Source organism: Pimephales promelas, chromosome 8 (genome assembly GCF_988280905.1).
Source record: "Pimephales promelas chromosome 8, fPimPro1.hap1.1, whole genome shotgun sequence".
Lineage (NCBI taxonomy): Eukaryota > Metazoa > Chordata > Actinopteri > Cypriniformes > Leuciscidae > Pimephales > Pimephales promelas.
In genome coordinates this window covers 32,657,124-32,718,071 of record NC_142776.1, presented here as the reverse complement: position 1 = coordinate 32,718,071, position 60,948 = coordinate 32,657,124, and the positions used below count along the sequence as shown (strand labels likewise).

At 38.1% G+C, this 60,948-nt stretch overlaps 2 protein-coding genes across 2 annotated transcripts; both read left to right on the top strand.

Annotated features, from left to right (window-relative positions):
• The first annotated feature begins 1,555 nt into the window (after nucleotides 1-1,555).
• igfn1.1 (immunoglobulin like and fibronectin type III domain containing 1, tandem duplicate 1) lies at nucleotides 1,556-22,086 on the top strand. Its single transcript, XM_089134404.1, has 23 exons — nucleotides 1,556-3,032; nucleotides 4,856-4,995; nucleotides 5,367-5,466; nucleotides 5,671-5,715; nucleotides 5,866-5,911; nucleotides 6,062-6,245; nucleotides 6,355-6,468; nucleotides 6,996-7,164; nucleotides 7,460-7,732; nucleotides 9,183-10,052; nucleotides 11,961-12,308; nucleotides 13,980-14,101; nucleotides 14,664-14,808; nucleotides 14,900-15,193; nucleotides 15,300-15,596; nucleotides 15,704-15,883; nucleotides 15,965-16,093; nucleotides 16,345-16,653; nucleotides 16,762-16,847; nucleotides 17,920-18,112; nucleotides 18,574-18,870; nucleotides 19,354-19,680; nucleotides 20,838-22,086. Exons 1-23 carry the CDS (start codon nucleotides 2,897-2,899, stop codon nucleotides 20,840-20,842), a joined length of 4,809 nt encoding a protein of 1,602 aa, XP_088990530.1. The 5' UTR covers nucleotides 1,556-2,896; the 3' UTR covers nucleotides 20,843-22,086.
• A 7,540-nt stretch (nucleotides 22,087-29,626) lies between these two features.
• Nucleotides 29,627-41,450, top strand: LOC120493997 (immunoglobulin-like and fibronectin type III domain-containing protein 1). The gene is made up of 23 exons (XM_039693053.2): nucleotides 29,627-29,675; nucleotides 29,784-29,906; nucleotides 30,003-30,142; nucleotides 30,392-30,491; nucleotides 30,604-30,645; nucleotides 30,757-30,805; nucleotides 30,964-31,144; nucleotides 31,410-31,523; nucleotides 31,794-31,956; nucleotides 32,476-32,748; nucleotides 33,702-34,112; nucleotides 34,904-35,028; nucleotides 35,157-35,298; nucleotides 35,393-35,686; nucleotides 36,275-36,571; nucleotides 37,209-37,388; nucleotides 37,504-37,632; nucleotides 37,791-38,099; nucleotides 39,020-39,105; nucleotides 39,197-39,389; nucleotides 39,718-40,014; nucleotides 40,109-40,435; nucleotides 41,446-41,450. Exons 1-23 carry the CDS (start codon nucleotides 29,627-29,629, stop codon nucleotides 41,448-41,450), a joined length of 4,029 nt encoding a protein of 1,342 aa, XP_039548987.2.
• The last annotated feature ends 19,498 nt before the right edge of the window (nucleotides 41,451-60,948 follow it).

The following is a 60,948-nucleotide window of genomic DNA, read 5'->3' as shown; positions in this document are numbered from 1 at the left end:
GTGTAATGGTGTGGGCAATATTTTCTTAGCACACTTTAGGCCCCTTAGTGCCAATTGGGCATCGTTTATATGCCACGGCCTACCTGTGAGCATTGCTTCTGACCATGTCCATCCCTTTTAGGCCACCATGTACCCCTCCTCTGATGGCTACTTCCATGGCACCATGTCACAAAGCTCGAATCATTTCAAATTGGTTTCTTGAACATGTACTAAAATGGCCCCCACAGTCACCAGATTGCAACCCAATCTTTGGGATGTGGTGGTAAAGGAGCTTCGTGCCCTTGGATGTGCATCCCACAAATCTCCATCAACTGCAAGATCCTATCCTACCAATATGGGAATGCTTTCAGCACTTTGTTGAATCAATGCCACGTAGAATTAAGGCAGTTCTGAAGGCGAAAGTAGGCGATATTAGTATGGTGTTCCTGATAATCCTTCAGGTGGGTGTATATCAATTGCAGGACATTAAAAACAGGCCTGTTTCACACCGCAAATGCAAGCAAAGAAGTGCATGTATATTATATTAATACTTCCGGAAAAAAGGTAAATGTAAAAAATGTACAAAACAATCAGTGATAGCAACCAGATGAACACTGCAATATTAATATGTAAAGACCTTTGCGTCCATGTTCACTGATTTGTGACCCGAGACATACAAGTCGAACCAGTTTCAGATCACCTCTGAAACCCGTGATTGACCAATCAAAATAAAGTATTCCACAGCGCCCTCAAATCATGCCAGATTTACTAAATGTAACTGGTAAGTGATTAGGCTATTATGTTCACTCATGTAATTTGCTATACATATTGCAGTACGTCAAAAATATCCATATTTGAAAAGAACAGATTATTTGGTTTATAGTATCCTATATTTTAGCTGAAATATGCTTTGAATAGAAACTCACAGCTATAGGCTACAGGGTGAGTACTGTAGCCAGAATAAAAACTGCTGCTAATGTATGCTGTGTGAAGCAGGTCTTACATTTTTATTCCCTTCCCACTTTGTCTGTTCTTTCTTTAGTCTTGTCTATTGTAATCTCACATTCAACCCCTTAGTGGGTTGAACAATCATTTTTATTTTATTTTTTGTTTTATTGCTTTAATCTCCCCGTCTTCTCCCTTGTCCTGTGTTTTTTGGTTGTATTTTTGAGTACATTTATGTTTGTCCGTAATCCTGTCATAGAAAAAAAAGAAGCCAGGATTCACAATTCTGTGTTCTCCTTCTTTGTTTCCCCTTCCTTTGTTGCTGTTGTACTGTAATGTTGTGGCTATACTGTGCCAGGACCGGAAATTCTACCTCCTAGGAGACAAGGTAAGGTAATTGAATGACAGCAACCTGAATCTGCATGCATATGATATTCAGAATATCATGTCATATATCATATCATATCCAGTCAACTGTTCAGGTCATATGAATGTTCAGATTGCTGTCATTCTGAATCTGTTTGGCTGACTTCTGGAGGTGGGAGTCTATAGTGTGTGGCGATCTTTAACGGTCTGCCAGGGAAAAAAAAAAAAAAACATGTTTAAAAGTTCAGATTCTGCAGCAATTGACATCTCAGAGGAGAAACTAAATTCTATTTTAAAAAGCCTGTGAAGGTCATAGCTATCGTTAGGCAAAGGCAGCCGAAGCTGGGGCAGTGAAGGGCACCACCAAAATATCCCTCCAAAACAAAAACAAATAAATGAAATCAATAATAAATTGTAAATTGTACAGCATTCTGTAACAAAAATTTATGGGGTGGCAAATATGGGACAGCAGTGGCTCAGTGCTTCATTTAGGTTGTCTACAAACCAGAAGGTTGGTGGTTCAAATCCCCGGTTCCACCTGACCAAGTGTCGAGGTGTCCATGAGCAAGACACCTTACCCCAGCTGCTCCCGACGAGCTGGATGGCATGCCTTGCATGGCTGACACCGCCGTCGGTGTTTAAGTGACTGGGGGAATGTGAGGCAAAATGTTAAGCGCTTTGGTGGCCATTGGGTCTGTGAAAGCGCTATATAAATGCAGTCTATTCACCAAATATTTTTTTGTGTGTTGATTTTCTAGACTATTTTAAGTCGTACAGTTACATTTTAACGTATGGCTTTGGCAGGCATATCCTATGATACTAAGGGGGCGCTGGGTGCCGAGTCCTCCCCCTCCCCAGCTCTATAGCGCCCCACAATTTTCCAATGTAAACCTGTGGTGAAAAATGGAACTGCAGCAGGCTCTGTTAAGACTCATTCAGAGCAGCGCTATTAAAGGGAGGCTGTGAGGGATAGACTCACTATGTTTTCAATGACACGCTGCATAAAGCTTCTAGAACACTTATAATTTTGCACATCTTAAATATTGTAGGTTTTTCTTAATCTATTTTCCTCTCTGAAATTCCTCCGTAAGTTGTAATGTTCTAAAACAAAATCCAGGGGCAAAACTACATTAAGGCAATTCCAAGCTAGCATTCTACATGTATTCATGTGCCTTGTGTATTTAAAGCCTGTCAATCAACATTAGAGTGCCACCTTCAGGTTGAATAAAGCAAAGTCTGCCAAGTTTGTCTGCAAGTGTTCAACTATTAGAATCTGCATACCTAAATTTACGGACAGGAGACTGGCTGCGTGAGACTAGTGTCAACATATCTCAGCACAGAAAAGGTCACAGAGTTCAATGCATGTTCAGTAAACTATATCTTTTGGGTAATAATGGTATAAATTGGTATATAATGGCATATATCATTGATTTTATCTCCTGGAAACATTTCAATGCCAACTTGAAGTGTATTGTATTTTGTACACAGTTTTGTAAATAGTTTTTTATCTAGGCTAGACATTCATGCATAGAATTGTTCAGCATTGTACGTCACTGTCACCTGCTGTTTTGTTGTTTTCCCCCCAAGTTCTGACATTGTACCCTGAATGTGGATTCTCTCAGGCATCAAAAGGAGATCTAAGGTTCCTGGTGTCATGATTACACAGTATATGGAGGAACTTCCTGAGGGGATGACAACTCCCGACTTCACACGTAAACCCATCGCTTTAACTATTCAGGAAGGTAAGCACATTAAAAGAAGAGGAGAGAAACTGCAAAAGTGAATGCAAATATGATTAGCGGTGACAGTTGAGAGCTAAACGAACCTGGATTTGAAATTAACAAGCTATGAGCATGTACAGAGGATTACCACACAGATTTACTGCCATAAATGTCTAAGCTGTGCAGCTACACAGACTTAACTTACAGTGTTAGTGATTTATCAGGTTTGCTGCTTGTCCTACCGCTTTAACATGAGACTACAGCTATATAGTATGCACAAATAGCATATAACCCATTTCATGCTAGTTTAAAATGCACAGAGCAAGACTACAAATGTGCAGTAATAGGGAACCAGGGTTACATACCTGAGACGTTTTCACAGACAGGGTTTAGATTAAGCCAGGTTTAGGCCTTAGTTCAATCAGGACATTTAAGTAGCTTTTATAAACATGCCTTAGAAAGAAAAAAACAAAACCTTTACTGTTGAGACAAAACAATGGCACTGGCATATTTTGAGATATGCATTTTAGTCTAGGACTAGGCTTAAGCCTTGTCTGTGAAACCAGGGGTAAAACTATGAAATATATTGCTAGTTCTTTGGATATCTACCCAACCAACTGGGACGTACAGTATTTTAAATAGTCTTCAGTATGCCGGGTACTTATTTGACTTGTAATTAAAATGTTTGTTTTATACAGAAATTCCAACGCGTTCTCTTCCTAGGGCGTCATATAGTGACACTAAATCCAACGCACATGGCACCCTTTAGCGTCAATATAACGCACACAGAGCTTTGTTCGGTTATGGGTAGGTTTAGTTCAGGGGTAGGTTTAAGGTTAGACCACTAGGAGGCGCCTTCTGGCCCATATATATATCTGCGTATATATCTAAAGAGTGCCATGCATTGGATGTAGACGAAATGTCAAAATGATCAGTATATGACGCCTTGGGATGAGAACGGGCTGGAAATTCACACATAGGCTCAATTTATGTTTGCCTAATTTCAAGCATTCAAGCCATCCACCATTTTTCATAATGGAGATGCATACATTTAGTTAAGTGTGTACCTGAACAAATAAATGCACACATAATTGTATAAGAACGAAAGTAAGATGTACTTAAATCTACTTGGTTACTCATGTAACCTTAGTTCCCTAAGTTAGGGGACGAATTATTGCATAGCTAAACGCAGTGGGAAAACTCCTTTTCCTGATTTCCTGAAAGCTTTATGTAAAATGCATTTATAGCTGCACAGCTAGCCCACGAAGCACCTGTCTCGCTCATAGCACATCCAATGGCCCGGGCGCTAATATAGGCCCCTTGACGGGCTCTGACGTGAAATGACGTAGAGTGATCTCATTGGTCACTCTTCAGAGGCCATCAAGGGGCGTAGCCTCGGCCTATATTAGTCCCTGATTTTGCTATTAGTTTAATGCAGTTTAAAACGTCATTACACCTCAGAGCCCATCAAGGGGCGTGGCACTAGCCTATATTAGCGCCAATGCTATTGGATGTGCAGTTGCTGCAGCACAGCCTATACGCGAGCCAGGCGCTCTGTGAGCTAGCTGTGCAGCTGCAAATGCGTGTTACATAAAGGTTTCAGTAAATCATGGAAAAAAGAGTTTCCCCACTGCGTATAGCTACTCAATATGAAGTGACTCTTCGAAAGGGAACTGCAATCAACACACATTTGACATAACAAGGACAGTGATGTCAAGGCACAAGAGCTATGTTGACTTCTGAAAAAAGAATAGTACACACACCCCAATAATTTTCACAGTGTGTTTTTTGAAAGCCTTTTAATATTTACCTGATAAATTCAAATTTAAATCTTTGTAAAACAGGAAAGCTGGCCATTTTTAAAGCCAAAGTGAATGGGAATCCAACACCCACTGTAACCTGGCGTAGAGCTAAAGGAGAAATGAATGATCCCCAAAAGTTTCAGAGCAAATTTGACCCCACAACTAATGAACACACTTTGGAGGTATGCACAGCCTTACTTTTAAACTACTGCTCAATATTTAAGGTGAAGTGTGTAATGTTTTAATTATTAAACATTTGTCTTATATCCCAGATTAGGTTAATTCCCTCTGATAGTGTAAATTCAGTTTCTCTGTGCCATCAAGGCATTGTTTTCTGTTGTTTGAGCAGCCTAGCACAGCAACTTTGTCATAACCAGTGGCACATCTTCAGCGGGACCAGGGGTAGAGACCTGGAAACAGTCATTACAATTTTTACAATTCTCAGACATTACACTCTTTACCTTTAAATGTTCATTTCATTATCATTGTTATTCAATTATTATGCAAGATTAATCAAAGCTACAAACCCATTTCTCTGATTATTTACTTTCAGATACCTAAAGTCACTATTGATGAAGCCGACACTTACAAATGCTACGCCACAAATGAATATGGGAAGGCTGTTTGCACTGTTGTCCTAAATATCATTGAAGGTAGGACGCATTTTTTAAAGGGGATTTCATTTCACAAATTTTACATGAAGACCCTAAAGAATCATACCAACTTGTGTGAAAGGAGCATCCGGTGTCCCCTTTAAAGACCCAAACTTAATTGTTACTTTTATTATTAACTCATTTCTTATTCTATTCACAAAAAGTAAAGCTAACAGAGAACTTTTTTAAACTTTTTCTTTTTAGTTGGATTCAAAAAAGACAAAGAAATAAAAAAGTCAGCTGAAACAGGTAAGACAATTGTGGCAACATATTGCTAGAAGACTTTCTTCGGATTAGTATGACAGTTTTTTATACCAAAAGCGATTTAATAGGATTTGTGTGACATCTATGGCATACATACGCATTAATTTCCTTCTGTTTGTTGATTGTGTTTTGAAGCTGTAGTAGGTGACCCAACAGAGTTTAGAAAGAACCTCAGGAAAGGGTGAGATGTGCAGTTTCACATTTAGGGTCTATTCATAAGCATGATTCTTGCCATAGTTAATTAGCCCATCTCATATTATAACATCAGTCACGTTAATCCAGTTAAATGCTAACGTTTGGCCTCATATTTGTCATCACAATCTTTTTAAAGTGCTGGCAAAAAATGTGAGGAGAAAAAGGAAGGTGACATTGACGACTCAGTTTGGGATTTGCTGCTGAGTGCTGAGAAGAAAGACTATGAAAGCATTTGCGTCAAGTATAATATCACTGATTTCCGTGGCATGCTAAAGAAACTGGTCGAGATGAAGAAAGAAAGAGAAGAAGAGCAGGCACAGGTAAAGAGATGACAGGTTTCACAAATAATTGCTTTCACATTTTCATGACTGGATGCACAACTGCACGTGAAGACAAATTGTTCTGTTTCCGTTTGTTTCACTGATTTAGTTCATCCAACATCTCAGTAATCTCAAACCCATTGAGGTGAAGCCTGAGGGTGGTGCAACCTTTGAACTGGAAATGGAGCTCAAAGACCCCAACAGTCGCATTTTTCTGTATAAGGTGAGAACTGTGTTAAGGTGTGATGTACAGTAGTAGATCAATGCTAGTTACAAACAAACAGTGCATGATATTGAGAATGTGAAGAGAAACATTGAAATTGTCTGTGACAATTGACAGACAGCCACTTACTATTGCTTCATATACAAGTATATATAAAATTAAAACAAAAAAGTAATTTAAGGAATTTTAACAGTAGAGTTATTAGCGCTTCATACTTTGTGACTGTGGTGTACTCCCATTGTACTGATTTCACCCAACCCGAAATTAATTGAATTATTTTGACAACAATTTTGTTAGCTGCTTAATTACATTTATTTGATATTTTTGGCATGGCTATGCAGGTTTCAGATATTGCACATATTTATATGGAAAAAAAACATGCTATACTAGTGGCATCCATTCAGCCAGCATTATTATGAGTACCAGCCTTTCATTTTTTCTAGATGCAATGCATTCATGAACATGCATCATGTAAAACTATTTTTTTTTTCTTCTAAAAAATACAATTTTTCCCCCCTTTTGTTCAGGATGGCGTCATGATTCCGTTCAGCAAAGAAGCTGAAGCAGATATGAAACACTGTCTAAAACAAGTTGGCAAGAAGTATGTCTTCTCTGTTAAAAATCTCAATCCAGAAGATGCAGGAATCTATCAAGTGGATGTTGAGGGTGTCAATATCTTTTCAACGGATTTCAAGGGTACGTTTTCACAGCACATTTGTTTATTTGTCATATGCTTGTTTTTTTATTATTATTATTATTTATTTTTTTTGCTTCTACTCTAACATTATACTAATATGTATATAGTATAAGCACATTTTTACTAGTGTATTTCCATTGAAAATTAAGCCTAGTGGAGACACCAGTACCCCAGCATTGAAAACACTACATACTGTGGTGAAAAGCCTTGCCGGTCTTTTCACCAGCGCTCTCACAGAATGCATAATGCCTTCATAGATTGACTGATGCGTGTTTATCCATATTTAACACGCAGTTCCCCCTGTGGACTTTGCCCTGAAGATTAAGGAGGTGACGGCCCAGGAGAGAGAGGATGCCATCTTCGAGTGTGTCTTAAGTCAGCCCATTAATGAGATAGTTTGGACCCTAAAAAATACACCTCTCTCTAACAGTGAAAAATATGAGATTACTTGTTCAGAGGATAAACTGATCCACCGTCTGAGAATCATTGATTGTATGCCTTTGGATGCTGGAATCTATGCTGCTCTTGCCGGCATTAAGTCTTGCAGTGCTTGGCTGATTGTAGAAGGTAAGTACAACCTTTTTTCATATCTTAGAAAAAAGTTCTGTTAATTAAAAAAAAATTTAATCAAAATAAACACATCATCATTTGTATTATTCAAAGTGCCCTTATTATGGTTTTTCAAATATTCCCTTGTATTCCCTTGTATAGCTGTTTGTGAATATAAACGTTCTGTAAAGTCAAAAGATCACGATAAATAAAGTTATTGTCTACCAAAATAAATAATCGATTCTGAACTGTCTAAACGAGTCCTCTGTAATTCGAATCCCATAGCCTTTAAAATTATACGACACTAGATAAGACATTTGCACATTGTCCACCCACAAACGCATCATTTTACTGACTGAGTCTTCAACGCAGGATTCGTAAAATGCTTGCTCTTGTAAGATGGGTCAGTACCCAATTTATTTTGACCAGCTTGCTCCTCAGAATCACAACCTAAGTATGAATAATTATTGAAGTATATATTGTCTCCCGAGTACTCAAAACACGTAGTTTCGTGTTTTATATTATGTAAGCTTCCGGCTAACTTACTGTCATACTGAAATAGTTCTGCAAAACAGCTGTGGGCCCACTATTAACTAAAACTGTCTTTCAATGCAGATTTTTATTCTTAATATTTTGAGTAAAAAACGTCCTGCTCAAGGTTGAAGTTGAATACACATTCGGGTTGAGTACATAGTGTGTACAATCGCCTCCGAAGCTGAAGTTCAGTAATGGTAATGGGAGTTTAGCTTTCATCAAGTGCTGTAAGCGAATGACCAGTCATAACAGACTGGGGTGTCTGGCCAATCAGAGCAGAGTAGCCTCGTGGAAATGAGAGATTTAGAGAGATTTCCTTCGAGAAATCTCTTCAGGTTTCATCCCTAGAGTCGTTTAAGAGTCATTTAAAAAAGTGGTGAGGTGAAATGTTTATTAGGAGAAAATTAAACAGTTTTATAAAAATTTGATGCATGTAAACCTGTTGTAGGAGAGCTCCAAAACAAAATTGGAATCCTTTAAAATAGCATAATAGGGGCACTTTAAATTAATAGCAATTTATCGCATAGATTATTATTTGCAAGTGAGTCCCCAAATTATACTAAATTTACAGTCAAAGTTAAATTGACTGCCGTTCTATTAGACAAATGGGCTGTCAATAAATGGAAAAATAATTGCATGATATGCAGATTAAAAATCAATCACAAATGATCACAGCCCTTTTATTAGAACATATGTCTGTCAATTATTTAAAAAAATCTAATCAAATTTTGACTTGTTGATTAGGTATTCAAATAAATCACAAATAATAGCATATGTCAATATTTTCAAAATTTGTCTAAAAAATAAAAACCATCAATTGTTTGTTTTATTTTATTTTTGTAATATTCAATTGTGTCAAATGAACAGGATGTAAATCCTTAATAAATGTAATATTCACTATCTAAATCTGTTGGTAATATTGTTTCCACACCAGCTGACAAAGATCCTGCAACAAAGGGCAAGAAGAAAGCCCGTAAAACCACTCAGGCAGGCGGAGCTGGAGGCGACTTGGAGAAAATCGCTGCTGAGCAGGCTGAGAAGCACAAGAAAGAGATGGCAGAATCTTTGGAGGCAGCTAAAAAAATCCAAGCTGAACGAGAGGCAGCTCAAGCTGAAGCCAAAGCCAAAGCTGCAGCTGAAGCCGAAGCAGCGAAAGCGGCCGCTCAGGCGGCTGCATCTACCGCGGCCGCAGCTGCTGCTAAAGCGGCGGAGGATGCTCTTGCTGCAGCTAAAGCCAAAGGTCTCTCTGAGGCCGATGCTAAAGCCGCGGCGGATGCAGCGGCACGGGATGCGGCAGCTCAAGCCAAAGCCAAAGCTCAGGAAGAGGCCAGGAAGCAGGCTGAACTCAAGGCCTTAAGTGAAGGCCTGAGTGCTGAGCAATCTGCTGCGGCGGGGGCTGCGGCAATGGCTGCAATGGCTGCACAGGCAGCAAAGCTTGAGAGGGCTGGAGGGAGAGCTGGAGCTGCAGGGGCGGTGGGGGCTACAGGAGCTACTGGAGAAGGTGGAGGAGCCGGTGGAGCTGGAGGTGCTGGAGGAGCCGGTGAAGCAGGAGGAGCCGGTGGAGCTGGAGGGGCGGGTGGAGCTGGAGGAGCCGGTGGAGCCGGTGGAGCTGATGGAGCTGGTGGAGCTGATGGAGCTGGTGGAGCTGATGGAGCTGGTGGAGCTGGAGGGGCGGGTGGAGCTGGAGCTGCTGGTGGGGCTGGAGGAGCTGATGGCTCTGGTGGAAGCGGTGGTGATGGAGGTGGTAACGAAGAAGAAAAAAAGCGTCAGAGAGTAGGACCTCTTGTACCCGAGACTGTAATAGGTGAGCAATTATACAAGGAGACCAAAAAATGTATATATTCTAGACTTCTTCTCGCTTTCATCTATAATTTTAAAAATATGTTTTATGACATGGCAAAGGGGTTGGTTCTTACAGAAAACAGAGCATGTCTGCAATCATCTTGACATTTTTTATTTAATTTTGACCAAAAATACAGTTCAAACCGCAATATTGTAAAAGATTGTTACAATTTAAAATGTTTTCAATTTGAATATATTTTAAAATGTGATTTATTTGTGTGATGGCAAAGCTGAATTTTCAGCATCATTACTCCAGTCTTGTCACATGATCCTTCAAAAAATATTATTTTTGATGAATTAGTATCATTAATAGAAAGTAAAAAACAGCATTTATTTGAAGTAGAATTTGTTTTGATAATGTAAGTCTATAAAGTCATATATATTATTTAATGGTATGTAATTTGAAACAAAGCTGTAAACATACACACTCTATTCAACCCTAAAATCAACAGCAATTTTGATGGATACTATTTTGCCTTCATTTAACAGGCTTTTGCAATATAACTAAGTTTTGTGCAACATCTTCGCACAACTTTCTGTTTGCTTATAAGCGGATGTTACTCTTCACAAACATAAGCAGTTATCATCATAACACACCTACATCCTGCAGGTGTTTTTAGATCAAGTTGGACACACACACACACACACACACACACACAATCAAATCGTTACACATCCTATGTTGATTAATTTACAGTTTACATCAAAAATCATGATAGGAAACTCAAACACAACCAGCCCCGTTGCAGATGTGAAGCATTGTAAGCAGGAAGGGGAAGCTGTGGGCCGTACCCGTGTAAGACAAGGCCCACTGATACCAGACACGGTGATTGGTAAGAGTGTGGGGTGAACACACTAAATCCAGCTCATATTAAAATGATTGCCGAAACTAAATAGTGTTTTTTTTTAACTAAAAAGTGTATTTTCCATTAAGTATCAACAGTAACACAAACATTTTTTTTTCTTGAATGACTGATAAAATCTTAACAGAACATTTGCGTGAATTAACTTTTTAAAATAATAATTATTTAAGCATGATTATTAATATTAAGTAATTAATTAATGTGTATATTTAAGTAATACTACTTTTAACAGAGGAGAGACTAATGCAAGTTCCAATAATATGAACCAATTAAAATGACAACATAAAATTAAAAACTCTACATCAAAAAATAAATAGTTTAAATTTTCTCTATCATCGAATGTTCAATAAAATTAACATTTTTCAAAATGTATATTCTACCACACAAATTCACAAACCAGCTTAATGTGTTGCTCGGTTTGTCTGTCTTAATTGTTTGTTTGTTTATTTGTTTGTTTCATTTATTTGTTGTTCGTGTGTATTGTGTGTTTCTGTGTAGTGTGTCAGTGTTTTGGTTGTTTGGTTCCTATATTTGTGGTGCCACACTGGGTAGCCCCGCCCACTATGAAATCTCATTGGCCACATATCAAGCTCTGCGTAACATTTTATGTTCTGGAAACCTTTTCTATAATTTTCTGGAAACTTTTTTGTAAAAAAATAGTCATGGCATATGAATCTTGAGAAATTGATTTATAATATGTAATATGCTTAACACACATATATGTGTAGAAGGATTTTGGACCAATAAGATTTCCTTGTGGGTGGAATAACCCTTCATGACACAGCAGAAACAAAATAAATACACTCACTCTAAAGCATGTTTAGAGGCTGGTCCTCTGAAAATGTTCATTGTTTGCATTTTTGTGGTTGTTTTTGCCACTGTTCTCTTAAATGTTTTTGTTTGTTGTGTGTTCTTCTTTTTATCCTAAATGTTCTTTTCAACCCTCTTTATTACATTGATGTCAATCTTCAAAATGCTTCACAACTGATCAAATGGCATGATTGAAGGAGGAGGTAACCCATCAGATAAAGAAACCCCATCAGGGTCTGACAACCCATCAGGTTCCGGTAACCCGTCAGGTTCTGGTAACCCATCAGGTTCAGGAAACCCATCAGGTTCTGACAACCCTTCAGGTTCCGAGAACCCAACCGGGTCCGGTAGCGCATCCGGTTCTGGCAGCCCTGGGGACCCACCAGGACCTGGGAAACCACCAGGACCCGGAAGCCCAACAGGGGGCAGCACTGAAGCTACAGGGGAAGAAAAAAGTGCTGAAGATGAAAAGGATGAATCAGAAAAAGCTGGCAAGCGTTCAGGCCGTAAAAAACATGGCCTACAGGTTCCGGATACAGTTGTTGGTAAGAGATGTTTTGGGTTTTCAGTGACAGTTGCATGGAAGCAATGTCATTATTTACAGTGATTCAGAACAATCAGGAATAACTCTGGAGTTCTGGGTCTATGATTCAATCACATAATCTGAAACGATGTTATCCAAACACTTCCTATTCCAAGCTTTTTACATAATTATGGAGACATTTTTGCACATTGTTTATTTGAAAACTTCTTTAACCCTCAGGTGCTCTTCGGTTATTTTTGACCGGAAAATTTTCTGTTTTGAATTTTTAAAATTTACAGCTTCATCGGAATGTTACAAAACTTGGTGACGTTTATGGCATTATGTATATGAACACACACAAAAATTGAGGTCATGATCTGAGCATGCTAATTGGTCTTAAAGTCACACTTGTGGTCTTTGGTCAAAAATGACCCCCATAGGAAATGAAAGGGAAATTGACAAAAATTATAAAAAAATTTTTTATAAGAAATAGTTTTTAAGATTGTTTCAACTATATTTTCAAATCCACCAAAAAAAAAAAAATGTGTTCATAAACAGTACATGCCATCTAGTGGTTACACCATGATTCTATGCCTTTTCTCTATACTGTATTATAGAACAAAAATAAATTGCATTGGTTTTACCGGGATGGAGAAAGTTTAATTTTTAGGTGTCCGGTCACTTTTGACTGGGAAGATAATAAGTGTGACTCTGAAACGAAGAGCACCTGAGGGTTAATTGAGTGTGCTATTGTCTCAATAGGATTTATGCTATTGTATCAATAGGACCTCAATAGGTCCCAAAGGATTTATGTCTCTTTTTTAAATAGTTTAGCTTTAATTTAACTATTAGACATGCTTTGTGTTTTGGGTCTTATTTCTGCAGGACCAAACATCTTACCACAGACTTTACGGCTTCCTGGAAAACCTTCCATTGAGATACTTTGTCAGATCCACAAATGCTCTTCATTTAAAGATTATACATTGTGTTTTTTTATGTTTTTCACAAGCTGTTTGTGTGTCTGCTGTTTGTGTTTATCAGTATGTGCTTGTATTGTCCTCACCACGCTTGCTTGTCATAAAGGCAAATCACCTCGCTCACTAATCAGAGGAACCGGGACATGATTATAATAAATGCAACCTAATATGACCCAACAAAATTTAATTAAGAGAAAACAATGATCTGATGTGCCTTAGAAGAAGATTCAAAGAGAAGTCATACCAGCAAGATTATTAATTGCCAAAACACTTGGCGTTCTTCACACGAATGTGACTCAATCATGCAAATTCACCACAATTTGGATGGCATCCAGAGAATAAACAACATGCAATGGAAAAACAACTGGAAAGTATTCTAATTGTCATTAGAAAAGCAACAATATTTGATAATACAGCCAAAAACAAATGTTTCAATTATTTGTGTACACACCAGTGTTGAAGTTGTTGAATAATTAGTGACGGCTAATTCAGAGAATTATCGCAACTAAACAACTTAACCCCAAATTTATAATTATGGACTATTGGAATGAAAAGAATGACTGTACAATGCATTTCAAACTAAGTCAGTTGAAATGTGTAGATAAGATAATACCGAGACAATGACCATCTGACAAATCAAAATCAAATAATCAACAATAATAAAAACTAATTCCCAGGAATCTTTTTTTTTTTTTTTTTACACAAATCCCCTGTAGATCCTGGTGTTTACTTTTCTGCTGGGCTGGAAGACTGCAAAGCGATTATGGGAGAGGCGGCTGAACTGGTCTGCAAACTCAGTGCTGACTGTGAGGGTGTCTGGTCCAAAGATGGCGACGAGGTATAAAGATGCCATATTATAAGTTTATACAGTATAACATGACATAAGCGGCCATATTTACTAAACAGGGCAAATTACCGTGAGAGCACAATTAAAAAAAAAAAATTAAAAAACGCTGATGGGAGTGGAAAGTTCTGTGCATGATCTACTGACGATGAGCAAATTAAATAACACAGATGCAACCACATCATTTCCATAATGACCCAAATTTACGAAGAGCAGTGCAAATTAGCGTCTGTTTTTTTTTTTTGGCCCAATAAATAATGCTGCAAATACCTGTAAGTTGACTAGCGCAAACATTGCATGATTCATTTAAATACTCTCCTTCCATAAATTTTTCGTCGGAAAGGGAAAGTCCTACAAATGCATTTTCAATAAGGTCAGCAGCAAATAACCCTGTGCACAGCTTTACAGTGTTCATTTTTCACTGTGTGTGTCTTTAGTAAATTATGACAGTAGTATTTTAATGCCAAAAGAGGATTTGCGCTGGCGCAAGCTGGTAGTAAATCTGGCCCTTGGTGTGTGTAAACACATAAACACTGTTTTTAACTTTTCTCTGTAGATTGCTGACGGCACTGAGGGTATAACCATCAGTAAAGACGGAGTCCTTCACAAACTGAAAATTGACAAAGTAACGGAGGAATTTGCTGGAAAATATCGATTTGAGGCTGATGGGCGTAAAACCGAGTGTGAGGTTGCAGTTGAAGGTTTGTATTCTAACATCTGCTAAATTGTGCTATTGCATCAGCAAATGTTATGAATTTCACATAACTTATAATTCTGTTTTTTTGTGTTAAGATCCACCAAGATTGGATGCAAAGGAAATTGAAGTATTTGCAAAACCGATTGTGATCAAAAACAATCAGAAAGCCACCTTTAAAGTTCCTTATATTGGCCGTGAGCCATGCAAAATTCAGTGGTACAAAGATGGTGAAGAGCTCATGCCAGACGCTCACTGCAAGATTGAGATTTCAGAGGGTGAAAGCCGTCTGCTTCTCACCAAATTGCAGCGTAAAGACACTGGGGAAATCAAAATCAAAATCAAAAATGAGTTTGGCACAGTGGAAGCCTTTTCTAACCTAGTTATACTTGGTAAGTAAAAAAAGCTAAATAATTAGACAGGCTGCATAAAAATGTAGCACAGATTGGTAACAAATGTGTAACATATACCAAAGTTCAAAGTTTTTACCTCATTTAGATAAACCTACCATCCCACTTGGACCTCTGGAGATCATTGAAGCATCTTCCAACTGCATCGAGGTCAAGTGGAGACCCCCAAAAGATGATGGTGGTTGCCCTGTTAAACATTACATACTTGAACGCAACCAAATTGGACGCAACACATGGAAAAAAATAGGCCAGATTTCAGGTGAAGCCCACTATAAAGACACCGATGTTGACCATGGAAGGAGATACTGCTACCGAATCAGAGCCCAGAATGATGAAGGCACCAGTGAACTGATGGAAACAGAGGATGTGCAGGCTGGAACTAAAGGTGACTTACATGTACTAAAAAAAAATCTCTGAGGTACTTCTGTGCTTATCAGTAACCATCCAGACTACTTCAGAAGGTCAAAACCTGCCAAATGTCTTTCTTTCTAGCATATCCTGGTCAGCCATCTACTCCTAAAGTAGCCAGTGCCTTCAAAGACTGCATCAACCTGACATGGACTGCCCCAACCAACACCGGAGGAACCAGTATTTTAGGTTATAACTTAGAGAAACGCAAGAAGGGCAGCAACTTGTGGGGCCAAGTCAATCCAATAGACCAGCCAATCCAAGGTTGGTTTCTCACATTTCTACACAAGTTACTGTAAACTACTGTCTGATAGTAATGTTCAACCTTTCAACTACCCTCCATAGCAAAGAAATATGCTGTAAAAGATGTAGTTGAAGGAATGGAGTATGAATTCCGCGTGTCCGCCATCAACATATCTGGAGCTGGTGAACCAAGTCACCCTTCAGAATTTGTGTTCGCAAGAGATCCAAAAAGTAAGTCATTTCTCAGCTAGCTCATTATCTTCAAAAAGAGAAGATTCAGCAAAAGTATTCTCAAAGCTGTGCATTTTGAAAAATTAACCATGGCCTCCCCTCAAAGATATGCAAAAACAGTGGATTTACGTCAGGCTTTTTGGAATAACAAGCTAATTTGAACTTGAACTTAACTTAAACTTCTCCCTATTTTCTTTTATAATCTTTCAAAATGTGCTCATGCAAATGCTTTTTTCTCAATATCCTATCAGAACCCCCTGGTAAAGTCATTGACCTTAAAGTCACAGACTCCACCTACACTACTTTGTCATTGTCTTGGACAAAACCAAAAATAGACCCTGGGGTTCAGGATGAGGCCAAGGGGTACTTTGTCGAAATCAGACCTACTGAGAACCCAGAGTGGGATCGATGCAACTCAAATGCCATCATCATGAGCACCTACACTGTAAAGGGAATGAAATCAATGGCCATGTATTGGATTAGAGTGGTCGCCGCCAATGAAGGTGGAGAGGGAGAGCCACAAGAGCTGGACAACTACATCTTGGCTATGCCTCCTCCAGGTGAGTAGCATTAACTGCTCTATATGGTCAGCAATGCAAATTGATCTACCCCTCATTTGACATCACTGTACGGATATGTCACACCATTAATGCAATATTTTTTCTCAGTGAGACCAAGATTCACAGATTCGAAGATCAAGAGTTTCATGGTGGTCAGGGCAGGAAATTCTGCACGAGTCACTATCAACTTTGAGGTAATGAGCAATACTAAAATCATGCTTTTAGAGACCAAACCCAGGGGTTTAGCAACCTTTATCAATATGTCATATAAGTCTTATAAGTCACTTTTTGGGAGGCAATCATTTTGTCTGTGGTACGAAGCGAGAGACTGCTGTTGTGTAGAATTCTGTTCCACATCCTCGATCCCCTGATCAAAAATGTACTCTCAACTTGCATCAGCAAATCATTTGGGACTACTTGCTGACTACTTTACTTATTTAGCCTAATTAATATTCATGAGCCATAATGTGCTCCCTCCCCATTCACTTTTCAGATCCTTCCAACTCCTCTCTTGAAAACGTTTCGGTTACCTAACATAACCTCAGTTCTCTCTAGAAGAGGGAATGAGTATTGCGTAAGTTAGCTTATGCTACGGGAAAGATTCATCTTTTCGAGATATTGAAGCCAAAATATTATTCTTTAATTTTGTATTAATTCAGCTGAAGCGAAAGTCATTCGTAGCGCGAGCGCGCCAGGTTACGCAATGCTCGTTCCCTCTTCTAGAGAGAACCGAGGTTACGTTAGGTAACCGATACATTCTCTCACGAGAGGTTCTCTCGTATTGCGTAAGTTCGCTTATGCTCCGGGAACCCTTCGTCTACACCGTGCACCTAGGCAAAGAGCGAGTTGTTTTTAGAAAAACGTCTCGTGCTCTTTCAGAAAGGGTGTTGTCGCAGCGGCGAACATGCACAGAATTGAGCTCAGTAAAAAGGATACGTCGCCGGATAGTGTAGCTCACACGGATGGCTGAAAGCGCCGCAGATGGCCGGCTTTAGCCGAGGCTGTATGTTCGCTCCTCAGACGGCAGCGGCTTCTCTCAGAATCAATCGATGCGAAGAATCGACGCTAGACTGCCTGCTCTAGGTCTGCTAGCTGCTGTACTGCATTGACAATGACTACAAAATTAGGGGTAATTTTTTGGTTTTAATGTCTCGAAAAGATTAATCTTTCCCATAGAGTAAGCTAACTTGCACAATACGAGAGAACTCCATGTTTTGCTTAGTCCACATGTCCAATGCATGTCCTATATTCCTTTTTTTTTTACAGGCTTCCCCTTGTCCTGACGTCATCTGGCTTAAAGATGGTGTCCCTGTGTCCAAACGTGTCACTATTAGCAATGCTGAGGGGGGCTCTCAGATCCTGATCCCATCTGCAGAGCGTAACGATACAGGAATCTATACCATCACAGTAAAGAACATTGTGGGACAAGAGACCTTCAGTATTGAGATTAGAGTTACAGGTAAAATGAGGGAACCTGTTTGTATTTTATCATCTTTAAGAAAAATTGTGTTCCTAAATGGTCCCAGTCTGTTAGTGGTTTCAGCCAGGCCCCCAATTCACACCATTGGTCAGACCATGTTGCTATGTTGGGCTGGACATAATTAAACAATCACATCAATGTTTTGTAAGTACAGTAGTCACTGAATGCTTATAGAATACTTCTAAGGGAAATCATCATATGAATGACTTAAGACACTGGCAGAATTTCGTCTGAGGTCAAATTTGATAGTAATGGTTATTAATCGGCTGTCGGTGAAACAACTAACAATAAAAGACTTCACGTTTAAGCCTAGGATCAGAGGATTTTCTTTAAATGGCAGTATAGATTTGTAGACAGTTAAATAAAACAATATGCTCCACCACACTTGCTCTATAGGAATGAACATCTAATAGCCTTGATCCATTTTGATTTTGATGTAGACGAACCAAAGCCCCCAGGTCCCATAGAATTGGACGAGAACGTTCCAGGCACGGTGACAGTTTCCTGGGAACCATCTCCAGACGAGAAACGAGATGATCGCCTGCATTACACGGTGACCAAGAGAGACTCCACCAAGAGGACCTGGCACACTGTAGCTGACCGTATCTTCAACAACCGTTTCACAGCCTGTAACATCATGCCAGGGAGAGAATACCAGTTCCGAGTCTACTCCAAAAATGACATTGGTCTGTCTGCCCCATCTGAGTCACCAAAATGGCTAATCACAAGAAAGAAAGGTTTGTAATATAGGAAGTGATTATTAAAACTACAACCATTATTTATGTTTAGTCATTTTATAAATGTAACCTTTTATATTTATACTGAGTGCAAATCATTGTAGATACTGTTTGCCCTATAAACACATTTATTTACCCATAAAGTGTAAATAAAAGTAATAAGGTTATATATGGAGCCATATATGTCTTCGGTCTTTTGTACAATCTGCCATACACTGTAGAAAAATGTTTCATTTAAAAAAATAAGTGTTTGTGCTGCCTTTAGTCACCTCAAAAATCCAAGTTGTCACAAGTACAACTTCACATTTCAAGTTGACTAAACGTACAAATTTAAAGGCAGCACGGACACTTACTTGAAACAGCAATTTGTTGTACAGTGTCTGTTTACTGTGGACACTGCCTGCACACACACTACAATGTGATCCATCACCCACCCACTGACATGTGAAGATCAAATTAATCAAACTCCTTCATCTCTTTCAGAAAAATTCACACTGACCATCCCAGAGTCCAAGACCTGCAACTTAGAGAAGCCTCCAAGGTTTATGGTCCCCCTGAAAATCCACACAGCCCCACAAGGCTATGAGTGCTACATGAGCTGTGCGGTGAGAAGCAACCCTGCACCCCGCATCACCTGGTACCGCAACAACGTCAACCTCAACACTGACACCAACTACTTAATAACTAACACATGTGGAGTGTGCTCCCTGCTCATTCTCAGGGTTGGACCTAAAGACACGGGAGAGTATAAAATAATCGCTGAGAATCAGCTGGGAAGAGCTGAGTGCTCCACCAATCTCACAGTGAGAGGTAAGGCTCTACAAAAAGAACTCGCCTCACTGGATTAAAATTACACAATTAAGCACCAGAGGACAGCTGGGTTTCCCAAAGCTTCCAATACAATTTTAAAAGTCATACTTTATCTCTAGGCAAGTTTCCCTTAAGCATAATTTCCAACTTATTTATTATGTTGTCAGGGTTCTCATCTGTCTGCCTTGTCTTGGTTCAATTTTTCCTTGTTTATTTTGGGCTTGAGCTCATGGTTCTGTCTCTATTTGTGTTGGCCATGTGCTTTTCCCATCCAGCCTCCTTGTTTCCTGTAACCACGCCCCCTTGTTTCTTGTGACCACGCCCCTTGTTCCATGAGAACACGTTCTGAGTGTGCTAAGCTGGGGTCTCATTTATAAAACTGTGTGTAGGATCCTTACTAAGGCTATGTTTACACGGAAACGATTCTGAAGAGAAAACGCAAAAGTGGCGTTGCGTCATCTTTTTTTATTCTGCGTTTAGATGAGCGTTTTGTGTGGGAAATCCGCGTGCAAATGGAGACGCAAAAAAATGTGAAATTCACTGTAGTATGCACTTCAGGCGGCTAGGAGTGCATCCTACAACAACACCAAGTCCACGCGCCTGCGTACAACCTTGACTGTCAAGCAGACTTTTGCGTTTTTACCGTTTACATGGGAACGCGGCGGTGGAGCATTTTTAAGATTTCCACTCTGGAGGGTGGTTTCACTTTTTTGCGTTTTTGAGCCTCAAAAACGCCGTCACCGTGTAAACCAAAGGCACAGTTGGGGAGACAAACTCCTGGAGAGACAGTACACTCTGGTAACAATGGACTTACATTGTACAAAATAACAAGAAATCTACGTACATGTTCAAACAGGCGTTGATCAGTCATAGTATGGAATGATCTTACATGATCTGCAAAATTTTTAGGAAACCCAGCAAAACCCACTCAGAAAACTGAAACTCTCTATATGCAATATAATGTTTTTAAATATATTTCTAAATATATCTTCTTCAGAAATCCTAATAACTTGGTTAACACTTCTATTTCAAATATTTAAGCATTAACTCATAACCGTTACAAAGTAAATTCAGTAAGTTTTAGATCATTTCATACAGAACACCTTAGATAAATTGAATCTAACAACTTAACCATATTTTCTTTATTTGTTTTTCAGAATAAAACCATGGTGTGTGGAGGATGCCAAAACAAACATCTGTCCAATCATCATGTTGTTTTTTGGATTTTAGGCCCTACATATTTTTGAAGAAAGATTTTGGCTTGTGCGAACACTACACTGTGTGGCCTTATTAGATAAAAATGGTAGAATCAAATGCATGTGGTAACACTTTATATAGTCTTACTGTTTTTAATAGTACAAAAACCTGAAAACATAAAGAAAAAACTCTGGCTGATTCTTAAAGGGATAGTTCACCCAAAAATGAAAATTATGTCATTAATTACTCACCCATGTCCAAGCCCGTAAGACTGTTCATCTTCAGAACACAGTTTAAGATATTTTACATTTAGTCCGAGAGTTTTCTGTCCCTCCATTGAAAAAGTACGGTATACTGTCCTTGTCTAGAAAGCAAATAAAGACATCATCAAAGTAGTCCATGAGACAGCAGTGGTTTAGTTAGAATGTTTTGAAGCCTCGAAAATACATTTTGGTCCAAAAATAACAAAAACTACGACTTTATTCAGCATTGTATTGTCTTCCGGTTCTGTTGTCGAGCCACGTTCAGTGATGGCGTAAGACGCTTAGTGAGTCATTAATGACGTCATTTTCATTTTTGGGTGAACTAACCCTTTAATACGCCATGCTTACAGTACCTAATCCTGTTTGACAATTATTTTACTTCAGCGGTAATACTTTACAATAAGGTTTATTAGTTAACATTAGTTAGTGCATTAACTAACATAAACTCACTGAACAATACGTTTGTTACCATATTTATTAATCTATGTAAATCTTAATAAATTCACAGTGCATTAACTAATGTTAACAAATTCAACCAAATAACAATTTTAATAATGTATTAGTAAATGTTGAAATTAATATTATCTAAGATTAATGCTGTAGAAGTATTACTTAGTTCATGTTCACTAAGGTAATTGACTAATAAACTTTATTGTAAAGTGTTAGCTTAGTTTTTTTTATTGTTCTTGTATGCGATTTAATTTATTAAATAATTTATTCTTTTCTTTTGTGTATGTAACCTGCTCTTTCATGCGTTCACACTTTCACTAAATCAATTACTACAGAAAAAAAATAGGTGCAAAGTTTCGATTGCTCACATTAATTTATTTTTATTTTTTTTGCTTGTATGGAAATGCTAAAGTGTAAAAGAAGTTTTTGATTCTTCAGATATGCTAAAAAATGGTTTGGTGTACATAAATAAAATAGTCGAGTTCTTTGAACAGTGCTCTTGTGTACGGACTGTTATTGTACCTGCAAAGTGACTTATTATAAATCCACTCCTCTAGTCTTGAGTATGAATTCACAAAGCATATTAAAAATCAGATCCCTAATATACTATGGTCTTAAAATTCTCAAGAGCTCAACACATCTATTCAGAAAGAGACAAAAAGAGAGAAATATTATACAGAAGTTCCATATGAATGCATGCCGATGTCACCATAAAGTCTCACTTAAAGTACTTAAAAGCCTGAACATTCTGTCCATGTTATATTTGGAGCATTTTACTGCCACTACATTTTTTAAATGGTCTGACAGTGTTCGGCAAATGTAACATCAGTACTGCGCTCCTGCGGCGTAGTTATGTATGTGCCCATGTGCATATGTCAAACTTAAGAGTCACCATTTCAATGAGTTATGACCTCTCTATCTCTTCTGATCCATATATGGGCCATAACACCCTGGCCTGACCATACCATTGTAACTTTAAACTCGTATCCAACAAGCACAGGATTGTTAATGCCAAGTTAAGTAAAGTTAATGCAACTCATAAATCATCAAGAATCATTTATCTCCAAAACAATGGCTTTTCATTTAAAACTTCAAGTATTAAATATTTTGTCAATATAAACTAGATTTTCTAGTCTCCTGTGAACCATGCAGCATTTTTTAATGGTACACAATTATAACGCCAAATGATACTTCGTTTTTAATATCAGTAGGCTCCAGCACATCATTCTGAGAAGCACAAGCTTACCTTTTTCACATCGAGAGGACGCAGCTTCCTCCGCTGTCACTGCTGCACTGCGCTGGAGTTTCTTTTTTAGTGGATAGTTATTAAGACCCTCTAAGCTTCATCTTCCAACCTGGTCCCATATCTAAGGGAGGAGTCACAGATTCTCATCACACTCAAGGGTAAGCCTATCCCTCAGCCAACACCCTGAAGGAGCAACAGGACACCTTGAGGACCATCTCAAATTGGGTAGCAAAGGAGAAGTCAACACTCAAAGCTGAACAAAGAGCACGGGGCACAAGTTACAAAGTAAGTAGCCAATGCATTTTTTTTTATTTATAAAAATTATGCTACATTATGCCAGGATTATGCACCTGTCCAATAAGCACAGGTTGGGGTTGCCTGAAGTGTTAATGATGGCCCTGGACTACTCCATATCAATGGATAAAAGTCTGCTCAGACCATAACTATGTATTGATTTTTGTGTGTGTGTGTGTGTGTGTGTGTGGTTTTCTATAAAGCATCTTCATTGAATTTAGATATGTATAAGAGCATTTTTTTCAAGAAAATGTGTATTGATTCTTATAGTCAATGGCTAAAATATTGTTTTATTTAAAGACTTTATATACAGTCTAATGCATTATAAATTATTTTAATGTAATTATCCCTTGTAATACAATGCATTGTATGGTCTTATGAATAATTGTATATAATACTTGTATTCCCCGAAAGCATAATGCATTTAAACACATGACAAAGAATCAATTTCAGATGTAATGCATTTGAACTTTTTGCAGTTATTTATGAAAAGATATAATGTATTATAACATACATTATTAATACCTTTATAAACCATTAAACATAAAGGCTTTAAATAAAGTTGTATCAATGCTTTTTTATATCATTTCACAATATGAATGTTATTTCTAACAGTAGAGATGCAAAATTTTACAGTAGATTCCCACTTATAGTGAAAAGTTCTCATTAGGATGAATATAGTTATTATCTGTTGGGCCAAAAACTCACATTATGGTCCTTATTCCCTTAAAAGTGGTTCCCTATTATCATGATGACAGGATGCTACACCATCTGTTTTCTTAGCATGGAGCAACATGTATGACATGCAACTCTTACATTAATCTGTAAATGTAAACAATCTTTATTTTACACCATTAATTTATTTTTATTGGTCTCAAATCACGCTGTAACCACCGACTCTGCTCAATTACACTGGAAGGCAATTAATTATAATGGGTTAGGGAAAATATAATGCTGAAAATAAGTCAGAATTTATGAATTAAATAGACAAACAACAACCCACAATATCTTCACAATATAGACTATTTTGTATAAGTATGTAATTAAATGTTAATTAAATTAGACGTTAACAAATACAATTATGTAAATGAATAATGATGATGAGACCAATAAATGATAACCTGTCTCAATATGTTGTTTATGCACATGTAAAATACCACAGGCAATCCTAAGAGCAGGGTAAACAGAGAAGGGGAAAAGATAATTCAATAAGTCATCAAACATGACAGAAATTGTCAGAGCAGTAAGAGGAGCCTTACATCCATTAGTTGGGGGTTGATGTCTTAGGACTCGAGACCCTTTCTAGGCCTCCCTTGGGCATATTTATAAATCAATCATATGTCTCAGTTGCTAGGCATGGCTATTTTTCATCTGCTACAAATATGGTTATGCCTGATAAGAAGCTGTCTGCAGATAAACTTATCATGATGTACTGCTAACTACGGAAGCCCTGAACTGCAACGTAAAGAAAAACAAAAATGCTAAAAAAAAAAAATCTACAGATTTTTTTTCTTTTTCACGTTGTGGTTCAGGGCTTCCGTAGCTTACACTATAAATCAACACCAAATTTAAAGTAGTTCAGGCAAAAAAAAACAAAGAAAACATTATGCTCATACGTAATAAATCATTATTCATGTTGATATGCTCATCTAATGTTTAAATTAAGGTGTTTTTCATTCATAAAAAAATCATGTCATGAATGAAAAATATTTTACTCGTGTTAGTTCCTGATGATTCATGAGATATTAAAGCATGAATGAATGCATAAATCATGCATGCATTTATACATGTATTCATGTACTCTTACTGTGAAGTGTTACCCAAATTTCTGTACCTGAAAACTACTATTAGACCTACCTGAAAAAGTAAAGCTATTGGGTTTTTTTTTCCGATTAGTTGTTCTTATTGTTACTTACAGTAGTGCTTGCTGTCTTTAAAAAATGTTTTACATTTCCATTCATTAGGCTAGTAGTTTTTGCTGTAGTATCAGAAATGGAATAGATAAAACTCATCTGGGAATAGTATTACTATCACGGGAGATTGAGGAGAAATAGAGCTCTTGAAAAATGTTAGCACTCTGCATTTGAGATGAGATGAGAGTGTGCGTCAGAGGTATTTTGACTGATAGTTTTATGAGATATGTGACCTATGACAGACAAAAACATGCAGGGTTACTTGGCTCACACCGGTGGGCACATAAAGTGTTAATTGAGAAGTGAAGTCCACAATTTACCGTCACTTTAAATGACTACTCTACAGAAAGCAGCAATTTTTATGCATCTTTATCATGCCGTTCTCAATCACACTGTTCAATGTGAATCAATTCCAAGCAGCAACAGCACTGCATTTGATGAATTTAAACACATTCACTTTTCAAAAATCTCTGAATTCAGTTTCAAGTATGTCAATTTAGTATTTCATTCAATAAACATGGCCACAAGTTCTATACCAGAAACCAAACTAACAAGGCTTCATGGCAAAAAAGAAGCTCTAGAAACCCAGCGTTGATAAAAATACAAGTTGTAATCCAAGGAAAATATAATTGCCGCATATCTCTTACTAATTTACAGCCACCACCTCCAGGCACAAATTACTGTCTCTATTTTCATTCCAAGAAACCCACCTAATAGAGACTTCAGGAGATGAGGGTTACTCAAAATGTGTCAGCATTACACTCCTGTTGTAGACATATCGTCCCCTTGGAATTATAAGGTTCTAACTGACATTTTTGTCAAAATTGAGTTTGGAATGCACAGAAGAGGACCAATCAGAATCAACTTTATATGTCGGGTCCAACATATAAAGAAACTCAATTAAGGCATAATGCTATACATTTACAGTAAATTAAATATTCACTAAATTGTGTAGTCTTATGAAGTGGCTTAACTTTATATTTTGTCATTTTCTTTATAGTGTATTGGTTATTATTATTAATTATTAATGAGATTATTGTTAATAACTATTATTATTACAGTTATTATTATCTGAATTATACAAATATGCAGTAGGGTAAATTGAATATTGTAGAAAACCATTCAACATGCAAGTGTGTGTGTGTGTGTGTGTGTGTGTCCATGTGTGTGCGAGTGTGTACGTGTGCGTATGTGTGAGAAAGTGTGTTGGTGTGTGTGTGTGAGAGAGAGAGAGAGCGTGTTTGTGAAAGTGTGTGTGTGTGTGTGTGTGAGAGAGAGAGAGTGAGTGAGAGAGTGTATGTGATTAAAAAGGGAGTCTGACATTTTTTGTGATTATTGTCACGGTGTAGTGTGGAATGAAGACAGGCTGAGGCTGACGCAAAGCATTACATAATTACATATAGGAAAATGTATATGGGAAACAAGTTTCATTCAAACATGAAAATAACAGGGACCCTAAATGTATTCTAAACATACAATATCAAAATCCTCTCAAATTTGTAAATGGGGATTTTCGGAATGGGTCAAATGCAGATAGAACCTTCTAATTCTAAAAAAAAACACTTTTCGCTTAGAATTATAAGGTTCTATCTGCCAAAACATTATTTCAACATTAAATAAAAAAAATAATGTTGTAACAATGTCTCAACATGTGTTAGAAAGTAAAATTTTATCCTTTCTATGACATTTATTTAATATTTTTTAGCACTTCCATGTATTTAGGACATTTCAAATTAAGCAAGGTAGGTCTAAATATTTTCCCCAGTGCATAATCTTCATTTTTGATACCAATTTGGTGGGTAATTAAACACATTATTGCAGAAATTAAACTTTAATCTTTCTTTTGCATAGACAGAAAGCAGCCACTGTAATACATCCGAGCAGGACTTTATTCCAGCTAAAGTGGGCCAGGTAAAATGGCTTTCTCTCTAGACCTCAATATGGCTGAAATAACATGCAAACGTTTATTGTTGTAATTAAGACCCAGTTAATTAAATTGTTAAATATTTGACATATAAGCCTTAATATGGTAAAAATTAAGACATTTTAAGACTTTAAAAACTGCAAGAAAATCGACATGCTTCAGCAAATTAATTCATAAAGTTTAATAATCATTGAAAAATGATTCACTGACTATATAACTGTCACAGTCTTTGTCTGCACCATTCTGTCTTCGTCATCTTCACTACACTTCCCAGCATCCTCTTGTCTCCACACCTGAACTCACTCCCTCAATCATCCACCTGTTCATCGTCCTGATCATCTGTGTCACCTGTCGTCACCTTGTTAGTGTTCATTTTGTATCTGTATTTAGTTCTATATGTTTCAGTCTGTTCTTGATTATGTTTCATGGATAGTGTGTGTAATCTTCTGCCAGTCTTCCTTGTACCTGTTTGGAGTTTTTTGAGTAAATGTTTTGTATTGGAGCTTTGCGTCAGCAAAATTTTGTCACCGTATTGTCACCGTGACAATAATTACAAAAAAAGTCCCACAATGAACACAACTTCAACGTAACTGAGCAAAACTTATCACATAGCGTAAATAAGTTGTCACAGAATAAGAATATGTGAATAACTCAATTTTGACAAAAATGTCAGAACTTTATAATTCCAAGGGGACGACTATCCACGAAACATAATCAAGAGCCACCATGCACAGACTGAAACAGAGAGAACTAAATACAGATACAAAATGAACACTAACAAGGTGACACAGATGATCAGGACGATGAACAGGTGGATGATTAAGGGAGTGAGTTCAGGTGTGGAGACAAGAGGATGCTGGGAAGTGTAGTGAAGATGACGAAGACAGAATGGTTCAGACAAAGACTGTGACAATTATAGTCAGTGAATCATTTTTCAATGATTATTAAATTTTATGAATTAATTTGCTGAAGCATGTTGATTTCCTTGCAGTTTTTAAAGTCTTAAAATGTCTAAATTTTTACCATATTAAGGCTTATAGGTCAAATATTTAACAATTTAATTAATGGGGTTTAATTACAACAATAAACGTTTGCTATGAAATGTTATTTCAGCCATATTGATGTCTAAAGAGAAAGCCATTTTACCTGGCCCACTTTAGCTGGAATAAAGTCCTGCTCGGATGTATTACAGTGGCTGCTTTCTGTCTATGCAAAAGAAAGATTAAAGTATAATTTCTGCAATAATGTGTTTAATTACCCACCAAATTGGTATCAAAAATGAAAATTATGCACTGGGGAAAATATTTAGACCTACCTTTGCTTAATTTGAAATGTCCTACATACATGGAAGTGCTAAAAGATATTAAACAAATGTCATAGAAACTAACTCATGTTGAGACATTGTTACAACATTATTTTTTTATTTAATGTTGAAATAATGTTTTGGCAGATTTTTATTTTTTTTTTAATTAGAAGGTTCTATCTGCATTTGACCCATTCTAAAAATCCCCATTTACAAATTTGAGAGGATTTTGATATTGTATGTTTAGAATACATTTAGGGTCCCTGTTATTTTCATGTTTGAATGAAACTTGTTCCCCATATAAATTGTCCTATATGTAATGCAAAAACTTTGAAGCTCAATATCTCAAAACTGCTCAGAACGCAGATAGAACCTTATAATTCCAAAGGGACGATATTGCTTAAATCCCGAGGTTGCGGATCGGTGTAAGTGACACTGTTGCCAGTTTTTTTCCTCCGGTGACTGGACCATGAATTACATTCTAGACAGCTGGAGTGTTCGTGTTGCTGTAGAGAAAAGCTGACAGAAGCTCTTAGCTTAACCCCGCTGCTAAGCTCCGCGCTCCCTGCCTCAGGGGAACACACATGATCAGAGTCAAATATTCATTACGATGGCTCATCAGAACAACATCTAGCATTTCAAATCTAACAAATTCTTGAACCTTGCCCCAATTTCATAAAACTTGAAAGAATAACTGCATCAACCTTATCAAACACACCTAAAGCACAGTAGTTTACCTTACTGGGTTTAGGTAAAATTCACATTTTAAATGGCAAAATTAAAATAAAATAAAAAACAAAATACATTATTCTGTAGAACACAGAAATTCACATTTAACAAAAAAACATCCCTACAATTCATAGTCACCATCTGAAGAGACCAAACTGAATTTATTTCTCACTCATATTTTTCAACTCCAATTGCCTGAACTTGAGAAGCATTGATTCAGTGAGGTTCAATGGTTCTATTACTCCACAAATCAGTCCATCTGTGAACAAACCATTTAGACCGATTTGTGAACCGAATCAAATGGTTCATTGAAAAGAACCAGCAGCTCAAAAGAACAATTTGCTCTCTGATCCAATTCCTGAGTTCAAACCCCTGACTTAATGGTCCGGTCACAACAGTTCTTGGGTTAACAGAGTATGAAATTGAGTAAAATATTCCTTTTCTAAAGACACTACTATACCAAATATCTGTATGTTTTCCCCTTACAGGTTTGAAGAATATAAGAATGTTTAAAAATAAATATAAATATGTGCTTATTTCCTCATTCATTTTGGATCTGAAGACTTTTTTTGATCACTAATGTCACTCATCCCACAGGACTGAGTTCTCTGAATCCTATATGCCAAGATGAAATTCACAAAAAGTAAGGAAGAGGAACCCACTGCTCCTGGGCAAGGTATATTCCTCTATTTTCAGTTTAAAAGAATTCACTGAGAACTTCTGCAAAATCCATTGATTTAAAGTATCACAGCTTTTAACTTTTTGCTCACTTTTGATTCCACAGTGTCCATTAAGAAGCGATCTAAAGTCCCAGGAGTAATGATCACACAGTTTGTGGAGGAAATCCCGCAAGGAAAAAGTCATCCCGATTTCACCCGCAAACCCATCGCCTTGACTATCCAGGAAGGTATATAGCACTGCAGCTCAAAGCATATTTAATCTAAAAAAAAATAATGACCATGTTTCAGAAGTACTCAACTGACTTTGTTAAACCCTCACACAGGGAAGTTTGCATTTTTCAAAGCCATCATCACTGGAGATCCAACACCAAATGTTGCATGGGCTCGAAACAACGGAGATACATCTGATCCGGAAAGATATATTGTTTCGTATGATCCAATCTCAGGAGAGCATCAATTACAGGTGCCGTTTTGTTCATAAAAATACACTGCATGGTCCAAAATAAAAGAGTAAAAAATGTATTCTGCTTCAGTCCCATTGGGTTCATGCAATGCCATGCTTAAAAAGAAAAGGGCCACAACAGCCACACTTTTCGCCATGTGCATCTAATTCTAACTTAGGAACAGCTTTTACTTGCATTTGCTTTTGCCAATTCAAACCAATACAAATACACTATTATTAATAAAAAAAACAACTAATTGTGTCTAATAGATGCCCAATGTTGGAGTTGATCAAGCAGACACGTACAAGTGTTATGCAAATAATGAGTATGGACGTGCTGTGGTCACGGTCACACTCAATGTGATTGAAGGTCAGTAGAAAAATCTCTTCCAGCTGTATCTGTGCAAGGACAAATAAAACAAGTGAAACAGTTTTCTGCCTCAGCTGTGCTGAGAAAAAACAAAAATTCTCTTTTTTTTCAGTTGGGTTCAAGAAGAGCAAAGCTATGCAGGAGGCACGATTAGGTCTGTTTGAATTCAAGTCTTGAGTGAATTGTTGAAGCAAAAAAAAAAGTATTTCAAATACAACATCTCTTTTAGAATAAAGATGAATAGTGCAACTCTATTTATTTTCAGAACAACGAGAAAAAGCAGTAGTCGATTTAAAAAAGACCCTGAGGACGAGGTAAGGACAAGGTCATACCAATGATGATTCTAGCACAATTTTTTGCATTTTGAATGGTTTATCTGTTTGTTGAAATGCAAAAGCAGATGCACGTGTCCAGCCTGACCCTGGACGTCCCAGGAAGGCGTCTTCATGGTGTGTTGTGTTTGTGTTTGCAGAGCCGAACAAAATGAGCCGAAGAAAGATGGAGAAGTTGACGAGAAATTTTGGGAACTGTTATTGAGCGCTGATAAGAAAGACTACGAGCGCATCTGCATGGAATATGGGGTGACTGACTTCCGCGGGATGTTGAAGAAGCTGAATGAAAAGAAAAGGGAAATAGAGGAGCAGCAGGCTCAGGTGCATTACAAATGAACAGTGACAAATCATTATGTTGAAGTATACTGATGCACCTCATTAAAAAAACAAATCCATCAAACAAAATAACAAATGTCATAATTTTCAACATATAAATACACAGGCTCTGAAAATGAATGACGTGTGAAATACCTCACTGGTCTCGATTACTATTTTTGCCCAAGAAGTGTGTGTGCTAAATGCCTCTGTAAATCTAAAACCTCTGAAAGTTTCAAAGTATATTTTTAACTTGCTTTTCCTCTAACAGTTCATTGAAAACCTGAGCAGCCTGAGACATATTGAAATCAAGAAGCCTGGATGTGCCGAATTTGAATTTGAGATGGATCTCAAAGATCCCAATTCCAAAATCTTTCTCTTCAAGGTAAAATAACACATGCATATTTTAATTACACTGTTAGACCTTACCAGTTTTTTTACAGTAAAATGCACTAAAACTAATAAGTTGTATTTTTTAGTTAACTTGAGTTTTAGTGCATTTTTACAGTAAATTACTGGCAACAGTGTTGCCAGTATTTTACTGTAAAAAACCTGGTAAGGTCTAACAGTGTACTTAATTTTACAGTAAAATTAAAAATCAATAATGATCATAATATATATATTATATATATGTATTTTTTTTTGTTTGTCACAGGATGGTGTTATGGTTCCATTTAACACTGAAACAGATGAGAAGCATTCTCTGCGTCAAGTCGGCAGAAAATTCGTCTTTAGTGTAAATGGTTTGAATCCGGAAGATGCTGGATTGTATCAAGTTGATGTTGGGGGGGTCAATATCTTCTCCACTGACTTTAAAAGTGAGCTTTAAGCATTTAGAAAGATCATTTATAGTGTTTGTTTTTAAAAAGGTTTTAACATTCTGTCAGCATTATATCACCCTCATATCTCACACCATAATGTTTAGGATTTTTTTTTCTTCTGTGAAACACAATATTTCTTTTCATAAAATCAAATTGGATAGTGCAATAACATGACACAAGATATGATTTATATGCTGAACTACCTGAATGTCATTTCATTAAACACAGTATCTATTTAGCACTTTCAAATTCAATAGCATTCAAATTCAAACCATTCAAATGAATGCAGTGACATTTGACAGTTTACAGTAAATCGTTCAATTTCTCTGATTGAAAAGCAACTTCAGTCTAATCATTTCCATTTAACAGAAACAAAACACGATGGAGCAACATGGTGGTGAATAAGCAATGACAGAATTTTCATTTTTGATCTAACTTGATTGATCAAACCAGTTAATTTAGATGTTCCAAGTACAGTTTTAGGTTAATACATGCTTGTTGTCTTTACCTTTGCAGTTCCAGTGGCAGACTTCTTGGTAAAGATTCAGGAAGTGAAGTGTGTGGAAAGAGAGGATGCCGTGTTCGAATGTGTCTTGTCTGCTCCGCTCCCTAAGATTTCTTGGATAGGCAAGAATGTTCCCCTGGAACAAAGTGAAAAGTATGACATCACTGTCTCCGAGGACATGCTAATCCATAGACTGGTGGTGAAGGACGCTATGCAAGTGGACAAGGGCATCTATGCAGCTGTGGCTGGGTTAAAGTCATGTAACGCCTGGCTGGTAGTGGACGGTAAGATCAAATTCAGATATCAACCATATTACATTTATCAGAAAAAAACATGTAAAAGTGTTTGGATCCTTGCATATACAGTATAAGTGATTTAACTCCCATGCTGTGTTCTAAATCACCCCCTATACCCTCAAAGTCACTATTGCCTACATTAGTCCGCTTATAGTCTACTTGAAAGGGTTAATGGAAATGAGTGATTCTGAGTTTTTGCTTTGTGCTTGCTGTTTAATAATCATTTGAAAAGTAGCAAACTGGCAGCTCCAGTAGTTTGGAAAAGATTTATCTTGAACTTTGCCATGGAAAACTTAATTAAAAAAAGTAATAATTCATTAAAAAGGAATTTATGATGCTGTAGCCACATTGGACCAGCAGTTTGGAAAATGGATGGATGATTCAGGTGCAGCGGCATCTTCTATTCAGATGTGGAAATTCATTTGACGTGTGACTCTCACTGTGCATTATGGGTATTCTCTAGCCGTTGAACGTACATCGCTTGTACACATTATTGCGGTGCTTATGGGACTGAACTTGTGGTTTCTGACACCACTACAAATGGCTGTCCCCTCAAATAGAGCTCTATTTAACGGTGTAGTAGGGGGTGATTTTGGACACAGCCCAGATAAAATAAACTTTATTGATTTGATTCATAAAACATTCTAATGAATGAACAATTCATTTGCACATTAGTTAATTCATCGATTTGACAGACCTGACAAGCACTCATAAATATCTCATTTTAAAATTGGTCATTTCAATAAAATATTTCAAATATAAATGAATAATGAGCACAGAAGAAAACTGATTGCATTCATTGTTTAAACGTCCATAAATGTCCATTATATCATTGAGAGCTGGATGTACGTGTGCAGTGTCATGTAGACATCCAGCAAGTTTTCCACTCAATGCCCCGAATTTTAACACCTTATTCCTATGTTGGTCTGCCCTTGGAACAGCTGACCCAGATCCAAACCAGAGGGGCAAGAAGGCAGCACGCAAAACCACTCAAGCAGGAGGTGGAGGCACAGACTTGATTAAGATTGCGGCGGAGCAACAGGAGAAGCTGCTGAAGGAGCGTGATGAGAGGATGGAGCAACTGAAACAGATTCAGGCTGAGGCTGCTGCAAAAGAGGAACAGAAACCACCAGAAACACCAAAACCAAAGGCTAAACCTAAACCAGAACCCAAACCAGACTCTGGAGCTGTAGCCGAAGAGCCAGAGCCAGAGCCAGAACCTGAGCCAAAGGTGGAGGAAGAACAACCAGAGCCAAAGGAAGCTGTTCCACCTCAACCAGAGGAAGAGACTCCTAGTGAGGAGCCAAGGAAGAGAGTGAGGACTGGGCCCTTAATCCCAGACACCATTATCGGTAAGATACTGATTTATTTCCATTACTGATTCTTTGGAATTTGGGGAAGAAATGATGGCAAAACTCACGATTTCACACTTTCACACTAAAAGTTTGTGTATTTTGAGAATTTTAGGACAGTGTTCTGTGCACATCGGCGGAAAAATACATGTGCGATGTAACTAGGGTTGGGTATCGAGAATCGAGTATCGATTGGAACCGAGACTAACTTTTCGTTTTTCCCGGAATCGTTCAAAAGTTAAAATTTCGATTCCTAGTTTTAATATTCACAGTCCGCCGAGCGGAAGAAGAAACCGCTGAACAACACCAACGAAGAAGCGTCTACCGGAAGTGTTGGCATAACCACGCGATTCGAACATGAGTAGCTTACGTCGGCGATCCAAAGTGTGGCTTCGCTTTTCTAAAAATTACGAAATCTCGGCAAAATGCAAAATTTGTGACAAAAGGAGTATTTTTACAGAAGGAGTATGTCCTTCAGAAAGGAGTATTTCCTTCTGAAAGGCTGTTGGTTAGCAAGGTTAGCTAAACTTTTTTGACCCTGCCTCTTAAAAGAATCGGAATCGAGAATCGTTAGGAACCGGAATCGAAACAAGGAATCGGAATCAGAATCGTTCAAATTCAAACGATACCCAACCCTAGATGTAACAAAACTAATTTCGTTTTGAGATGTTTTTTATTGTCCTGTCTATTTACGGTCTATGTTCTGTAGATCTGCTCAATGCACCGTTTTACTTACGATATTAAGTAGAAATATTTATTATCAAACTGTTGTCAATGCACCTGTTGTTCAGACCCAGGAGTTCACTTCATCAGTGGGCTGTCAGACGTTCATGCCATCATCGGTCAGTCAGCTGAACTGGAGTGCAAACTCAGCAGTGACAAATGTGATGGTATTTGGTATAAGGATGGAAAAGAGGTAAGCACAGCTTGCAGTGTAATAGTTATCTTCATTACCAATACACAAATCAATATTATTCATTTAGACGTGATCAAGACCTGTGATTTTATACAGTAAGCAAATATTCTGTTGAAATATCTGTACAGATAACAGCCACAGATGATCTGAAGATAGTCAAAGATGGAGCAGTTCATAAATTGATTGTAACAAACTGCACAGAGGAGGACAATGGAAAGTATCGCTTTGAGGCAGATGGACGTAAAACTGAGGCCATTTTGGTTGTGGAAGGTAATTCATCTTTGACTGATCATGTAAAATATGGAGGCACATTATTTGATAAGTCAAACTTTACATTGAATGTCTATTGTACATTGCATTTCAGATCCACCAAGGATGAATCCAGATGACTTGGCTAAATTTTCAGAGCCTCTAATAATCAAGGTTGGCCAAAATGCAACTTTCAAACTGGAGTTTGTGGGTCGTGAGCCAATGAAAGTGCAGTGGTACAGTGAGGGTGAAGAGTTGCTTGAGGATAATCACATTAGGATTGAGAAATCGTCCAGTCACAGTCGCCTTCTACTTGTGAAGTGTCAACGCAAAGACAGTGGAGAAGTAAAGCTGAAGCTCAAAAATGAGTTTGGAACCATTGAAGCACTTTCAAGACTCATCGTTCTAGGTTGGTAATTGAAAGGCAATGTATTGTCATATAACATGTAATTAAGAAAAATGCTGTTTTTCCAGCTAACAGGGAGCATTCTCATGAAGCTAACGTTCTGGCAAGGTTTTCTCAAAGTTATGAACAAACATTATTACAGTAATGTTAATAGAAAGTTCTTTCAAACGTATCTGGTCTTTAATAGTGTAATAAAGCACACACATTTCATGGAGCATTTTTTTCCTAATATGTTTTAGTTTGACGAATGTTCAGAGAAAGTAACGCTCAAAAGTAGTATTTCCATAATGCTTGAAGCATGAAAAAATTGAAATTTTCCTTATGTTTCACAACCTGGACATTTCAAATTCAAGTTTTCATAACTTAATGGTATTGTTAACACAATATTTTTTAGAATTTAAAAAAAAAAAAAATATATATATATATATATATATATATATATATATATATATATATATTAGCTGGGTGTACAGTAAAGGAACATTTTAAATAACCTGTCCCAAAACAATTTACAAATATAATCCAATTCTTAGTCCATAATACATTTGTTTTTTTTTAAAAAGCAACCAGTATTTCATTCTTGTACTTCAGATAAACCCACCAACCCAATGGGACCTGTTGAAGTATTAGAAGCCTCAGCTTCCTGTGTGGAGTTCAAGTGGAGGCCCCCAAAAGACGATGGGGGTTCTCCTTTATTGAACTATTATTTGGAGCGTAACCAAATTGGACGCAACACCTGGACAAAGATTGGAAACATCCCCGGAGAGCCCCATTACAAGGACACTGATGTGGACCACGGAAGAAAGTACTGCTATCGCATCAGGGCATTGACTGCAGAGGGAACCAGTGATGTTTTTGAGACAACTGACATCCAGGCTGGCACCAAAGGTGAGATCTTAAAGGGTCGTGAAACCCCAAACAAAATTTTCTGAGATTTTAATGTGTGTTGAACACCATTGAAGACAATGTTAGCATTTGTTAGATTTAACAGTACGGTTAAATTTGAGTTTTTTCCCGCTTTTTTCGTCTTCCGGGTTTAAAATCTTCATCATGTCTATGTCAGCTTTCCACGACCATTTAAGTTGCATTTTTTCAAAAAGATTGAGAGCTAGACTTGAGCTGAAAGAGGGGGGTTTCATGACCCTTTAAGTATAGCATTAAGATCTTACTGAAAATGTAAATAAACACCCATTTTCACAGAAATTTAGGGCTGCACAACTAATTAAAATACAAATGAAATCGTGATAATGATTATTCAATCGCAAAAGGCATGGATTTAGTTAAATAAATATACTTTATGTGCTGTGTGTTTCAAAGTGCAGCACAGCACTGTGTTCAATTACACACAATCAGCTCATGATCCGTCAAGTTTCGGTTCAAATTCTGCAGCCCTAAACACAAGCACAGCAAACCTGGCCAACATTTTAAATCACAATCATGCAATTATCAGAGAAAGTTTAATCTGATTTCCCCCCCTGCCAAATCATGCAGGAATTGTTATATTAAAAGGACTAATTTGTTACAGCATATCCTGGACCACCAAGTACGCCCAAAGTGGTCAGTGCCTTCAAGAACTGCATCACGTTGGCATGGTCACCGCCTTCCAACACTGGTGGAACCAACATTGTTGGCTACAATTTGGAGAAACGCAAACGGGGCAGCAACTTATGGGGTCAGGTGAACCACCCTGATGAGCCAATCAAAGGTTTGTTTGTTTGTTTTTTGGCTTTAAAAGTTCTAATCTATTTTTGTGTTGCCGTATAATTCCATTAAACATGCTAGACTTTTACTTGCTTATTTCACTCATTGTCCTCACCAAGGCAAACAGTGTGATGTGAAAGAGGTTGTTGAAGGAATGGAATATGAATTCCGCGTCTCCGCCATCAACTTCTCTGGTGCTGGAGAACCAAGCACACCCTCTGAATTTGTGATAGCCCGAGATCCTAAAAGTAAGTCGACACTCAAATAGCTATCACATTAAAACGTTATTAGTATTTTTGTAGTGCAACATTAAATGTGTTCAAAATCTGGTGAAATAAAACCAGAAAAATAATAACCCTAAAACTGAACTACCTTGACCTTTTTGTACTTCAATTTGGGATTTCAGAACCCCCTGGTAAAGTCATTGACCTGAAAGTCACAGATTCCACCTATACCTCTTTGTCTTTGAGTTGGACAAAACCAAAGGAAGAGGAAGGTGTCCAGGATGAAGCTAAAGGTTATTTTGTGGAATTAAGGCCAGCTGAGAACACAGAATGGGGTCGCTGCAACTCCAACCCAATCATTTCATCTTTCTATACTATTCTTGGCCTCAAGTCTATGGCTATGTACTGGGTCAGAGTAGTTGCAACCAATGAAGGAGGTGACGGGGAACCCCGAGATCTGGACAACTACATCATTGCCATGCCTCCACCTGGTATAAAATGAGTATATTTTTTTTATAATGTGTACTGTCAAAGCTATGGAAGAGTATTGCATTCACTTGAGGAAAAAAAAATTTTCAGATTTTTTCAGAATTATAAGATAATTTTTCATGGAAAAAAAGTTTTTGCTCTGTTTTTCTGAATTAACGAGTTAATATCTCAGAATTATGAGATACATTTTTCTTGAAAAACGTTTTTCTTCACGCTGTTTTTATGAATTAACTAGTTACTCAGAATTTTTAGATAATTAATTAATTCAGAAAAACAGAGCAAAAACTTTTCCATGAAAAATGATCTTGTAGTTCTGAGATAATTAACTCATTAATTCAGAAAAACGGAGCGAAAACTTTTTTTTCCATGAAAAATGATCTCGTAATTCTGAGATAATTAACTCGTTCATTCAGAAAAACGGAGCAAAAACTTTTTTTCCATGAAAAATTATCTTGAAATTCTGAGATAATTAACTCGTTAATTCAGAAAAACGGAGCAAAAACTTTTTCCATTAAACATTCTCGTAATTCTGAGATAATTAACTTGTTCATTCAGAAAAACAGAGTAGATTGTTTTTCCACAAGTCAATGCAATACGCTTCCGTACAAAAGGTTGGAAATGCATCACTGTATTTACATTTTTTGTTATTATACTTTGTTTGCTGTATAGTATCCCTCCACCTTCCCCAGCTCCACCTGCCTAGATCTACTACGGGATGTACATGTCTATTTATGTAGCAGCAGTTTATCTTACATGCTCACAGCAGTGTGTCTGTGTATCTATTAGCAGCAGCAAATTTATAATTAATCTGCAGCAGCAGCGTAGCAGATCTAGATTCAATATCACACTAAAACTATTCAGAGAGTCGTCATTGAAATGATACATTTCAGCACATTTGCTAGCCTCCAAATCTCTTTTTCAGTGAGGCCAAATTTCACCAATCGTAAAATGAAGAGCTTTATGGTTGTAAGAGCCGAAAATTCTGCTCGGGTCATCATAGACTTTGAGGTAACAAAATGGTGGTATTAACTAAACAGACATTTTCCTATCCTCAGACGTCTTACTGATTTAATAACAAAATATTAAATCTCATTTGCAGGCATCCCCAATGCCAACTATAATCTGGCTTAAAGATGGAATGCCTGTGTCCAAACGTGTAACCGTGAGCAATGCAGATGGGACATCCCAGCTCCTGATTCCATCTGCTGAGCGTTCTGACTCTGGGATCTACACCATCATCGTCAAGAACATAGTGGGTCAGGAGACGTTCAGTGTTGAGATCAGAGTGACGGGTAAGAGAAAATATCAAAAGCAAAATGCATCAGGGCTGAAATCTAATTTGCTTACTGTGATTTCACATGTAGAATGTGTCTCCGGATAAACACACTGTACTTGTTCATCCTGGAACAGCATCAGCCAATCCGATATTAGGGTTAGATGTAGGGCCGGGGCTTAAAAAAACTTATGGATAATTTCCCTCTGATTTCAGGGGTTGTTAATAGTCATTCCAGGACAAAAAAAACAAAACATGTTTATCAAGGAACACATTCTTCTTGGCAAAATCTCTAAGATAATATTGAGGAATATTATGGATGGTGTGGAAACCTGGCATATTTGCAGATGATCCCAAGCCACCTGGCCCAGTGGAGCTGGAAGAAAATGTCCCTGGCACATTGACAGTCTCTTGGGATTCTTCTTCTGATGAGAAACGAGATAATCACTTGTACTATATGGTGATGAAAAGGGACTCCATTAAACGCACCTGGCAGACAGTTGCTGACCGCTTGTTCAACAACAACTTCACCGCAACTAATATCATGCCAGGAAGAGAATATAAGTTCCGTGTGTACTCCAAAAATGACATAGGAATCTCAGAACCATCTGAGTCCCAAACATGGGGCATTGTAAGAAAGAAAGGTGAGCATGGCTGGTGCTTCTACTTCTTTTGGTCCGCTCTCGATAAAGAATATGACCCTTCGTTGTATTTAGCATGCTTTCCTGTCTCCTGCAGAAAAGTTCAGGCTCAACTTAGCTCCATCTAAACCTTGCAACTTTGACTCCGCTCCCATTTTCACGGTTCCACTGAAGACGCACACTACCCCGGAGAAATATGAGTGCTACATGAGCTGTGCCGTGAGAGGCAACCCCATACCTCACGTCACCTGGTACCGCAACAACGTCAGCATCAACACTAACACCAACTACTACATTTCAAACACCTGTGGCGTCTGTTCCATGCTAATCTTGAGAGTCAGCGCCAAAGACAACGGGGAATACAAAGCAGTGGCAGAAAACTCTTTAGGCCGTGCTGAATGCAGCACACAGCTGACAATCTTAGGTATGTTGTCAGAATATGTGTGAAAATACTAGCTGTAGTTTGACTCTGTCTTATATAAGAGTTTGAGCTACATTTACATTTGTGCAGATGCTCAATATATATATATATATATATATATATATAGGGTACAACAGGGCTAAAGGCACTCTTTACAGTAATAACAATAAATTGTATTTTATCATATGATGATTAATATCATTTTTTTTTTAAATAGGATGGTTTCATGGTGAATATATCTTATCTCTTGGGCACCCAATGTGATATTTACCATCAGATTCTAACAATGTAATGTCAACAAATGGAAAAGTCAGCTAGTTTTTTATTATAATGGTAATTATTGTGATTTCACCTCAACAGCAGGGGTGCCTTTTAACAATACCATACTTTTCCATATACTTTCATTATTGAAAATCTACGGAATCAACTTTGTCCTGTTGCCCGTGATCGCGTAAGTTGAGGATCAGCTAAATTTCCCACAAAAAATCCACAAGTGGATGTTTTGGAAATTGCTGCAACAAATTTTAAGATTGATAATAAAATGTAAATGAGGAAGTAAAATCAAAAATTAAATCTGATGCGCTTTTTACCCCGGTGTGCCTTTAGCCCTGTTGTACCCTACACTACCATTCAAAAGTTTGGAGTTGGTAAAATTATGTTTTTGAAAGAAGTAACCCAAAAATCCAAAATTCAGCAACAACCCTAATATTGTGAAATATTATTACAATTTTTAAATATTTTCAGCATCATTCCTCCAGTCTTCAGTGTCACTTGATCCTTGATTTGGTGCTCAAGAAACATTTCTTGATATAAAAGTTGTGCAGTTGTGCTGCTTAATGTTTTAAAGTCAGAAGAACCTTAACTGAATAAAAGCTTTAACTTCTTTAAAATACATATCTTACTGACCACACATTTTTGAACGGTAGTGTGAATATATACTTATTGGACATAAACATTGGGAAACACATTGTATCCTTCTTATAAGTAATCATTTCTGCTTTTTTATTTTTCAGAGTGAACTATCTGTGACATTTGAAAGATTGTGGAGACCCATCATCGATTTTCATTGAAAACCTCAAATATTTCAAGTATTTAGTCAAATATTTGAAGAGTATAAATGTCAAATACTAATGTTTGATTTCATAATGCCAATTAAGTACAATATTTTGCTTAATATCTCAATGAGTTTATGCAACTTTTTGCCATTTGATCATTTTATTAATTTGCCCTAATTTGGCTGACTGCCATTATAATTAAAAGGAGTGAATTACACATGTGAAGTGCCTCAAACATACTTTTGACAAAACTGTAAAGCAATATTTGTCTCAAATATTGGTCTCCAAATTTATGTTATACTATTATGTTTTACGTGACTACACTAGGGCAACGTATATAAACACTTAAAAGTGAAAACAAGTAACATTTGCTTTTAATAGCTGGTAAACCTGCTTGCAAATGTCAGTGTTGTGCAATATCTCCCCTTGTAAATATGTGAAGTTGGCCATAAACCAGGATCATAAAAATCCCCCCTACCAGTAAGGAATGTTGAAATCTCCCCATAGAAGCATTTTCAAAATCAGTGCAAAATATGTTACTCAGAGGCATTTTCAAATGCATGTCACCCAATGTATGAAATAAAAAAAAAAAATAGAATAAAAGGCATAAAGGTGTTTTATTTTTCATGGACCTGGCCTTAGGTCTTGCTTTATAGCTTTCCATTATTAACTTTCCCCTACAGGGACGTGAGTGCATGCTAGTAGTAAATATAGGAATGCATAAAAACCTGGTGGCAGATGAGTTAGTGTGTGGCGGGGTCAGAGAAAGACTGGGTCAAGCTGACAGCTGCCAGTGCCTCTGCAGACAAGGAGTGCAAGTGATCATCTTAAAATCTGTCACCATGTAGAAAGTAGACCCAATCTTGTGCTATTATGTCAAATTAAAGTATAACTTTCCACTAACGATTTTTTTTCCTGCTCAATCTGGAGCTTGACATGGCAATAAATGCTTTCAAAGGCACCAAGCACTAAAACTTATACTACCCTTCCTAAAATATCTGTCCCTCCAAGTGCATATGCATAGCATGTTGTATGTACATAAAATGTTTATTGAAAACAAATGGAAATAAATCTTCAAACTTAATGCGGGACAAAAGCACTTTGGTATGGGTTCTGGCTGTAATTTGTAAATGGATAAGACACACACACACCAGAGGACTGTAGCCAATGGGCCAGAGAACTGACCAAAGCAAAACTAGACAGATGACTGCGCAAATGAACAAAGATTAGCTCAAGTGCGCTTTATTGACCCTTTGAGTTTAAGTAGGCCACATCATACAGTATATTTTACCCAGCCCATTCTCACTCCCAAGGCGTCACCTAACTGACGCCTTGGGAAGCATTTGGACATGCTTCAATATCTGGCGCCAACATTAGGCGCCCTTTAGCGTCAGTTAGATGACGCCCTAGGATCGCGTGTACCCTAACCCCACCCCACACCTAAACCTAACCGCGTCCTCTAACTGACGCTTTCCTTTAGCGTCAGTTCGATGACGCCGTAGGATCGCGTCATGTAAGTGACGCTAAAGGGCGCCTAAAACGTCAAATATTGAAGCATGGTCAAAGGTGACGCTTTGGGGTGAGAATGCGTTGTTTTACCATACGTTGAGCCTTTGTAATTAACTTAAAATGGCCTTGATTTTCAAAGTAGAAGCATCCATGTAAAAAAAGAACAAAAAAAGAAAGAAAAGAAAGTGTAATTCTTTTAAAGAGTATGAACATTTCCTAAAATTATTTGTATTATAAAACATCTAGGGAACATGTGCATGGCTTTCTGTGGGTTTATTATAGCATAGTGATCGGCTGACATTAAAAAGCTACAAAAAGATTTACTAAATACATAGATAAATGGACAATATTGACTTGATTTTAAATTATTAATTGTGAGATGGAAATTGTTCATCTGAGAAGGAAAAGACTATACACATTTCATGTTATGAAAGACATGAAAGTCATGTGGTGACAATTATACAGGTATCAAAATAGATAGATAGATAGATAGATAGATAGATAGATAGATAGATAGATAGATAGATAGATAGATAGATAGATAGATAGATAGATAGATAGATAGATAGATAGATAGATAGATAGATAGATAGATAGATATTGGTTTAGCAATGAGATTCAGTCTGAGTTTTGCTGTGATGAGATAATATGATATTAAATGGGTACTTCTTGAGGCAACCTAGGGTTAACTGCCATGGTCAAGGGTCAAAAATGATAAGAACTTCAGTTTATGGATCTCAACTGGTTTCAGATTTAGCACAAGGGCCTATATTTTAAGTGTGATAGGAATAACCGTTTAACTGCAGCTCCATTTTGTTGGTTTGTAGTTGAATTTTATCCATTGAGTTATATTTCCAGGATGAAGCACACATGAACAGTTTCCCCCCCCAAAAAAAGACTTACCCTGTACTAATAAACAACATCAGCGCCTTAGACTGCTTGCCTCTTTATTTAAGAAGTGACTAGTTTAGACCACTCATCATGGAAAGGTCAGCTGCAATTTACATAATAGGTGTCACACTGTCCTCAGCAGTGTTCACAGCTGCCATAATATAATTTATTAATAAACCTGTCAGAGTTTATGAAATGGTTTCAAGGAGATAGCTCCACTTTTTAAGCTCTAAAATAAAACACAGGATGAGATGATTACATTAATGTTTAGAGAAACAACATTTATCCTCATATCCTCAATGAATTTACACATCTCACCATCCTGTTACACCGTCCCACGGAAATCTATTACTTTTAGGGAGGATTTAGGGAATTTTATATTATGCAAACATGTTTGACATTTTAAACAGATAATAGCGCGAGACTTTGTAATCACCTTTGTCCACTTATTTCTGCATTTATTTAGGTTTGCAGAACATTTAACATTTCCTTCCAAGTGTAAAGTACAAAAGTATATATATATATATATATATATTTACAAAAGCTTTCCTTGTATATTCTTTACACGCAACACGTCCATTTCCCAGGCCATTTCTGTATTTTCATCCCTTGTGCTGTGTGTCGCACCACATAAAGAAGTGCAAAAATGTCTTATGATCCTACTGAGGACTCAGTTTTGGCCCCTAAGGTGTCTTTTATCAAAAGAGATGTTCATCCCCGCCTGACAGCGGTCAGAATGTATTGGTGTTCTTGCTGGGACTTTAAAAACACTTGTCATTACTTCTCATTGCCTCTAGCCTGTGGTAAGAATCAAATAAATTCAGTTTCACTGCGAGGAGTTTCCAGCCAATCCCGCGTGTCCCTGTGCGAACCCGGTGCTTGGCATCTTACGGGCAGCTTAATGAAATTAATATATTGGATTTTCTTCAGTGATTGATATGCTACATCCAAATGTAAACCATAATCTACTCTGCTGAAACTTGGACATCAGCAAATCTGATTTATTGCAGGTACTTAAAGAAGAACTTATTGCACCTCTCTTTTCCCATGAAATTATAAAATGAACCTTTTGGATGTCAGCCATTATAATTGCCAGCACTGAGAGACTCCAAAGTGGCAGTTAAAAACAAACTTAAAGCAAGACTCTGTTGGCAATGACCTTGAAGGGCACAAAACATCTGCTAACCCTGCTGCTATGAAACCACCGACTGGTTAAATCGAGCCTTCTGTGATTGAAGCTTGTTTGAAGAAAAAAAAAATGTCCCCCTGGCATGTCTGGAAACAGTTTACACTTTATTTTAAAGCACTGTTGACTCATTGCTGAGTCATTGTTTAATAGCAAATGAGCAAAAACGTTACATTTAGGTGATAAATATTCCACGTTATTCAGCAGACAAGTGACTTTATTCAAACACCTGTAATAAATAGCATTCCATGACGGTACAAACAGTAACACAGCACTTTTAAAACATGTCTGTAAAAATCCAGTACAATATACAGTGTCAATAAGAAAGTTTTCTGCATTGTGAAACCATATAGTGTTATGTAAATGACAGATAGATTGTTTCCGCCACAGAACAAAAACTAATTGCGAATTTTTATCTCACAATTGCGTGTTATTTTGCTTGATATAAAGTCGCAATTGCGTGTTATAAAGTCAGAATTGTGAGGAAAAAACAATTGCAACTTTATATCACGCAATTCTGAATTTATATCACGCAATTGCGACTACATCACGCAATTCTGACTTTATAATTCGCAATAGTGATTTTTTTTTTTTTAAATTACATTTTCATAATTAGTCTGATAACTAATTAAAGATTGTATAACTGACAGAGAGAGATTGTATAATAGGCTTAACATAGTGAATCAGGGTAAGGCGAAAACACGTTTTGAAAGAAAGATTGATAATGTATAACTCATTTTACAAATTATCACAAAAGTCCCATTTCCCTTTTCTGCCAAAGACTATTATAAGGATTGTACTTGCTACAGTTTACATGTATTTGGTGTCCTTGCTAAGCGACTTTGGTTTAATTAAAAAAGATACCTTTCTGCATTATCCAGAAAAAGGACAGGGGATTGAGTTCCTAAGAGGATCCAAACTCCCTCATTTTTGGAGTTCAAAGTCATCCCCTCCTCCAAGGTATTTTAAAGTCCTATTTGATCCACACACAAGCTGTCTCATTTCGAAGGCTGCGTCCTCCGGATGTCGCATTTGCAGGCCGTATACGTCATAAAGGATGTTTTATTTCAGAACAGTAACCATTATAACAGTAACCAATTGACCATTATTCCTATGGCATAAATTGTTGTCATTTCTTAATAACTTTGGAATGTAGCTCAGTTTACTGAAATGAAGAAGCCTCAATGACATATGCAGACAACAAATGCGACCTCCGGAGGATCCAGCCTTCGAAATGAGACACACCGCTATAGTCAACTGAGACAAACCCAGTGAACCATCTTCCAGTCTCTTTAGGCCCGGTCCACACTAACGCGTTTTCGTTTAAAAACGGAGAATTAAAACGAATACATTCTAGTTTTCTATCTCCGTCCACACCAGCGTCTGTCCACATTAAAACGACTGAAAACGCGACCATTCCCATGACCATTCACCAACACTGGGCATGCGTGTGCCGGTGTAAACAGGAGACGGATTAACTATTCCTCAGATTTGATGAAGAAGAAAGTAACGTTAGCTACCTGATGGGTGGCTGACGAATCAGGAAAGGACACGTCATGACTGATGACAACCAATCATGGAGCCGAACGTGAGCCTCTGCGTCATCATTTCTAAAGTCCTCCGTTTTCCATTTTAGTCTGGATGGGAGGTGTAAACGTAGCAAAAGGTCTCCATTTACAAACGAAAAGGCAGTAGTGTGGATGGGGGCTAAGGCTAGCCTAGAAATCTAGACGCACCCTAGCGGCAGCAAAAATTATTTTGCAGCAAAGTGTGGTCTAGCAACTCTCCATAGACGTTTGAGCTGGAAAACCCCAACTCTGGTAGGGCCAATCACATCGTGTATAGAGTCGGAGGGCGGGCTTAACATAATGATGACAGAGCAAGCTCGGACATATTCGGTTTGAAGTCGTTCATCCTCGGATGCGGACGGCGCCTCGGGCGCTGTTACAAAACTGATAAAAATGATTTTGTGGTGAAGTAAATACTACAGAAAAAAACTATTTATTTACATGAAAAAGGTTAGTTCAGGCAATAATTTAAAAAAAATAAGTAAATTCTATAGTAGAACTCAATTAAATCGTGTAGAAATGAAAGCGTAAATATCAACATTATAAAATTAAGTAAAATTACTCAACTTTTGTGATACTTGTGTTCCCATCATGCACTGGGCCATGAATAATTAATGAGGTTGATTTTTCACTGTTTTCCAGCTGTATTTACACTATTTTACTTACTTTGCTTACTTTACGAACTTACTTTCTATTACTTTTGTTGTTAGGATTAGTAATTTGCCATTTTGAGACATTTGGAGTTCATTTTCTACTTAAAATGACACATTCAAACACAAAAACGATCTATCAAATGTTACCGTCATTGTGTATTGTCTACCAAGTATTGAGGTCTGCATTCACACATGCTTTATCAAAAGTGAAGACATGATGAGACACACTGCAAGTAATGATTACTTAAACAGTGTGGTCTAAGTCAGTGTTATACTGTATGAGTGAAATGTTGTATTAAGAAAAAATCAATTAAATAGAATAGATATTAATTAATCTTTAATTAGCTCAATAAAAATTACTTAATTTCTTATGTTACTTTCACTTAACTTAGTTTAGTTTACTTAATTATATGTGTGAAATTTACTCAAAAAAAATCAGTGCAAAAACTTGCCTTGAAAAAATTAAGTAAATTTTACTTATTGTTTTTTACAGTGGCGAAAGAATCAACTTGTCATTTCGTCGTCAGTATAAAGGCTTTACTCAGCGGGCGCTCTGCACGGACCTCTCCCGAATCATCTCCACCACTCCGAAGCACCACTACTCCGCCTCCGTTTCCCTCGTAAGATAGTATTTAAACATTCTCTGATATTATTTTTTTAATGACACACTGTCTCTTTCTCTCTCATAAACACACAAACACACACATACTGTCTCTTTCTCTCTCACACATATGTAGGCTAGTTATAAACTCTTTAGACTTTTAATGATTTGTGTTTTATTTTTAAAGTTTGTGGGTCGTGTAAAAAACAACAAAAAATCCCTTATTTTGGGGATGGATTCCGGGAAATCTCCCTTATTTTTCATGTTCAAAGTTGAGTTGACAGCTGGACTGGATACGGTAAAAGTTTAATATATCAACTATGATATCAACTTGCTCCGCTGAGTACGTCACCGTCTTTGTTGCTCTGATTGGCTTTAGCGCTATCCAATTGCGTGCAGAGAGAATTTGAAAGACAACCGTTTATCCCGCCCCTCGGATTGAGCCCTGTCAATAGACCTTATTCAGAGCAGCGCCATGACAGGTATGAAAGTGAGGCTGTGAGGGATAGATCGTGTTTCCAATGGCATCCGCTGTAAAAAGCTGAATAAAGCTAGATTAGCCTACTTACAATTTTCCACAGCTTACATTGTCGGGAGTTTTTTGTCAACTGACATTTCTTAGAAAGATATTTTTCCAGTGTTTCATGAGCAGAACAATCCGAAAACACATTAAATAACAATACAGCCCATTGAAGAGATGCAAGTCTATCCCTCACAGCCTCGCTTTCATTCTCATTAAAAATCAAAGATGGCGCTGCCGTGAATAAGGCGTATGAAGAGTTTCCAGACATCTTGATGTAGGTCTGGCATGCCAGGCTAGGCTAAGGCAGCATCCTAACTGAAATGCAACCTCAAAAGTGACCGTTTTTGAAGGCTCAACATTCTATAATTGTATTGTATTGTACAAATAGCACTTTTAAGGCCCATGACCCACTGGCTACATGGCGTTTCTTTTGCGTGTCAGCTGCGTGGCGGCTGCGTCGCGTTTTCTGTCTTTGCACACCTGAAACGTGTCTGATGTGATGCTGCTGACGTATTGTGAAAACCCTATGTTAAGCATAAATATAAAGCCTACTGATAAAGACATTGTCTGTATCTTTATTTAGTTCTGTCTGTATCTTTATTTAGTTCTGTATTTACAGGTGCAATATTTGAAAATTGATAATTATTTATTAATTTAATTTTAAATTATATTTATATCTGAACTTGTCAAAACCTAGACTTTCAACCAAAAAAAATTATTAATATTTATTTGTGTACAAAATAACATATAAACATATTTTTTCTATTCTATTTTACCTGGAAACCCGTCCAACACGGGTTTCCAGGTAAAAAAAAAAAAAAAAGGTGTTGGTTCTATGTCTAGCATGCATGCGTTTTCGTTTGGAAATGTATATTTTTCTCTCCGGTTTGGCCTGTCCACACTGAGACAGCGTTGTAAGTCAATGAATAAGTAGATTTTATAATACGGTCTCAAAGATAAATGGGGGAATACTGTCTCAAAGATAAATAGATAAATTTGAAAACACCATTTTCGCATATGTAGTGTGGTCTTTGAAGCCGGATGAATTTGAAAACGTTGACGTAAGTTTAGTCGTGATCCATGCTGTATATTTTGCTAAATAAAATTATCCTGTTTGAAGAATTGCGCGATAACTTTAATATTTATTTTTCCATCTGAATCATCACGGCAAGCTTGAATGAGGTTTCACGCATGCACAGAAAGGTGAATTTAGAAGTTTCTCATCCATGAAATGTCGGAAAACGACTGAAAACGCCAGTGTGGACGGAGAGTGTTTTTAAACGAAAACGCCGTTTTCAAATGTATCCAGATTCACGTGTCACGCAGGTAGTCTGCAACATAGATATGTATATAAAGGCTAGATGTGCTATGGCGGAGTTTTTATCGTCATCACCGACGGCCATCTTGTCACAGACAAGCTGATGTAAGATGAGTGGTCAGCATGAACACAAATACTCATATCTCGTTAAAATCTTGACGGATTTACAAACGGTTTGGTTTCTTACAAACGTTATTAATGTGGCTATAATTATCTGGATGATTATTTATTTATACACTTTTTATTCATAAGTATGCAGTGTCATAGCTACATCTCTGACGTTTATAACAAACCAAACCGTTTGAAAATCGGTAGAAAATTGAGCAAGTTATGGTTATTTAAATAGTACATGTACCATTAACACAATGTTACGAGTGAGCGAGCTGCCTGAGACAAGATGGCCGCCAGGTGCAGACAACGACCTCCATTGGCCAGCAGCGCTGACGACACATCTAGCCTTTATATACATATCTATGGTCTGCAAGCTCTAATATGTTAACATGGGAGCCGAAATAAAAATGGACACGCCACGCAGCTGAGACGCTTACGCCACGCAGTCAGTGTTTCATGAAGTTTTTACAATTTTCATGGGAGACTCTCTCACAATCGTACGCCATAACACTGTTGAATACCATAAAACAAACACCACATGACAAAAGAAATCCAAACTTTATTTTCAAACAATTTTTATACTATTTGTAATTAAATTAACTTGCTTTGTCAGCCATTTTAATGGCTTTTTTTCTTTTTCTTTTTTTTTTCACTGAGCTCACTGCATGAGATTGCCAATGAGATACAAAAAGTATCTTAGAGTAGCATAATGATTCTTGTAAAACATCCTACATAAGCAGCACATGTTTAAGAACAGAGTCGTGTTCTAGTATTATACATACATAAGCTTTGCTTTAAATATTTAATGACCCTGCCAAAGCCCAGAACATGTGTGGGAGGTGTCCGGGTTTAACATTAGCATGCTTGGCACTCCACATGGCCCATAAAAACTAACCCCGATTTGCATCAGGCATCTGATCTCAATGGTGTTCTGTCAGTGTACCACAGGCTCATTTTCAGCCACACTTCCTGAGCCAAGAAAAGAGCAGCTCCCAGTGGATTTAAGGGCCAAATGTCTGAACTTGCATGTTTGACAAAGCAAAGATTAGCACTTTATTAACAAGATAATCATCTACTTTCTGCGAGAGAAATTGTTGAAATTTATTTGAAATTTATTTACAACTTCGAATTTTATATATATATATATATATATATATACTGGCAGGGTGCGACTGAAATTTTAGTTGTCAATACCTTTCACAGTCTTTTTTTTTAAGAAAAGCATCTCTAAATCATTTTTTTTGAACAGTCGAGGAAATGTAAAAGGTGGTTAGTCATTCATCTGAACATCATGTCATTTACGATCTTGTTTAAATGTGACATGTGACCTATCAAGTGACTGTGTAACCTGCTACAAGCTTAAAAAGGCCAGCCTGGGGAACCCTATAATGTCACACACACACATGCCATTTTAAATTACATGAGATGCATAAATCAAAATCCTAATATATCTTTATTAGATATTCCTGATAGGTCAAAGGCACACTGTGTTTTAGAGTGCCTGTTCAACACATTAAATTAAGCATGAAATATTGAAGTGGAACAACTGAAATAGTATTTAAAACATGTTTCAATAATCTTTGTTTAATTTACAACTTAGAAATCTATGAGACATCTCATAAGTGTCAATATTACCAATTCCTTTCTATGACAAAACACATTTCCATCACAGAAAAAATGTCACTTTTTACATCAAATTTTCCATCTGCAATCTGTGAGAGAAATAGTAGGGGAAAAAAGACAGTGGTCTGTACTAAAATGAAATTTCCAACTTCCAAATTTGCTTCACTGGCAACGTCTCCTAACCTATGTTTCAGAGGAAGGACATCACTCAAAACATGTCAGCAATGCATGCCGCAGTGATACGTGTTGATCTCCTTTTAATGCTAGAGGCCAATATATGAGTGACACCTGCTGACTTCTCCCATCATACACAACAAGGCAAATGATTGGCGACAGAAAAGGCTCCTTTTAAACTCAATGAAACTTTATGTCACCTGGCTCAAACCCTTGTTATAAAAAGGCCTGACACCAACATACCATACACTGTCTGACCCAACTCATGACCACACTTGAGTCTGGCGAAGATCAGCCCCATCGGAGAGCATTTGGAACCTGTTCAAGTGACGAATGATCAGTGAATCATCTGCACAGCAGGGGTTTTAACTACATTGAAGGTGCCAGGAAAACATTGTCAACAGCTGTAATTCTTCTAATGCAGGGGTCTCAGTGATCAAGTGATTTTAAGAGGCTCTAGAAATGCAAGGTGAATGATTTACAGACGTTTGATTAGCAGAGTCACAACAGAGGGCATGTTTTGAGGTTAAGATATTAAGAATAGTGACGTGTTTACCTGCTTAACCCCAACAGACCTGAATTATGTTTCAAGTTTCTGAAAAATATAAAAGTATATTTTCCCAGCTCATGAGGCTTCTATAAATGAAAACAAATGAAAAAAAAAAAATTTATATATATAATTGCTTTCATTATGATTTCTTTTTTTGTCCATTTCAATGGACATCAGGTTAAAACAGGTGTACTTCCCAAAAATGTACCTCTAGAACCTCCATTATTGCACTCAGGTCTAAGTCTCATGGCCCTCTATCAGAATCCAGAGTTTTGGGAAGATTGGAGAAACTTAATTTTTAGCCCGAAAAAAAAAAAACGTAAGGGGTACCACTGTCGTTTTTTTTCGGGCCTAATTTTTGAGTTTCGATATCTCAGCTCTGGAAGGGGCTAGAGCCTCCATTATTGCACTCAGGTCTAAGTCTCATGGCCCTCTATCAGAATCCAGAGTTTTGGGAAGATTGGAGAAACTTAATTTTTCGCCCGAAAAAAAAAAACGTAAGGGGTACCACTGTCGTTTTTTTTTTCGAGCCGAATTTTCGAGTTTCGATATCTCAGCTCTGGAAGGGGCTAGAGCCTCCATTTTTGCACTCAGGTCTAAGTCTCATGGCCCTCTATCAGAATCCAGAGTTTTGGAAAGATTGGAGAAACGTAATTTTTCGCCCGAAAAAAAAAAAACGTAAGGGGTACCACTGTCGTTTTTTTTTTCGGGCCGCATTTTCGAGTTTCGATATCTCAGCTCTGGAAGGGGCTAGAGCCTCCATTTTTGCACTCAGGTCTAAGTCTCATGGCCCTCTATCAGAATCCAGAGTTTTGGGAAGATTGGAGAAACTTAATTTTTCGCCCGAAAAAAAAAAACGTAAGGGGTACCACTGTCGTTTTTTTTTCGGGCCGAATTTTTGAGTTTCGATATCTCAGCTCTGGAAGGGGCTAGAGCCTCCATTTTTGCACCCAGGTCTAAGTCTCATGGCCCTCTATCAGAATCCAGAGTTTTGGGAAGATTGGAGAAACTAAATTTTTCGCCTGAAAAAAAAAAAACGTAAGGGGTAACACTGTCGTTTTTTTTTTTGGGCCGAATTTTTGAGTTTCGATATCTCAGCTCTGGAAGGGGCTAGAGCCTCCATTTTTGCACTCAGGTCTAAGTCTCATGGCCCTCTATCAGAATCCAGAGTTTTGGAAAGATTGGAGAAACTTAATTTTTCGCCCGAAAAAAAAAACGTAAGGGGTACCACTGTCGTTTTTTTTTCGGGCCGAATTTTTGAGTTTCGATATCTCAGCTCTGGAAGGGGCTAGAGCCTCCATTTTTGCACTCAGGTCTAAGTCTCAAGGCCCTCTATCAAAATCCAGAGTTTTGGGAAGATTGGAGAAACTTAATTTTTCGCCCGAAAAAAAAAAAACGTAAAGGGTACCACTGTCGTTTTTTTTTCGGGCCGAATTTTTGAGTTTCGATATCTCAGCTCTGGAAGGGGCTAGAGCCTCCATTTTTGCACTCAAGTCTAAGTCTCATGGCCCTCTATCAGAATCCAGAGTTTTGGGAAGATTGGAGAAACTTAATTTTTCGCCCGAAAAAAAAAACGTAAGGGGTACCACTGTCGTTTTTTTTTCGGGCCGAATTTTCGAGTTTCGATATCTCAGCTCTGGAAGGGGCTAGAGCCTCCATTTTTGCACTCAGGTCTAAGTCTCATGGCCCTCTATCAGAATCCAGAGTTTTGGGAAGATTGGAGAAACTTAATTTTTCGCCCGAAAAAAAAAACGTAAGGGGTACCACTGTCGTTTTTTTTTTTCGGGCCGAATTTTCGAGTTTCGATATCTCAGCTCTGGAAGGGGCTAGAGCCTCCCTTTTTGCACTCAGGTCTAAGTCTCATGGCCCTCTATCAGAATCCAGAGTTTTGGGAAGATTGGAGAAACTTAATTTTTCGCCCGAAAAAAAAAAACGTAAGGGGTACCACTGTCGTTTTTTTTTCGGGCCGAATTTTCGAGTTTCGATATCTCAGCTCTGGAAGGGGCTAGAGCCTCCATTTTTGCACTCAGGTCTAAGTCTCATGGCCCTCTATCAGAATCCAGAGTTTTGGGAAGATTGGAGAAACTAAATTTTTCGCCTGAAAAAAAAAACGTAAGGGGTACCACTGTCGTTTTTTTTTTCGGGCTGAATTTTCGAGTTTCGATATCTCAGCTCTGGAAGGGGCTAGAGCCTCCATTTTTGCACTCAGGTCTAAGTCTCATGGCCCTCTATCAGAATCCAGAGTTTTGGGAAGATTGGAGAAACTAAATTTTTCGCCCGAAAAAAAAAAACGTAAGGGGTACCACTGTCGTTTTTTTTTCGGGCCGAATTTTCGAGTTTCGATATCTCAGCTCTGGAAGGGGCTAGAGCCTCCATTTTTGCACTCAGGTCTAAGTCTCATGGCCCTCTATCAGAATCCAGAGTTTTGGGAAGATTGGAGAAACTAAATTTTTCGCCCGAAAAAAAAAAACGTAAGGGGTACCACTGTCGTTTTTTTTCGGGCCGAATTTTCGAGTTTCGATATCTCAGCTCTGGAAGGGGCTAGAGCCTCCATTTTTGCACTCAGGTCTAAGTCTCATGGCCCTCTATCAGAATCCAGAGTTTTGGGAAGATTGGAGAAACTAAATTTTTCGCCCGAAAAAAAAAAACGTAAGGGGTACCACTGTCGTTTTTTTTTCGGGCCGAATTTTCGAGTTTCGATATCTCAGCTCTGGAAGGGGCTAGAGCCTCCATTTTTGCACTCAGGTCTAAGTCTCATGGCCCTCTATCAGAATCCAGAGTTTTGGGAAGATTGGAGAAACTAAATTTTTCGCCCGAAAAAAAAAAACGTAAGGGGTACCACTGTCGTTTTTTTTTCGGGCTGAATTTTTGAGTTTCGATATCTCAGCTCTGGAAGGGGCTAGAGCCTCCATTTTAGCACTCAGGTCTAAGTCTCATGGCACTCTATCAGAATCCAGAGTTTTGGGAAGATTGGAGAAACTAAATTTTTCGCCCGAAAAAAAAAAACCGTAAGGGGTACCACTGTCGTTTTTTTTTCGGGCTGAATTTTTGAGTTTCGATATCTCAGCTCTGGAAGGGGCTAGAGCCTCCATTTTTGCACTCAGGTCTAAGTCTCATGGCCCTCTATCAGAATCCAGAGTTTTGGGAAGATTGGAGAAACTTAATTTTTCGCCTGAAAAAAAAAAACGTAAGGGGTACCACTGTCGTTTTTTTTCGAGCCGAATTTTCGAGTTTCGATATCTCAGCTCTGGAAGGGGCTAGAGCCTCCATTTTAGCACTCAGGTCTAAGTCTCATGGCCCTCTATCAGAATCCAGAGTTTTGGGAAGATTGGAGAAACTAAATTTTTCGCCCGAAAAAAAAAAACGTAAGGGGTACCACTGTCGTTTTTTTTTCGGGCCGAATTTTTGAGTTTCGATATCTCAGCTCTGGAAGGGGCTAGAGCCTCCATTTTTGCACTCAGGTCTAAGTCTCATGGCCCTCTATCAGAATCCATAGTTTTGGAAAGATTGGAGAAACTTAATTTTTCGCCCGAAAAAAAAAAACGTAAGGGGTACCACTGTCGTTTTTTTTTTCGGGCCGAATTTTTGAGTTTCGATATCTCAGCTCTGGAAGGGGCTAGAGCCTCCATTTTTGCACTCAGGTCTAAGTCTCATGGCCCTCTATCAGAATCCAGAGTTTTGGGAAGATTGGAGAAACTAAATTTTTCGCCTGAAAAAAAAAAACGTAAGGGGTAACACTGTCGTTTTTTTTTTGGGCCGAATTTTTGAGTTTCGATATCTCAGCTCTGGAAGGGGCTAGAGCCTCCATTTTTGCACTCAGGTCTAAGTCTCATGGCCCTCTATCAGAATCCAGAGTTTTGGAAAGATTGGAGAAACTTAATTTTTCGCCCGAAAAAAAAAACGTAAGGGGTACCACTGTCGGTTTTTTTTCGGGCCGAATTTTTGAGTTTCGATATCTCAGCTCTGGAAGGGGCTAGAGCCTCCATTTTTGCACTCAGGTCTAAGTCTCAAGGCCCTCTATCAAAATCCAGAGTTTTGGGAAGATTGGAGAAACTAAATTTTTCGCCCGAAAAAAAAAACGTAAGGGGTACCACTGTCGTTTTTTTTTTCGGGCCGAATTTTTGAGTTTCGATATCTCAGCTCTGGAAGGGGCTAGAGCCTCCATTTTTGCACTCAGGTCTAAGTCTCATGGCCCTCTATCAGAATCCAGAGTTTTGGGAAGATTGGAGAAACTTAATTTTTCGCCCGAAAAAAAAAAACGTAAGGGGTACCACTGTCGTTTTTTTTTTCGGGCCGAATTTTCGAGTTTCGATATCTCAGCTCTGGAAGGGGCTAGAGCCTCCATTTTTGCACTCAGGTCTAAGTCTCATGGCCCTCTATCAGAATCCAGCGTTTTGGAAAGATTGGAGAAACTTAATTTTTCGCCCGAAAAAAAAAACGTAAGGGGTACCACTGTCGTTTTTTTTTCGGGCCGAATTTTTGAGTTTCGATATCTCAGCTCTGGAAGGGGCTAGAGCCTCCATTATTGCACTCAGGTCTAAGTCTCATGGCCCTCTATCAGAATCCAGAGTTTTGGGAAGATTGGAGAAACGTAATTTTTCGCCCAAAAAAAAAAACCGTAAGGGGTACCATTGTCGTTTTTTTTTTCTCGGGCCGAATTTTCGAGTTTCGATATCTCAGCTCTGGAAGGGGCTAGAGCCTCCATTTTTGCACTCAGGTCTAAGTCTCATGGCCCTCTATCAGAATCCAGAGTTTTGGGAAGATTGGAGAAACTAAATTTTTCGCCCGAAAAAAAAAAACGTAAGGGGTACCACTGTCGTTTTTTTTTCGAGCCGAATTTTCGAGTTTCGATATCTCAGCTCTGGAAGGGGCTAGAGCCTCCATTTTAGCACTCAGGTCTAAGTCTCATGGCACTCTATCAGAATCCAGAGTTTTGGGAAGATTGGAGAAACTAAATTTTTCGCCCGAAAAAAAAAAAACCGTAAGGGGTACCACTGTCGTTTTTTTTTTTTCGGGCTGAATTTTTGAGTTTCGATATCTCAGCTCTGGAAGGGGCTAGAGCCTCCATTTTAGCACTCAGGTCTAAGTCTCATGGCCCTCTATCAGAATCCAGAGTTTTGGGAAGATTGGAGAAACTTAATTTTTCGCCCGAAAAAAAAAAACGTAAGGGGTACCACTGTCGTTTTTTTTTCGGGCTGAATTTTTGAGTTTCGATATCTCAGCTCTGGAAGGGGCTAGAGCCTCCATTTTTGCACTCAGGTCTAAGTCTCATGGCCCTCTATCAGAATCCAGAGTTTTGGGAAGATTGGAGAAACGTAATTTTTCGCCCGAAAAAAAAAAACGTAAGGGGTACCACTGTCGTTTTTTTTTCGGGCTGAATTTTTGAGTTTCGATATCTCAGCTCTGGAAGGGGCTAGAGCCTCCATTTTTGCACTCAGGTCTAAGTCTCATGGCCCTCTATCAGAATCCAGAGTTTTGGGAAGATTGGAGAAACTTAATTTTTCGCCCGAAAAAAAAAAACGTAAGGGGTACCACTGTCGTTTTTTTTCGGGCGAATTTTCGAGTTTCGATATCTCAGCTCTGGAAGGGGCTAGAGCCTCCATTTTTGCACTCAGGTCTAAGTCTCATGGCCCTCTATCAGAATCCAGAGTTTTGGGAAGATTGGATAAACTTAATTTTTCGCCCGAAAAAAAAAAACGTAAGGGGTACCACTGTCGTTTTTTTTTTTTCGGGCCGAATTTTCGAGTTTCGATATCTCAGCTCTGGAAGGGGCTAGAGCCTCCCTTTTTTTTCACTCAGGTCTAAGTCTCATGGCCCTCTATCAGAATCCAGAGTTTTGGGAAGATTGGAGAAACTTAATTTTTCGCCCGAAAAAAAAAACGTAAGGGGTACCACTGTCGTTTTTTTTTCGGGCTGAATTTTTGAGTTTCGATATCTCAGCTCTGGAAGGGGCTAGAGCCTCCATTTTTGCACTCAGGTCTAAGTCTCATGGCCCTCTATCAGAATCCAGAGTTTTGGGAAGATTGGAGAAACTTAATTTTTCGCCCGAAAAAAAAAACGTAAGGGGTTCCACTGTCGTTTTTTTTTCGGGCCGAATTTTCGAGTTTCGATATCTCAGCTCTGGAAGGGGCTAGAGCCTCCATTTTTGCACTCAGGTCTAAGTCTCATGGCCCTCTATCATAATCCAGAGTTTTGGGAAGATTGGAGAAACTAAATTTTTCGCCCGAAAAAAAAAACCGTAAGGGGTACCACTGTCGTTTTTTTTTCGGGCTGAATTTTTGAGTTTCGATATCTCAGCTCTGGAAGGGGCTAGAGCCTCCATTTTAGCACTCAGGTCTAAGTCTCATGGCACTCTATCAGAATCCAGAGTTTTGGGAAGATTGGAGAAACTAAATTTTTCGCCCGAAAAAAAAAAAAACCGTAAGGGGTACCACTGTCGTTTTTTTTTCGGGCTGAATTTTTGAGTTTCGATATCTCAGCTCTGGAAGGGGCTAGAGCCTCCATTTTTGCACTCAGGTCTAAGTCTCATGGCCCTCTATCAGAATCCAGAGTTTTGGGAAGATTGGAGAAACTTAATTTTTCGCCCGAAAAAAAAAAACGTAAGGGGTACCACTGTCGTTTTTTTTCGGGCGAATTTTCGAGTTTCGATATCTCAGCTCTGAAAGGGGCTAGAGCCTCCATTTTTGCACTCAGGTCTAAGTCTCATGGCCCTCTATCAGAATCCAGAGTTTTGGGAAGATTGGAGAAACTTAATTTTTCGCCCGAAAAAAAAAACGTAAGGGGTACCACTGTCGTTTTTTTTTCGGGCTGAATTTTTGAGTTTCGATATCTCAGCTCTGGAAGGGGCTAGAGCCTCCATTTTTGCACTCAGGTCTAAGTCTCATGGCCCTCTATCAGAATCCAGAGTTTTGGGAAGATTGGAGAAACTTAATTTTTCGCCCGAAAAAAAAAACGTAAGGGGTTCCACTGTCATTTTTTCCGGGCCGAATTTTCGAGTTTCGATATCTCAGCTCTGGAAGGGGCTAGAGCCTCCATTTTTGCACTCAGGTCTAAGTCTCATGGCCCTCTATCATAATCCAGAGTTTTGGGAAGATTGGAGAAACTAAATTTTTCGCCCGACAAAAAAAAAACCGTAAGGGGTACCACTGTCGTTTTTTTTTCGGGCTGAATTTTTGAGTTTCGATATCTCAGCTCTGGAAGGGGCTAGAGCCTCCATTTTTGCACTCAGGTCTAAGTCTCAAAGCCCTCTATCAGAATCCAGAGTTTTGGGAAGATTGGAGAAACTTAATTTTTCGCCCGAAAAAAAAAAACGTAAGGGGTACCACTGTCGTTTTTTTTCGGGCGAATTTTCGAGTTTCGATATCTCAGCTCTGGAAGGGGCTAGAGCCTCCATTTTTGCACTCAGGTCTAAGTCTCATGGCCCTCTATCAGAATCCAGAGTTTTGGGAAGATTGGAGAAACGTAATTTTTCGCCCAAAAAAAAAAACCGTAAGGGGTACCATTGTCGTTTTTTTTTTCTCGGGCCGAATTTTCGAGTTTCGATATCTCAGCTCTGGAAGGGGCTAGAGCCTCCATTTTTGCACTCAGGTCTAAGTCTCATGGCCCTCTATCAGAATCCAGAGTTTTGGGAAGATTGGAGAAACTAAATTTTTCGCCCGAAAAAAAAAAAACGTAAGGGGTACCACTGTCGTTTTTTTTTCGAGCCGAATTTTCGAGTTTCGATATCTCAGCTCTGGAAGGGGCTAGAGCCTCCATTTTAGCACTCAGGTCTAAGTCTCATGGCACTCTATCAGAATCCAGAGTTTTGGGAAGATTGGAGAAACTAAATTTTTCGCCCGAAAAAAAAAAAAACCGTAAGGGGTACCACTGTCGTTTTTTTTTTTTCGGGCTGAATTTTTGAGTTTCGATATCTCAGCTCTGGAAGGGGCTAGAGCCTCCATTTTAGCACTCAGGTCTAAGTCTCATGGCCCTCTATCAGAATCCAGAGTTTTGGGAAGATTGGAGAAACTTAATTTTTCGCCCGAAAAAAAAAAACGTAAGGGGTACCACTGTCGTTTTTTTTTCGGGCTGAATTTTTGAGTTTCGATATCTCAGCTCTGGAAGGGGCTAGAGCCTCCATTTTTGCACTCAGGTCTAAGTCTCATGGCCCTCTATCAGAATCCAGAGTTTTGGGAAGATTGGAGAAACGTAATTTTTCGCCCGAAAAAAAAAAACGTAAGGGGTACCACTGTCGTTTTTTTTTCGGGCTGAATTTTTGAGTTTCGATATCTCAGCTCTGGAAGGGGCTAGAGCCTCCATTTTTGCACTCAGGTCTAAGTCTCATGGCCCTCTATCAGAATCCAGAGTTTTGGGAAGATTGGAGAAACTACATTTTTCGCCCGAAAAAAAAAAACGTAAGGGGTACCTCTGTCGTTTTTTTTCGGACGAATTTTCGAGTTTCGATATCTCAGCTCTGGAAGGGGCTAGAGCCTCCATTTTTGCACTCAGGTCTAAGTCTCATGGCCCTCTATCAGAATCCAGAGTTTTGGGAAGATTGGAGAAACTTAATTTTTCGCCCGAAAAAAAAAAACGTAAGGGGTACCACTGTCGTTTTTTTTTTTCGGGCCGAATTTTCGAGTTTCGATATCTCAGCTCTGGAAGGGGCTAGAGCCTCCCTTTTTTTTCACTCAGGTCTAAGTCTCATGGCCCTCTATCAGAATCCAGAGTTTTGGGAAGATTGGAGAAACTTAATTTTTCGCCCGAAAAAAAAAAACG

Bases quoted from the DNA above. Each gene is read 5' to 3' on its own strand.
- LOC120493997 (XM_039693053.2), top strand. From the start codon at position 29,627: ATGAAATTCACAAAAAGTAAGGAAGAGGAACCCACTGCTCCTGGGCAA. The intron at 36,572-37,208 runs GTGAGATCTTAA...AATTTGTTACAG, and splicing joins CATCCAGGCTGGCACCAAAG to CATATCCTGGACCACCAAGT. The intron at 37,633-37,790 runs GTAAGTCGACAC...TTGGGATTTCAG, and splicing joins GATAGCCCGAGATCCTAAAA to AACCCCCTGGTAAAGTCATT.
- igfn1.1 (XM_089134404.1), top strand. From the start codon at position 2,897: ATGTGGATTCTCTCAGGCATCAAAAGGAGATCTAAGGTTCCTGGTGTC. The intron at 5,716-5,865 runs GTAAGACAATTG...TGTGTTTTGAAG, and splicing joins AAAAAAGTCAGCTGAAACAG to CTGTAGTAGGTGACCCAACA. The intron at 15,194-15,299 runs GTAAGTAAAAAA...TACCTCATTTAG, and splicing joins TTCTAACCTAGTTATACTTG to ATAAACCTACCATCCCACTT.